At 48.9% G+C, this 69,992-nt stretch overlaps 5 protein-coding genes across 13 annotated transcripts; 2 read left to right on the plus strand and 3 right to left on the minus strand.

The window, feature by feature from the left end:
* Nucleotides 1-11,841: 11,841 nt before the first annotated feature.
* Nucleotides 11,842-16,798, minus strand: LOC122382014 (52 kDa repressor of the inhibitor of the protein kinase-like). 3 transcript variants are annotated; one of them, XM_043366858.1, is made up of 4 exons: nt 16,680-16,798; nt 16,210-16,298; nt 15,798-15,898; nt 11,842-14,501 (listed from the first exon to the last, which is right to left on the minus strand). In XM_043366858.1, the coding sequence occupies exons 2-4, from the start codon at nt 16,284-16,286 to the stop codon at nt 12,025-12,027; spliced, it is 2,655 nt and encodes an 884-aa protein (XP_043222793.1). In that variant the 5' UTR covers nt 16,287-16,298; nt 16,680-16,798; the 3' UTR covers nt 11,842-12,024. The 3 variants fall into 3 exon arrangements, with proteins under 3 accessions (XP_043222793.1, XP_043222794.1, XP_043222796.1); XM_043366859.1 differs by lacking the exon at nt 16,680-16,798 and having other exon boundaries at nt 16,210-16,514; XM_043366861.1 differs by lacking the exons at nt 15,798-15,898; nt 16,210-16,298; nt 16,680-16,798 and adding an exon at nt 15,722-15,753.
* On the plus strand, nt 15,196-38,571 carry LOC122382016 (RILP-like protein homolog). 7 transcript variants are annotated; one of them, XM_043366866.1, is made up of 10 exons: nt 15,196-15,465; nt 29,405-29,697; nt 29,925-30,068; nt 30,283-30,421; nt 30,755-30,885; nt 31,144-31,347; nt 31,610-31,776; nt 32,227-32,331; nt 32,577-32,675; nt 36,640-38,571. In XM_043366866.1, the coding sequence occupies exons 2-10, from the start codon at nt 29,575-29,577 to the stop codon at nt 36,737-36,739; spliced, it is 1,212 nt and encodes a 403-aa protein (XP_043222801.1). In that variant the 5' UTR covers nt 15,196-15,465; nt 29,405-29,574; the 3' UTR covers nt 36,740-38,571. The 7 variants fall into 7 exon arrangements, with proteins under 7 accessions (XP_043222801.1, XP_043222798.1, XP_043222799.1 ...); XM_043366863.1 differs by having other exon boundaries at nt 15,296-15,465; nt 31,607-31,776; XM_043366864.1 differs by lacking the exon at nt 15,196-15,465 and adding an exon at nt 28,446-28,503 and having other exon boundaries at nt 31,607-31,776.
* Nucleotides 38,572-38,695: 124 nt separating this feature from the next.
* Nucleotides 38,696-45,353, minus strand: LOC122382015 (NCK-interacting protein with SH3 domain-like). The gene is made up of 9 exons (XM_043366862.1): nt 44,857-45,353; nt 43,969-44,205; nt 43,539-43,733; nt 42,952-43,155; nt 42,355-42,557; nt 41,847-41,950; nt 41,447-41,665; nt 40,956-41,128; nt 38,696-40,574 (listed from the first exon to the last, which is right to left on the minus strand). The coding sequence occupies exons 1-9, from the start codon at nt 45,028-45,030 to the stop codon at nt 40,368-40,370; spliced, it is 1,716 nt and encodes a 571-aa protein (XP_043222797.1). The 5' UTR covers nt 45,031-45,353; the 3' UTR covers nt 38,696-40,367.
* Nucleotides 45,354-50,294: 4,941 nt separating this feature from the next.
* LOC122382019 (pyridoxine-5'-phosphate oxidase-like) lies at nt 50,295-51,869 on the plus strand. Its single transcript, XM_043366871.1, has one exon. It carries the CDS (start codon nt 50,295-50,297, stop codon nt 51,048-51,050), a length of 756 nt encoding a protein of 251 aa, XP_043222806.1. The 3' UTR covers nt 51,051-51,869.
* LOC122382018 (serpin B4-like) lies at nt 51,750-63,171 on the minus strand. Its single transcript, XM_043366870.1, has 8 exons — nt 63,019-63,171; nt 56,816-57,012; nt 55,261-55,484; nt 54,363-54,452; nt 53,950-54,058; nt 53,510-53,645; nt 52,927-53,153; nt 51,750-52,698 (listed from the first exon to the last, which is right to left on the minus strand). Exons 2-8 carry the CDS (start codon nt 56,993-56,995, stop codon nt 52,381-52,383), a joined length of 1,284 nt encoding a protein of 427 aa, XP_043222805.1. The 5' UTR covers nt 56,996-57,012; nt 63,019-63,171; the 3' UTR covers nt 51,750-52,380.
* Between the last annotated feature and the right edge of the window lie 6,821 nt (nt 63,172-69,992).

The raw sequence follows: 69,992 nt of genomic DNA on the forward strand, positions 1-69,992 counted from the left end.
ACTCATGATTCAACTCAACTCGATTCAATCAACATGTTATATATAATATATACCGATATGTAATGCCAATTAATTTTTTTTTGATACTGATACCAAACCGATACCAACTAAATACACTGGGGTCTGGGAGAATACCAATAACAAACCGAGCGAATAAAAAATATAGAAAAGTACCAAATCTATATTCTATACTTAATTCAACAAAATTTTAAGTATTTACAAAAATATGGCGTAAAGATGATAATTTAAGTTCAGAATACTCAAGTTCTGTTACAAATGAAGCTACCAGAGGACTTATAAAATTTATTTATCTGCTTACAAAAGGAAACATATGCAAAATTTCACAGAATGCTACTACACATCATCAGCGTCATCGAAAAGGACCAAAATTTGCAAACCAATTGTGATACCCAAACTGAAATAGCTGGTGATCAGGATCAGCCATAAAAAAGGATTGTTTGATACTTTATGAAGCAATGGTAAAACAAGACACAGGACTAGACATATCCGGCGCGCTACAAGTTTTCTTTACTAACAATGATACGGAATATCGATACTTACGAAGCTGTTCAACAATTACATAATATAAGTTTGAATGCTCTCATGTTAAAGCTACCTCAACTATCCACAACTTCAATAACAAAATAACAACTCCAAGCTCCACGACACCAAGGCCACTTCATACGGCGCGGAGCTGGGTTCAAATGCGCATGCGCCAAGTGGGCGACCATCTTGAATCAAGCAGCAGAACTATATGAAATAAATAGTTTATGTTTTTTGATTTAACTATGCGTATTTAAGTAGGCGTGGAAAACAGTTTTTAGGAAAAGAAAAATTAAGGGAAAATTATCTAACAGTAAAATGCTAATAAATTAGTTTTACGATCTGCATTTACGCCCAGCACTACAACATAGTTACAGCGTATACTGACGCAGCTGCGACAAAAAAACGTATTCTGCGTGGCTTGCATATGGCAAGTATTGCGAGCAGTCTGGCAAATCTCTAATCAGAATTTAGCATCGAATGCAAAAACTGTTAGCGATCCATAAAACTAGAGGGCGAAGAACACCAAACAGCACAAGATTTCTGGGTGATGGTGCAGGTGAAATGGAGGTGTTTGAAAGTTTTCTTTTTAATAGTAGGCTATGTATCTAGTTTTCGCCATTGTATCTTTACTTTTGTGAAACTGAAAGCCACGGCAGTACCTATCTATCTGACAGATCCATCAATGCTCATAAGCTAAGGTATTCTTTATGTTGATAGGTAAACGCTGATTCTGCTGGGAAATGTGAAGCGATTTTGACAATGGATTAGACCAAGCAATTTATGGCCCTCTGTCCAAATTATTAACTAAGGTTACAAAATTCTAATGTGAACATGCATTGTGCATGCATAAATATGTTTTGCTTGCTCACAAATGTCCTGATGAAACAAGTCATTGAAAATGTAAAGATTAACATAATATGTAAAACCATGTGTGTTGAGCAATGTGCACCTGCTACTGTTAACTTGATAGCAGTGCTTTCATGCACTGGAAATAAATTAACATGCATTTTTCCATGTTCATGCATCAACGTTTATGTATAATTTGTGTTTTCAGCTTGATTAAAACTTTCAACAAAATTATTATGTTTTTTTTTTTTAAATCATGATAGCCATGCGCATTTATAATACTGACAAAATACCTAACAATTTTGCAGTGCATTGTGTGTGTCTGTGATGCAAATGCCACATATATTTCTACATAATATAGTAGTACATATAGTCATAGATTAAGCAATTCCCAGCACATTGTGATTGAATCATTTTGTCGATTCAATCAACTTGAATAGATGAGTTGCCGACTCAATCACTTTAAGTTGCCGTGTGTGACCGATTCAATCACAACTCGTATGGCGACAAGAGATGATTCAACCGACTCAATCACAGTGAGTCGGCATTTACAAGCGATTCATGAGAATCGATTCAATCAGAGTTGAATCGCTTACAAGTCTGGTCCTGAGTCCGGCAGTCAGTCAGTCCAACAGTCACACCATAGCACAACAGCCGAATCACCGGCCAGTCCACCATCCAGTCTGCCGGCCAGTCCACCGTCCAGTCTACAAGCCAAGTCCCCGGCCAGTCCACCATCCAGTCTGCCGGCCAGTCCGCCGTCCAATCTTCAAGCCATATCCCCGGTCAGTCCACCGTCCAGTCCACCGTCCAGTCCACAAGCCAAATCACCGGCCAGTCCGCCGGCCACCCCATTTACAGTCCACCGCCAGCCGCCGTTACCGTCCGGCCGTCGTCGCCGCCGGGCCGCCCCACCCATTAATAGTCGACACCGACAATATCCCGCCCACCGGCGTCGGGCGGAGGTGGTGTCAGCGGCGGCGGCCCACCGTCGCGGCCCGGCGAGAGATGCGCGGACCGCCGGGCAGAGGTCGGCTCCCCGCTCTGCTCTGCTCTGCAGATTTACGGAGCGAGGCGGAACTGGGTTTATAGGACGGTGGGGTAAAAACAAGCTCTCGTACTCCAGATAGAAGCTCTGAGTGAGCGCCTACCCTCCCTCCTCCCCGGATCTGAAAGTGGATCTCAAAGAGCGTTCTGAACTTCCGAGCGGGAAAGAAACTCAGGAATGTCTCAATTGGCCGCTAAACTTTTCAATCTGCTTCCTTTGATGCATGCGAATAACACGAACCGAAAACCGTCGAAGCTGCGTTTGACACAATTCAAGGCGGTCTTGTACTACGAAAAAGCTGTTATCCAACGCTCGAGATACTTACTACTTAATTCAATAAAACAAGGCAATCGAGAGAAGCCACGAACATGCAATAACATTGACATAAGATGCACTCTACTCTCCACTGTATAATATGTTCTCCGCACGGCGCGGTGAGCCGGTTAAGGACAGGAGTGACCAGACGTCCGTCGTCGCTTCGCATGTGGTGCTACTGTAAACCTAATCCGGTAGTCCACCGAGGCGTGCAATGCAGTCTAGGAATGGAATACATGATTGAAGTGGCAAGCATGGTATCGGGGCAGACACACGTGAGTATTCGCCATGCCATATGTTGAAAACTTATGGTGTCAACTCAATACATATATACATCAGATTCAGAAAAAAGCATAATACCGACGTCCGGATCAGTTCGAAGGAAGCAGACTATAGAAGGGATAGTCTGGAATCGGGACAGCAGCTAGTCGAGCAGTCTGGCAGCGGAGCACATACCCACAGAGATGTCTGATAACTACAGCCGCCTGAGCCCATCCCAGTCATCGACAAACGGATCAGACCGCGGGCGTTGGCTGGCGGATCGACGGATCTCGACCGTGATCAGATCAACCGACCGTGACCCCGCCCGAGACTGATTGACTGCATCAGTCCCGTCCGGACTCAGATCGGGCACGTCTCAGTCCACGCAGCCGATGGTGAGAAGGGAGGGACTGCTGAGTGCTGGCGTACAGTCACGAAAAGGGTGTTTGAACACGGACCATCCCGACGTAATTCAATCACTCAAATATTCCCGGTAAAAGCGGCGACTGAGACCACACTGAACACAGTCACGTATTCCCGGGCTGTCTGACATTTAATTTACTCTCACATTTTTGTCGCACGTCTCACCGCATAGCTCACCAGCTCGAGGACGGAAGATTCAATCCTTTCAGATCTCTTCAATCGACCACGTCAAATGGCAGTCACTATATCAACCGTGTCCAATATAAAGCAGAGGGCGATGAACAGGCATGTCGCAAGATGGAGGAACGTATACGAGATGGAGGAACGTATACGAGATCGAGACCGACCATATACGAGACATGTACGAAGACCGCATCAACATCAAAGGATATGTCGATCTCCATGGCAACAGCGGGCATATAACATCTGAAACAAGACATGACACTAAGCCGAGACAAGGAACAGAAATAACGAATACTATAGGAAAAAGAGAGCTGGGGTGATATTATATGAACATGGCAATATCTACTGAGTTTACACCGGTACAGTTATATTGGAACAGAATTGGGTTATACGGTGTGAGAAAAGTGTGTGTTATGACAAGGGACCACTGAGCACAGGAGGGAGAATTGTGCTCCTTTGGAGTGAGTTTCCGAGTTGAGACAAGCTCCGACTGTTATCTAACATCGGGTTGAGTCAGCCCGCCTAGTGATACAGAGTTACAATTTGTCGCTCGTCAGCAGAAATGTCAAAGACCCATCAGTCGCCGGTAGCGGCACACACCGGTAAACAGGGTATTTCTGTCACTGGTCACCCGACAGGGCTCTGTACGGTAGCCTCTGGTCTATCTGTTCCATATATCCCAGTCGAAAGCAACGGCCTCATCAGTGCGGATCACACCACCTGGCAACACCACAGCTCACATCATAACCGGAGCGCCGACGAGCAACTGCTGCCACTGGGTTCAGTGCTCTCTCCGGCCGATCAGGGTGGGTGCGAAACTGAGCATCAATTCCCCAGCGGCGCCGCAGCCCGCTGTGAGCTCCGACCGACACTCTGCCCGGGTCAACGGGACCGACCGACGACGCCAGGGCGAATCAGAAGTCAGGCCACTACCAGTCCTATCTTCGCCATACGGTGCACAATGCACATTAAGAAGACGTGGGGTCACTCGGTGCGAGTGCGATGATGTGGAATCCACATCATCGCACTCGCACCGAGTGACCCCACGTCTGTGGATGTCGATTGGAGTTCATCACCTACACAACTCGCACCAGTGAATCGACTGAGATCGGCCGTATTTATGAACCGTCCGCGCCCACTCGCTCGTCTATTTCAGGCACCGCTACACCGGCTATTTCAGTCACAGTCGTACTGCCCATTTCGGCCACCACCGCGCCCTACATTTCAATCACTAATGTACGTTCCATTTCAGTCACTGCAGTTCCAGTGCTGCTATCGTACCGTCCAGTTCACCCACTGCTGTAGCGTTCATTTGAAACTCCGCCGCAATATCCGCCACTCGTGTACTGTTCATTCAGTCACTGCCGTACCGTCGGGGTGCCTGAGCCGTCCCCGATCACCCCCCGACACCGCTCCGTCCCTCACGGCCATCCACCTCCGGCGGACGCGTCGAAACGATGTTCTGACAGGTAGCAACAATCCCATCCCCTGATGAGCGGCGTCACAGAAACGGATCGCAGAGTCACATGCATATCATGGTAGAGTAGCCCACGAGCCCTATCCACCACCCTGGCTGACAGCAGAGTAGTAACCTCGGACCAAGATCACCTCTGTTTGTCGGACGGACACAAAAATGGCAATCAGTGGCAATGGCACGTGAAAACAAGGGTAAGCGATACGGTAAAGGTGGCTCCAAAAAAATAGCCGGACGATAATGACCACGGGAAAATGGAAGAAGAAGCGAAAACACCACCCTTAAGTCTGAAAAGCTGAACAAGCCGGAGTAAATAAGTGGACGAATGTGCTGCGACTCACTGTAGATCCCTCGCCACCAGCAGCATGTGTCGGCCATGTGTACGCACCTGTAGATGTGCTGAGCCAGACTGAGCACTACATCGGGCGAGGCGCGCGCCGTCATGGCCGCCAGCTTCTCCCAGGCGGAGAGCAGCGCCGACACGCGGTCCGGGTACGAGCGGTCATGGTCCGTCACCGCCGCCTCCAGAGACTGAAACAAGGGGACATTATAGTTACAGTTGGTCTGCAGTGTAGGAGCGGTCATGGTCTGTCACCGCCGCCTCCAGAGACTGAAACAAGGGGACATTATAGTTTCGGTTTGTCTGGGTATGGGTGGTCATGGTCTGCCTCCAGAGACTGGAACAGCCAAATGTTTCAGTCACAGTTGGACTGGGTAGGATAGGAATGGTCATAGTCAGTAGCATCATCATCAGTCAGGTGCAAACACTGATACCACCAGAGTCTGGAACACTGGCTTCTAGCTGCCACCACTGCCCTCATATGTTGAAACAGGGGAGCTGAGGAAGTGTAGAGGAAGGTCCTAAAGTCACAAAAACTCAGCTAATATAATTGTTATTTCATGATAATCAATGCCAATAAAAGGCAATTCTAATAGGCACTAAAATGACACGACTAAGCAGCATGCACAAAATCTGGTAGATGTAAAGTGAGTGTGCTAGAGCTAGAAATGTAGAATTTAGAAGCAGAACACCCAGTTAGTTACCATCAACATTTTACTTTAAATTGCTTATATTTGCAGTTTCCCATTGCTTTCCTGAAATAAGCATTATCTGTTTTTAGACCATAACTTTAATCATCTAACTCATTCACTAACTGTCATGCTTGTTTAGATGTTCTTTATTTCCTTCATTGCAAATGTGAAAAGTAAATGATGAATTGAGTTCAATTCAATGGCAATAAAATGCAAATTTATGCTTCAATTTCAGCTATTCAATCATCTTTAGATTTTGATTTTGTGCTCACTTGTCAAAAACTTTTACTTTACCAGGTAGTTGTGAAGCGGGCATCATACTTGTTTTTTGCAACCAAGGAGAGGCGCTATACCCGAGATGCTTTCAAATCTAATCAAATCAAATCAAATCAAACCAAACCTACCCTGACCTAACCTTACCTACAACCTAACACCTAAAACCTACAGCCTAACCTACAGTGCCTCTCCTTGGTTGCAAAAAAAAAAACAAGTGTGACACTGCTTTACTACTACCTACCATTTCCAGATGTTTCCACAAAAGTTATTTTTTTTAAATTTAGTCCGAACCTTTTGATGGGAAGGATTCACAAGGACAGAGCCACCGCTAAGCGAAGCTTGTTGCGGTGACCCTGCCCTCTACCCTCCGATCGCGCAATTCCAGTTCTATGGCATAATTTAGAGTCCAAAGTTTAACGTGCGCACATAGCCGCGCACGGCCGGTCCCCTCACTGACTTCACCTGGCTACGGCCTGCCACCAACCGCAACCATACCTGTCAGGAGGCCCATAAATGTCAAGCGCCCGTCGCGTTTCGAACCCGGACTGTTGTAACCGGGAACGCGTGCTCTCACTACGCGGAGTCCAACGCTCTACCAACTGAGCTACGGGACCGGCTATTTTAGGAATGTGTTAAAAGCAAGCTTGTAAAAATTGAGTACCTAAAATTTGAGTCATTACCTTGGACACGGCACAGTGCCAAGCAGTGTGAGTGATTAAATCAAATTATGATAGGAGCATCTAAAGTTGTGTTCCAAGAAGCACAACACACGGTATTGGTAAATATTAATGCATGTCATGCTTTACATCATCCACCTCAGGCTGTATATGCTTTATATCCAATTAACTACTGTGTGGCCATGTCATGCTGGCAAATAATAATTGGAAAGAAAGATAATTTATCAACTTAACATATTTTTAATGCATTCCATCAACATCACACCAGCACATGTCCGGCTTAAAACGTGAAAAATAGACAGCAATGAGGAAGTGAGACTTTATAGTGGAATAAAACAAGCATCATAATAAATATGCCAACAGAACTGGTAAAATTGCGACTTAAAATGGAATATTTATCTCCAAAAGCAGCGTGGAATGCCGGAGAGTTCACGTTGCGGCAAATCCGGATGATCGTCACATACACGGAAAACGTCTTGACAAACGACTCAGCCATGTTCTTACCTGATAAATGGGCAAAAGAATCTTATCTTTTTCAGTTGAGAATAAAGATTCCATTTTCTCACTGTTTTCCTCGCTATCGTCCTCCGCAGACGCCATCTTGGGCGCAAGGCAATTTTGCTGATTACTGTGTTTTGATTGGTCTATTCTTGCTTTGCGGATCATGTGAGAAACTTTACAGATTTGTATAAATTTAATAATTGAAAATAAAAAATGAAGTCTACATACTAGAGTAATTTTTTTCTGAATAAATCGCTCACGAAACTCATATTTTCACAATATTATAATTTTCAAAGAAATATAAGGAGTTTTCCTAAAAAGTTGTTCTCAAGCAAGAACTCGGTTAAAAGTTAAAACACTGCAATATAACAAGATGCATTTGCATTTTGCGAAAGAATAAACTGCATCTCTGAAAAAGTTAGATTCTTTGCTACAACAGCTCGAAATCAATCATCAAATAACGATTAAAACGATGAAGTGGGGGAAATACGTTTTCCTTACAGCCAACGGCGCGCAGCAGCAAGCACCATTTACCTACTTATAATACCGACGCTGTACGTCGGCCGGCATGATTGACTCCCCGGGTAGAGCATGCAGAAGAAAGCGTGACGATTTACGCCTTTTATTCCCATATTTTCCTGGCCAATCGGTTCGCATTTGAAGCCTTGCACGACTTTTAATTGGTCGTGAATCATCAAGATTACATAGTGAATCATGACATTGACCGCCCTACGAAATAGATAAAAACTAGGGTTACCCGCGTGCTCCGCAATGCGAAGGGGGGATTTTTGACCCGTGGGTATTGGGTTGGTCTGTGTCGATTTGGTTGATAGATATCCATTTCGTTCGATTGCTTTTTGACGGCCAAGCATTTTGTAAGAAAACAAAAAGATACATCGCATCGAGGTGCCCGTGTCGTATTATCATGCGTTCTACTTTAGAATGATTCGAAAACTGGCGCGAAGTCTTTTGAGGGCCATCGATGAATTTCGCTAAAAATGACAATCAGGGCCTCCTCTAACATACCCACTGGGTGGGCAAATGCCCACCAACTCACCACAATTGCCCACCCAGTGGCGTTGATTTGCCCACCCAGAAGCAAATAAAAAAATAAAGGTCCGGCAGGACGTCCGGTACTATACATTTCCGGTCTTAACCCGCGCCCCACTGGGGGGGGGGGATATTCATAGCTCCCCTCCCGTTTTTCTGCAATAACTTCCAAACGGCTTGATGTATAGAAGCCAAACTTTCAGTACCTTCGGTTGCATCAATTTGACACCATTTGTCAAAATATGAACTTTGTAGCTACCATAGGTCGGCCGGAAATGACGCCAGAGTGACATCATGTTCGGCCGATTTCGACGCAAAACATTGAACCACGGCAATCGCTCCCAAGAGCTCAGTTTTTAAGCTAGATCCAATTTATTTGCACGAGAGGACTCAGAATAAACTGCGCTATCAAACTACTATCTGGGATTTTCAAAATTTTCAACATTTGAGGAAAAAATTTCAAAACTTTTATTTTTTTTCAAAAACTTTTTGACTTTTCGAAAAAAAAAAACAAATATATGTGATAGAACACATGCTTATGACTTACACTAGCAAGTTTCAATTTAAAAAATGGCCAAATTATACGCATTATTGCAAAAAATTCACAAAAATATTTTTTTTTCAAATCAATTTTTCAGTGCGTTTTTGACATCGTACACCAATATAAAAAGCACCATCGTGTTCTTGAGCTCAAACTGCATCCAATAGACACTTTTTTTTTGTTGAAAAGTTCTTCCTTCAAAATTTGACCTTTTTTGACCTGAAAGTGACCTGACCTAAGCTAAATTCAACTCAAAATGACCTCAAATGACACAAACGACATCAAATTCGAAATACATATATAGCCTAAATGGACCATAAAACATGTGTCACCTGACCGACGCATGATATAATATTTCCGTGACCTGTGATGACCTGACCCTGACCTGAAAATCAAAGTACAATTTTGGTACCTTGAGGGTATCTAAAGCATCTTTTCACGAGTGTGTAACTCAAAAATGAGCTTGATCTGACTTGTAAGACGGCGGCCAGAGCTTAAAATGTGAACAAGCCAAAAGGCTAATAATTTTTACTTTGACCTGACCTCTGACGTCATCGGTGACCTCGAGGTCAATGAAATTAGGTTTCGCCCGACAGTTTTTCGGGGCTATCAGACGCCGTTTGAATTTTGACGATCGGCCCAGTAGTTTCGGACTTCGGAGTTAGGAGGGGGGCTATGAAGAGCGGAAGAGCCCCTCCCCCTATATTTCGAGCACTGCTCTTCATCGGTCTTACAAGGTAAAAATCAGCTTGGCAAAAAAAAATCAGCTTGGTAAAAATGGCATAGCTTAGCTTATTTCGCCTCACCCCCGCACCCTCCGCCCGGTCACAGGTTTTGAAATTGGTTGGACCCCAAAACAAGTGGCTGGGTCCGCCTTTGGGCAGGGGAGTTGCGAAAATTTTGCCCACCCAGTGAAAAATCCTTAGAGGAGGCCCTGATGACAATGTAATGGTTTGGAACATTTACATTTTTAAGGATACTGTTGCTAATCATGCAAAAATGAAGAGTGAATATTGGACAGAATTGAATGCTCTATCCAATGGTACCATATTTAATTGCCAAAGGTATCAGGTTATGCAGCAAACCCCGTGTGATTAATAAAGTGGCACAAAATTGACAAACACCATTTTCTCCTGTGATTTGCACCACCTTGATTTGGATCAATCAGCTTTTCACAATTTTTATATGAGAGGCGGTACCTTTCTCTTGCAAATAGGCGTTGATTCAACTCGCTCCATTTAACGGTCACCTAAAAATAAAATTAATTCCAAAATCCCTCAAAAACCGCAATTTTTCAAATAAAAGTGCCCTCTCCGGTGCACGTGGCGCGTGCTATCCTCTGCATTGCACACCATTCAATAGCCCGTTCAATTCTGTACACGATGCTGTTTTCCCCGTGCCGGTCGCACCCCTGGTCACCAAGATATTGCACGGGAACTGGACCCGTGTCGGCCAAAATTAGCCGTTTTCGCCCGATTTCGCACGCCGATTTATACATGTAAAGTCTATGACGCGAATTTGCACTTTTTGAGCACGCGCCACGCGCTCCCTATCAATCCGATCGAGAAAAGACCCCTCAAAGGCACGTCGCGCATCCTTGATCTATAAGTTGTGCAAGTTTCACCGCGCTAGGTGCAACGGTCTGGCCTGTAGTCCACGCAAAGCACCACCAAGTCGGGACCTCGGTAACGGACAGACGCACCCTCCTCAAATAGTAAGTTAGGGCAAGGGCGGATCCAGGGGCATCTCAAAGGGGGGGCCAAATGCCCATCATGTTTTTCGCTAGGATAGGGCCCGCAGAACCTAACCTACCCCCAAATCCTATTTTCTCCCCGGATTTCGGCCACTTTATTTTGTAAGGTTGCAATTTTGCCAAAAAAATCAAATAAAATAAAAAATCAAAAAAAAATCACGTACTTCGGCGGTAGGGGGGGGGGGGGGGTTAATAGGCCCCAATTTGGCTGCGCCCTTGCAAATGGCAATCCGTAGTGGCAACCTATACCCTGCTAAAGCGCCTTTCTAAGGAGAGGGGTTAACGCCTGACTATTTTTTGCTAGGCCTAGGCCAATTGAAGGGGAACTGCAAGGTGGGCTTATACATGCAGCGATATCCGAACAACAAATAAGGAGGCAGAAAACCTAAATTATTACTTGGGAGTAGTCAAAATGTCATTGAGAAAGCCGGCCGTGATGGGGTACATTTTCCGCATCCTGCTCTGCATGCAAAAGCAGATGGACGTGAATGATGCTTAAAGTGATAGCGTGTATTTATTAGTAGAAGCTTGGGTGCCTATGGGACAAAAATAACTTTGGTAATAAACATGTAATTGTGGTAAAATGTTGATAGCATGAATCCCTCAGCACAGGATATGTTTAGCCAGATATGAATCTATGAATCGGTCTTATGGTTGGATTTTCAACCCGGAATGGCATTTGACATAATGACATTAGCGGTTTAGGGCACAAATGGCTCACAAGTAAGCTCACAAAATGATGCATGATGAAGAACTTGTTATTCAAGCCAAGCTGTTTTTGTGCAATACGCGTATGATTTATATCACATGTGTTTCCTGAAATCAGGTGATTTCATCGCGTTTATGCTAGCTGTCCTGTTCACAGAGATCAGCACAATCAGCCTATCAGTTAATACGCGGTCACCCTATCTGTCAGACATCTGATAGTGATGACAGTTGACACGTCTGGCGCAGAACCGAATGTATATTATGTATGTACATACATATATGGTCAGCCTTTCAATATCACATCGCACAGGATGAGGATAACATTGAGCAGTCGAGGATCACATCGCGCAGGGTCAGGGCCACATCGCGCAGGATCAGGATCGCGTCGCGCTACAGGCGCAATCGGAACTCCCGACGGCGACAGGCAGACGCAGCGAAGCGGTTGATGACCTCGCTGGTCGCCGGCATGTGGTCCCGATGTACCTGAAGCAGAACGAGCGCCTCGAGCCGACCCTCGGTCATGGTCGTTTTGAGCGCTGTCAGTGTCCTAGCTACCTTGGAAAACACGCGCTCGGCTTCTGCGGTTGTTACTGGTAGCACGCTGAGTACCTTTAGAAGCATATGTACGTTTGGAAAGATTTCAGCCGGGCACGCGTTGAGGGAACTGATAGCAGTCGTCGGAACTTCTTCCTTGGGTTTATCACGCCACATGGCTTTCCACACGCTGAACTCGGCTTTCACCTGCGAGTCAGTTACTGATCCTAGGAGACCTTTAAACTGCTCGTAGGCTGGCTCCACGTCAGACCACTCCGTAGAAACTGTTTTCTTTGGCAGGAGTTTGCTGAGGCTCGCGGTCAGCTGCGTGTGCTTGCCGAAGCGCAGGTTGATGTCTTGCAGGACGAGATCCACGGCAGGATTGAAGACCGTGATCTGGTAGTAGGCTTCTGTGGAGAGATCCCTGCCTGCATTTCCCCGGTAGACGGACTTTTCTGGCAGACGCGGCTTCCTCACCTCTACACTCAGCTTCTCTGCAGCGCATTCCACCGTCCGCATCAACACAGCGAATTCCTTTTCACTGGAGGCTCTCTGCTCCGTCAGCACGGACTTCACCGCATCTACCAACTGTAGGGCTTTAGTGAGGTCCAGCTGCTTATCCTGAAGTGCCAGAGCCAATGGCCGAAGGATGCCGGCCAACCGTTCAACTACGACCAGACCTACCAGGAATTCGGTCCTCGAGATGGCACTCAGAAGCGCCGTGGCCTTCGAACTGGAGCGCCGATCTTGCCACGTGGCGATCTGCTCCAGTGCCAGGTGGATAGCGCTGAGCTGTTCCAAGAAACGCTCCACAGCGAGATGCCTTTCGACAAACCGTGTTTGGCACAGTTTGATCAGCTTGAGCCTCTTATCGCCGTCCATCTTTGATGACTGTGCGTAGCGCAGGATTTCGCCCCGCTTTGCACCATCTGTTAGAAAAACGACGACAGTCTCCATTGTCCCCAAGGCATTTCTTACCAAATCCACTTTGTTGATGAGTGACGTCGATAGATTCAATGCATGAGACGCACAGTGGAAATACTCTGCCAGTGGTGCGGCTTCCTTCACTTGTGCCACCACGCCCACCCGCTCACTCGACATAGCAGCCGCGCCGTCGTAGCATTGGGCTACAAGGCGAGAAGTGTCCAGGCCCAGCTTGCGGATACTGCCTAGCAGCGCTTCTGCGAGGTTCTTCCCCGACATCTTCAGCTCTGGGCCGTTCGCGGACCGCCGAATGACGTCCATCACATCCAGAAGAGCGACAGGGTCTTCCCGAATTACGAGTTGGCCACTCTCATTTTCGTCTACATATCGAGCCACCACAGCCATCTGCTCTCTGTTTGAAATGTCTGTAGTGTCATCAGCCATCAACGCCCATACTTGAGCCTTTTGCACCTTGTTTGTCACACGTTCCTGCACCAAAGTCCTGAGGACGTCGAGGAGCTCATTCTGGACTGTTTTGCTCGTGTAAAGCGCGTTACCAGAACCATCTTGCAGGTGCCTTTTCAGTACTTCGTCGCCACTCTGAAGCCTAAATCGGAGCAGCCCTTTAAAGTTTCCATCGTTTTCGGCTGGCTGAGTACCACTCCCATCAATTCGCCCATCGTCACGGTGGCCTCGCAGTGATATGTTTTGCGTCACAGCAAACTTGAGCGTTTCGATGATTGACGTCAGTACTGCCCTGTTACGCCTGACCTCGCGCTCGCTCGCTGTGTCCATCACTGCATCGATGCTTTTCTTTGGATCCTTCATTGCGATCGTAAAGCTGGCAGCCTTTGCAGCATTGGCCTGGTGGGATGCTGACTGGGCATGCGAAACCAGAGCACCATTCTTGCCGGTCAAGTCAGAAAAGTCGACAAGGGGGCGGCTCACCAGCTTGCCTTTCGACCTGCCTTTACCTCCACGTGCACCTTCGCCTTCATCAAGAGTTTCGCCAAAAAGCACACAAACACTACACCATGCACCAGATAAGTTCCCCTTTCTGGATACAGCCAGCCACTTGTATGTATCCAAGTGATGCCGGAGAAGATACCTCGGCCGGGACACCCCATTCTTTGTGTGATACGAAACAGGGAACTGACTTTTCTCGGAGGGACACCATCGTTTGGTCAGTCCTTCTAGCTTTTCTTCATCGCTGGTTTTCTTTGCGATAAAAAAACCGAAGTCATTCGGAGGCAGAACAGGCCTATCATCTGGGATTCCAACAATGTCCTCTGAATCGCCACCACTCTGGTCTGGAGAGCCTGCTGACTGATTTTCAGATGGCGTGAAGGATGAGGTTCCAGGGCCAGGACCCGTCACAGGAGACTCCAGGGCCAAGGGGCGATCCTCCTCTGAAGAGACAAGCAAGGGGATATAGGATTACTATCCGGTCGCTAAACGGTCAGGTTGGACTCTGCTGGTTGGACTCTGAAAATTACTTTATCAATTAGGCAAGCATATTAGGAAAAAAGCTGCCGATTGTCGGCGCTGGCATCTTTGGTAGGTACCTAAGAAGTCGGAATACCACCAAGCTCGTTTGCAAAATATTAAAAAAATGTTATTTGCATAAAAATAAAACAAGAAAATGCAACGTTTCTAGTTCATTCACTCAAAAACCGTTTGTCAAAGTCATGTTACCATTACAACCAGTGGGTGTTTCGGACCGCCAGCTAATGTCCGATAAAAAAGTAAAAACAATCTAGGTATATGTAGTAGTCTGTTTAGACTAAAGCAAGGTTACCGACAGAAGGTTAAGAAGACGGCATAGGTAACACGACGGTGACGCCCGTACAATCAGCTTACGCTCTATGATAATATGATAATTGGGGCTTAGGGGCGCGCCGACTACAATGGTCAAATGACGCTCATATTAGCTTCTGCTCTAGCATGCGCCATTGATAGTTCAAACCAATCTTAGCCAGAATTCACAAAGCTAGTATAACTATTCTATTTTTAGATACTATTTGTGACTGCCGGCGAGCGGTGCGCGTTGTGCCGCTGAGCCGTGTCAGCACTCGTCGCTGTAGAGGTCGCCGCGAGCGCTGCGAGCCTCGTCGACCAGTGGGTAGGATAGGTGGCGGTAGCGGTCGGTGCGCAGACTACAATGCACCGACACGTTATAGACCGATCGAAAAGTCTTGACTGTGCTATGACTGTGGCAAAGGGACCGACCGAACAAAACAAATCAAGCAAACCATAAGAATGTGGCAATGGGTAGCTCGATTCGGGCGGCGGCGTGGCCAGGCGACCCCGTGACCTCTGGCCGTGTCCTTCTGTGTGCGCGGCCCATTCGCCCCTGACTTGGGATGTCGATAGGTAAGTGGCTGCCGGTGCCCTTAAAATCATGCGTGTTTTAGAAATAAATGAAAGTGATATAAGTGTTGGGAAAAGGTATAATTTTTTTCTGATGATATTACTGCATGCTCTGGCAGTATATATTGATTAAATCTTGTTTGCTTTCAGATTCAGGTACAATAATACAACAGCACAGGTGCAAAAGGCGGTTTAGAGGTAGAACAATAGCTGTCATTACACTATTCACATAGCAGAGGGATATACATGTAATACTCACATTTTTAATACAAGAATTCATTAAACTATAACTGAACACAATATGCCTGAATGAACTGCAACATAAGCTACTGTACCTGCATAGGCTCCTGCTGTTGCTGTGGGCATCTCTGGTCCAGGAGTAGGAGAAGGGGTGCTCGGAGGATCACAGGCTGGGACAGATGGCTGTGGATCCAGGCTGAAAAAGTCGGTGTGTGGAATTCAGAACAATGCAGATGTAGTGATCCATTATCCATATATGCCAGCACTCAGCAGCCAAGGTAGTATTAGTTGATACTAACACAAAGGTGGATTTAATTGCTTTAAAATGCTCATTTAAATAAAGCAGCACCAAAATTAGACACCTATCTAAGAGGCTGAGACTAAAACACTGACCAAAATGTATTATACAATACAATTCCAATTAAACATTGTTGTAAATTACCACACATGTCAAATATATGCATCCAGAATGGCTTCCATTACATTTTCAAATACTTTTTTACTTGCCTGTTTCTGTTTTTACTTTTCTTTGAGAAAAAGTCCATCATGGACTTTTGCACAGGTGGTCCTCGTCTTTTCATCATGGATGGCTTATCCTGGAAAATGGTTTGGTGGGTCCTTAAAATGTGCCTAAAGCAAGTTGTTATTTACTTATTTTCTGGTCTATCTTTTCATCTTTCTTCTAGGTTAAGTTGCAGATAACTTTTCACTCCTTTGCAGGCACTGACTTTGCACTGTAGGTAATTCTCATTGCTATTTGAGAAAATTTGCACTAATACTCCTAAAACCCAGAGAAACATTGGAAAATATATGCGCACAACAGCCTTGGTGGTGTCCCAAAATTGGCTTCAGCATAAATGTCAACAGAGCAAAATTGGATCTTAAAATCCAATGTGAGTGTGGAAAGTTTAAGCCAAGAAGGCATGGGCTAAAATATGAGTTGCAAACCTACCACACCTCGATTAGTGATTACCTACCCGACTCCACGCACAACCGGTATATAAGGTATATAGGACTTTGCACACAACAACGCGGCAGTGTATACGATATTAGAGCGAAAAAGTGCGGCGATCGCGGCGATACGGCGTGTAAACAAACGTGCATTTCAAGGTTTTGGTTATAATGGGAATGAAGTATGGTAGCATCATGATACCATAGTAGCTCAGGCATATCCATCAAGATATCCATGGCTCATGAAGTTTTCCTTCAATAATTCCGATTTGGGGTTTTAAGATGGTACAACACGGCCGGGCCGCAAATTCCCAATCATGCTACACGCTACGCACCTCCAGCGCTGACTGGCTGGTTTTCGCGGGAGATGACGTCATAACCTGACGCCCACGCTCATTGGCCTGGGGGTTATGTGACGTCACATCCATCAGCCAATAGTCAGACGAGGTGGGGATCTATTCGCTAGTTCAGATGCATATTTACGTCTGGACAACGAGTTGCGGGGAAAAGTGCTGATTGTGTTGCAGTTTTAGGAGCCGGTGATAAGGCTGGATCTTTGGGTTACTTTTTCGTTCCGATTCATGTATTTCATAGTGTTTGGCTTTTGAATATTTTAGTTCTTTCAGATAAATATTACTTGCCTTACAACTTTTGTAAAAACGTTTCATTTTTTTATAAGCCGACGTTCAGAGTCCTAAAAATACATCAGCACTACAATCATTGTAAACAAACAAATGGAGCACCACTTGGCTCTGTTCCAAGGCTATTTTTTTAGTTTATCTGGTGGTTTTCTTGCTCTTGTACGTCGTTTTGTTGGATGTTTTGAATCCCTTAAGATTGACTTATATCATATTTAAGAAGCATGTTGACTGAAAACAATCTGAAGTATCCAGGAGGCTGACAGAGGTCCTGACTACTGAGCAATATCAATATCCTTCGCCCCAGTGGGGGGGGGCATATGTTACCACCCTGTCGCGTTTTTCGCGTGTGAATAAAAAACCGCGGCGCGTAGCGCCGCGCCGCTTGGGGTAGCTTTTGGTACATCAATTTTGGACAATGTGTGAAATTTTTGACCCCAGGTCATGTCAGGTCAGGTCACCAGGTCAAGTTAACTGACCAAGCCTTAAAAAAAGTTTGCAATCATGTCCAGCCTGCAGTGTTTGTCAGAAAGGTTTTAAACTTGGTGGATTGCATGCTGTTATGGGAGCCTACAATTTGTATATCTCGGATTTTTTATATCCGTGACCTAAGGTCAGGTCAGTGGCATGACCTTTCCATTACAAGTCAATGGAGAAAAATGAAAATGCCTCTAGATCCGTGTGTACGCATAGGAACAGTCCAAATATTTCAGAATCACAATGATTTAGTCCACTCGTGATGACCAAGGTGTCATTTTTGCTGATAGCCTCTAGAAAGGTCATCCAAGGTCATTTGAGGCTACAAACAGTTTTTTACCAATAACTCGCGATTGGAAAGAGATAGAACGCTGGGGATGGTCTCATTGTGTTTGTCTTGTTGAGACGCATCGACTGATATGCAACATGACCTTTTCCGGTCAGGTGATGACCTTGACCTGAGGTCAAATTTTTAAGTTGACCTTTCAAGGTCAAATTATAGTTCATTCGACGCGTCTCGGTGAGGGGAACACGAATCTGGCAATAGAAATGTCGTGGCTTTTTGTAGTCGAAAGTTATTGTCGAAAAACACTTTTCGTAAAAACAGCTATTTTTGGAGTTTTTGCCCTCTGGAGGCTAAACCGTTGACCTGAGGACAATATTGATAATGACCTTTTCAAAAGAAGAGTTCAAAAGCTATCGATTGCTTTTCCATGCGTTTTTCTAGCTACCATAGTTCCTGAGATAGCGGCATGTTTTCTGAAAAATATAATGACAATTGGCAAATTTTGACCTTTGATGACCTCTGGTGACCCCAATATTGCTCTAAGGTGAAAAATGACCGCAATACTTTCAAACGTACGTATTGAGAGCTATCGACTGCTTTTTACCGCGTCTTTCTAGCCCTCTTAGTTTTTGAGTTAGAGGTGGGTGGTAACATATGCCCCCCCTCACTAGGGCGAAGTTGGCCGAGACCGCCACTGGGGCGCGGGATATCAAGTTGAACAAGTTATGAAATTTTGGTTGATAAACGCAAGTTGATCGGGCTCATATATCAGCAAGAAAAAGTAAAATTAAAAGAGCTTATTGTCCAAAAACAAGCTATAATATTGCAGACCTTGGAGCAATACTGAAGAGTACGCTGAGCAGGATCATGCCAGAAAATGTTGACTGATGAGCGCATATTGATGTATTGGTATGAATATTGAATGATAACTTACAACAGCAAGATAAATTAGTGCTAACTATCAAGTTAAAATCTAGAATGAATGGACTTGGGCAGTTTTACTATGCTTAGATGCTATGCAGATTGTAATGTGCATCAGGTACTCAGTGTCTGGCCAAATGAAACTCAAACATGTGATCATTCCATTGCTACTGGAGGAGAAAGCTTGGATCACTAAATCCACTTTATGTTGATTTTGATATTAATCATCATCACTGTATTTCTTGAAAAAAAGGATTGTAGACTGTAGTAAAATTGTCAATGTGACAATCCATGCAACGTAGTGATCATATTATGTGTTCATAGTCATTCGCGATAGTCATTATTGGTCCAATATGCAATGGCAAAGCTCTCAGTCTCAGCGTTTCTTCCTGTGGATGGCCAGCAGTGACTCAGAGCTGAGAAGTATTAGTTTTCTTCATAGGGCTGGGATGAAAAGTACTGAGGGTAATCTTCCACCAAGGAACTCTACTTTGACATGGTATGAGATGTAGGCACAAGTAGGTAGGTGCTCAGTTCCTATAGTCAGTAGTTGTGTATGTTTAGTCGGGTTAGCTTAGATCAGATTGTTAGTTTTTTAATTTGCCAAATGTCCATAAAAATGTGACCTGAGCAATGAGCATGCCTGAACCTGACTAACCTGACAGCTGACCTAACCTCAATCATCACACATATTTGCAGCCTACCCAAGACCTGCATGGCAGTAGCACCCAGTTACAGGTAGGTACTCACCCTAACTCAATCTTACCTGCTAACCTTCAACTTGCCAAAAGTTAGCTCACATTGCCAAGCTGTGTCCAGGGAAACAGTCAACTGAGAAACTGGCTCATTGGGTGGCTGGTGTGAGTCTGTGCATTTAAAGTGTTTCTTCTCTGAAGCTGCTCTGCACTGCTGTATGTCATGTTAGATGCTCAGAAAATGTGGGAAATGATTACTAAGTTACTTTAGTGCTTTGTTAATGCTTGAGACATGAACAAGTACAGATCCTGCAGGGTACAGCTATGAGTCAGAGTTAGGTGCTAGGTGAGTATGTTATGTGAATGTGCTGTTCCCTGTTTGACCGTAAGTATACAAACAAGCACAGGGTCACAGTTATATTCAATCTCCACATAAACATACAACAAAAACGGCCATATAGCCCAACTCCGAACACACCACGGATAACTTAAGCCTTTGAAGGCACAAAAATGTTTTGATTAACAGGACAGGTTTACAATATATCCTCTGTCCTTGGGGGGATCTTGCTGCCAAGTTGAGGTATGATGACTGAACTTCAGGATTGATCAACCTTTTCTTAGCCACTGCTTATATATGAGAAAGACCAAATGCTTGTTTGTTTTGATTTACAGGACATGTATACAATATATCCTCTGTCCTTGGGGGATCTTGCTGCCAAGTTGAGGTACAATGACTGACTGAACTTCAGGACTGATCAACCTTTTCTTAGCCACTGCTTATAAACGAGAAAGACCAAATGCTTGTTTGTAAACTGCGTTGAAAATTTAATGATCCACCTTCAATTCTGACATGAAGGCGCAAATGAAATAGTTTCCTCTCCTTTTGGAATACACAAAGCAAAATATTTAATAAATTTTAGTGGATGGACAAGAGCAATTAGTATTAACATAGCTTTCCCTCAAATTAACTTCTGGCACTGTTTTGATGAATTTCACTGACGCTTATTCGCTTCATATTTTGTAACAAACGCGCTAAAACTGCAATATAACAGCACTATATGCTTCTTGACAAAATGCAATAGTATTAAAAATTTAGCCCTGATGGCATTCATTCTTAGTGGAAACGTAATTACAAAATATTTTGTAGTAACTATTAAATTTCGGGCGAAAACAGTGCACGGTTTAAAAAAGAATCATTCCAATGACGGTCCATTCTTGCGGTCCTGAAATCGCCACTATTTCCGGCCTCTCCAACGCAACTCGTTGTCCAGACGTAAATATGCAGTTCAGATACAGGTTAAGGAAAGTCTATGACGACAATATACGAGTCTATGCACGAATCACACGCGGACCTAAGGCGCGGATTCAAGGGCCTCATACCAGGGTATATAGAATTACGGCCTTGATTGATGGCCTTGGCCGAGTGCGCTGGACAGAGCTGCGGAGTCGATGGATTTTAGGCGACTCTGACTCCGACTCCGACTCAGACTTTCAAAAACCAACTCCGACCCCGACTCCGACTCCGCGCAGAACTGTCGACTCCGACCGACTCCAACTCCCGACTCCGACTCCGCAGCACTGCCAGGACTGCGGAGTCGATTGATTTTCGGTGACTCCAACTCCGACTCCAGATACGGTTTCCAAAATCGACTCCGACTCTGACTCGACTCCGGGCAGATCTGTCGACTCCGACCGACTCCGACTCCGACTCCGACTCCGCAGCCCTGGCGCTGGATGTTGGATTTGAAGGCCGTGTTGGTGTTACACCTATTAGACTGTAATTTGTGTTGGATTTGTGGGTGGTGCTGTTTCTGTACCTGTGGTGCAAGATGGAAAAAGATGTTTTTTTTTCTCGGAAAAAAATTGAATCTTCAGGCTTTTCAAACATCGACCGTCGACGTGAACTGCAAAGATGATACCTCAACCTTGACTTTGGGATGTAGGACGTCAAAACCCGAGAAGAGTTCAGAAACTGGCTTGAAATTTACTGTTCTTCTACCTCAACTACTCTGAACAGCTTCAGACTACTAGCAAGTGGCGATGGGCACAGGAATCTGTCCCACCAAGCCACAACTCTAAACCCTCACACGAGCAGAGCACATTTCGTTTACCATAATGCTGCATGACGCAACAGCCTCAGGTTCTTTCGCCGCAACTTCTGCGTCGGATATACCCGATAAATCGTTCGCAGTGTAGTTGACTATTAAAGGCATCAGAGCAGTGGTCTTCGAGCCCTCCCATCGGCCGTGCACATCTCGGAACCCGCTCCCATCGGCCGTGCAGATCTCTCTGAGCCGCCTGCCGGCGGCGCCTCCAGAGCCGAGCGGGCCCCCATGCGCATGCCCCGGACGCGAGTGACGACACCGTGACGTCACCCGCCCGGGCTGTGCGTAGCGTGTAGCACTATTGGGAATTTGCGGCCGGGCCATTGTCATATTTGGACAAAAATAGAGATGTTTGGCCTTGGCGTAGATAAGAAAGTGAAAATGATCGTGAATACATGAGTCGGCTCTTTAAAAGAACACGGATGAAAGGGGGGGCCAAAAGATATGTTGGCCCCCCCTTTCAGCGTCAAAGGGGGGGCCATGGCCCCGTTGGCCCCCCCCCTGGATCCGCCCTTGAGTTAGGGTCTGTTCCCGTCGCTCCTCCCAAAAAATCTCGGATGAGGTTGGATTAGCTTGGAGGAGAGCCGTTTCAGAGGAGCCACGGGAACATTTTCGCGAGGAAATCAGCTGTTTGCGGGCTGTAACGGTCGGCGATTTATGGCGCACAAACATAAATCAAGAGATAATGATCGCTTTCTAATAAAATAACCTTAGATTACGTCCATCAATTTAGCAGCAGATTGATATTCGCGAATATCAAACTAAAAATTCGATATTCGGACGGGGAACGCAATAACTTAAGAACCAGTGAACCGATTTTGATGAAAATGCCCTCATTCGATTCCTCGTTCCTTATTGCAGGTTGACAGCGATTTCCAGGTCACTAGGTCATGACCTTCAAGGTCAGGGTCAAGGTCAAAGGACGGGGAACGCTCTACAGCCTTAAGTTACCGTCCGATTGACTTGTAAATGGTCTCAATCGATTCCTCGACCCCGATTCCAGGTTGACAGCGATTTCCAGGTCACTAGGTCATGACCTTCAAGGTCAAGGTCAAGGTCAAAGGACGGGGAACGCTCTACAGCCTAAAGTTACCGTCCGATTGGCTTGTAAATGGTCTCAATCGATTCCTCGACCCCGATTCCAGGTTGACAGCGATTTCCAGGTCACTAGGTCATGACCTTCAAGGTCAAGGTCAAGGTTCGCGAATATCAAACTAACAATTCGATATTCGGACGGGGAACGCAATAACTCAAGAACCAGTGAACCGATTTTGATGAAAAGACCCTCATTCGATTCCTCGTCCCTCATTGCAGGTTGACAGCGATTTCCAGGTCACTAGGTCATGACCTTCAAGGTCAAGGTCAAGGGCAAAGGACGGGGAACGCTCTACAGCCTAAAGTTACCGTCCGATTGGCTTGTAAATGGTCTCAATCGATTCCTCGACCCCGATTCCAGGTTGACAGCGATTTTCAGGTCACTAGGTCATGACCTTCAAGGTCAAGGTCAAGGTCAAAGGACGGGGAACGCTCTACAGCCTAAAATTACCGTCCGATTGGCTTGTAAATGGTCTCAATCGATTCCTCGACCCCGATTCCAGGTTGACAGCGATTTCCAGGTCACTAGGTCATGACCTTCAAGGTCAAGGTCAAGGTCAAAGGACGGGGAACGCTCTGCAGCGTAAAGTTACCGTCCGATTGGCTTGTAAATGGTCTCAATCGATTCCTCGACCCCGATTTCAGGTTGACAGCGATTTTCAGGTCACTAGGTCATGACCTTCAAGGTCAGGGTCAAGGTCAAAGGACGGGGAACGCTCTACAGCCTAAAGTTACCGTCCGATTGGCTTGTAAATGGTCTCAATCGATTCCTCGACCCCGATGCCAGGTTGACAGCGATTTCCAGGTCACTAGGTCATGACCTTCAAGGTCAAGGTCAAGGTCAAAGGACGGGGAACGCTCTGCAGCGTAAAGTTACCGTCCGATTGGCTTGTAAATTGTCTCAATCGATTCCTCGACCCCGATTCCAGGTTGACAGCGATTTTCAGGTCACTAGGTCATGACCTTCAAGGTCAAGGTCAAGGTCAAAGGACGGGGAACGCTCTACAGCCTAAAGTTACCGTCCGATTGGCTTGTAAATGGTCTCAATCGATTCCTCGACCCGGATTCCAGCTTGACAGCGATTTCCAGGTCACTAGGTCATGACCTTCAAGGTCAAGGTCAAGGTCAAAGGACGGGGAACGCTCTACAGCCTAAAGTTACCGTCCGATTGGCTTGTAAATGGTCTCAATCGATTCCTCGACCCCGATTCCAGGTTGACAGCGATTTTCAGGTCACTAGGTCATGACCTTCAAGGTCAAGGTCAAGGTCAAAGGACGGGGAACGCTCTACAGCCTAAAATTACCGTCCGATTGGCTTGTAAATGGTCTCAATCGATTCCTCGACCCCGATTCCAGGTTGACAGCGATTTCCAGGTCACTAGGTCATGACCTTCAAGGTCAAGGTCAAGGTCAAAGGACGGGGAACGCTCTGCAGCGTAAAGTTACCGTCCGATTGGCTTGTAAATGGTCTCAATCGATTCCTCGACCCCGATTTCAGGTAGACAGCGATTTTCAGGTCACTAGGTCATGACCTTCAAGGTCAGGGTCAAGGTCAAAGGACGGGGAACGCTCTACAGCCTAAAGTTACCGTCCGATTGGCTTGTAAATGGTCTCAATCGATTCCTCGACCCCGATTCCAGGTTGACAGCGATTTCCAGGTCACTAGGTCATGACCTTCAAGGTCAGGGTCAAGGTCAAAGGACGGGGAACGCTCTACAGCCTAAAGTAACCGTCCGATTGGCTTGTAAATGGTCTCAATCGATTCCTCGACCCCGATTTCATGTTGACAGCGATTTCCAGGTCACTAGGTCATGACCTTCAAGGTCAAGGTCAAGGTTCGCGAATATCAAACTAACAATTCGATATTCGGACGGGGAACGCAATAACTCAAGAACCAGTGAACTGATTTTGATGAAAAGACCCTCATTCGATTCCTCGTTCCTCATTGCAGGTTGACAGCGATTTCCAGGTCACTAGGTCATGACCTTCAAGGTCAAGGTCAAGGTCAAAGGACGGGGAACGCTCTACAGCCTAAAGTTACCGTCCGATTGGCTTGTAAATGGTCTCAATCGATTCCTCGACCCCGATTCCAGGTTGACAGCGATTTTCAGGTCACTAGGTCATGACCTTCAAGGTCAAGGTCAAGGTCAAAGGACGGGGAACGCTCTACAGCCTAAAGTTACCGTCCGATTGGCTTGTAAATGGTCTCAATCGATTCCTCGACCCCGATTCCAGGTTGACAGCGATTTCCAGGTCACTAGGTCATGACCTTCAAGGTCAAGGTCAAGGTCAAAGGACGGGGAACGCTCTACAGCCTAAAATTACCGTCCGATTGGCTTGTAAATGGTCTCAATCGATTCCTCGACCCCTATTCCAGGTTGACAGCGATTTCCAGGTCACTAGGTCATGACCTTTAAGGTCAAGGTCAAGGTCAAAGGACGGGGAACGCTCTGCAGCGTAAAGTTACCGTCCGATTGGCTTGTAAATGGTCTCAATCGATTCCTCGACCCCGATTCCAGGTTGACAGCGATTTTCAGGTCACTAGATCATGACCTTCAAGGTCAAGGTCAAGGTCAAAGGACGGGGAACGCTCTACAGCCTAAAGTTACCGTCCGATTGGCTTGTAAATGGTCTCAATCGATCCTCGACCCCGATTCCAGGTTGACAGCGATTTCCAGGTCACTAGGTCATGACCTTCAAGGTCAAGGTCAAGGTCAAACCTTGACCATGGAATCGGGGTCGAGGAATCGATTGAGACCATTTACAAGCCAATCGGACGGTAACTTTAGGCTGTAGAGCGTTCCCCGTCCTTTGACCTTGACCTTGACCTTGAAGGTCATGACCTAGTGACCTGGAAATCGCTGTGAACCTGGAATCGGGGTCGAGGAATCGATTGAGACCATTTACAAGCCAATCGGACGGTAACTTTACGCTGCAGAGCGTTCCCCGTCCTTTGACCTTGACCTTGACCTTGAAGGTCATGACCTAGTGACCTGGAAATCGCTGTCAACCTGGAATCGGGGTCGAGGAATCGATTGAGACCATTTACAAGCCAATCGGACGGTAACTTTAGGCTGTAGAGCGTTCCCCGTCCTTTGACCTTGACCTTGACCTTGAAGGTCATGACCTAGTGACCTGGAAATCGCTGTCAACCTGGAATCGGGGTCGAGGAATCGATTGAGACCATTTACAAGCCAATCGGACGGTAACTTTAGGCTGTAGAGCGTTCCCCGTCCTTTGACCTTGACCTTGACCTTGAAGGTCATGACCTAGTGACCTGGAAATCGCTGTCAACCTGCAGTGAGGAACGAGGAATCGAATGAGGGTCTTTTCATCAAAATCGGTTCACTGGTTCTTGAGTTATTGCGTTCCCCGTCCGAATATCGAATTGTTAGTTTGATATTCGCGAACCTTGACCTTGACCTTGAAGGTCATGACCTAGTGACCTGGAAATCGCTGTCTACATGGAATCGGGGTCGAGGAATCGATTGAGACCATTTACAAGCCAATCGGACGGTAACTTTAGGCTGTAGAGCGTTCCCCGTCCTTTGACCTTGACCTTGACCTTGAAGGTCATGACCTAGTGACCTGAAAATCGCTGTCAACCTGGAATCGGGGTCGAGGAATCGATTGAGACCATTTACAAGCCAATCGGACGGTTACTTTAGGCTGTAGAGCGTTCCCCGTCCTTTGACCTTGACCTTGACCTTGAAGGTCATGACCTAGTGACCTGGAAATCGCTGTCAAGCTGGAATCCGGGTCGAGGAATCGATTGAGACCATTTACAAGCCAATCGGACGGTAACTTTAGGCTGTAGAGCGTTCCCCGTCCTTTGACCTTGACCTTGACCTTGAAGGTCATGACCTAGTGACCTGAAAATCGCTGTCAACCTGGAATCGGGGTCGAGGAATCGATTGAGACAATTTACAAGCCAATCGGACGGTAACTTTACGCTGCAGAGCGTTCCCCGTCCTTTGACCTTGACCTTGACCTTGAAGGTCATGACCTAGTGACCTGGAAATCGCTGTCAACCTGGAATCGGGGTCGAGGAATCGATTGAGACCATTTACAAGCCAATCGGACGGTAACTTTACGCTGTAGAGCGTTCCCCGTCCTTTGACCTTGACCCTGACCTTGAAGGTCATGACCTAGTGACCTGAAAATCGCTGTCAACCTGAAATCGGGGTCGAGGAATCGATTGAGACCATTTACAAGCCAATCGGACGGTAACTTTACGCTGCAGAGCGTTCCCCGTCCTTTGACCTTGACCTTGACCTTGAAGGTCATGACCTAGTGACCTGGAAATCGCTGTCAACCTGGGATCGGGGTCGAGGAATCGATTGAGACCATTTACAAGCCAATCGGACGGTAATTTTAGGCTGTAGAGCGTTCCCCGTCCTTTGACCTTGACCTTGACCTTGAAGGTCATGACCTAGTGACCTGAAAATCGCTGTCAACCTGGAATCGGGGTCGAGGAATCGATTGAGACCATTTACAAGCCAATCGGACGGTAACTTTAGGCTGTAGAGCGTTCCCCGTCCTTTGACCTTGACCTTGACCTTGAAGGTCATGACCTAGTGACCTGGAAATCGCTGTCAACCTGCAATGAGGAACGAGGAATCGAATGAGGGTCTTTTCATCAAAATCGGTTCACTGGTTCTTGAGTTATTGCGTTCCCCGTCCGAATATCGAATTGTTAGTTTGATATTCGCGAACCTTGACCTTGACCTTGAAGGTCATGACCTAGTGACCTGGAAATCGCTGTCAACCTGGAATCGGGGTCGAGGAATCGATTGAGACCATTTACAAGCCAATCGGACGGTAACTTTAGGCTGTAGAGCGTTCCCCGTCCTTTGACCTTGACCTTGACCTTGAAGGTCATGACCTAGTGACCTGGAAATCGCTGTCAACCTGGAATCGGGGTCGAAGAATCGATTGAGACCATTTATAAGTCAATCGGACGGTAACTTAAGGCTGTAGAGCGTTCCCCGTCCTTTGACCTTGACCCTGACCTTGAAGGTCATGACCTAGTGACCTGGAAATCGCTGTCAACCTGCAATAAGGAACGAGGAATCGAATGAGGGCATTTTCATCAAAATCGGTTCACTGGTTCTTAAGTTATTGCGTTCCCCGTCCGAATATCGAATTTTTAGTTTGATATTCGCGAATATCAATCTGCTGCTCAATTGATGGACGTCCTTAGATTAATATCAAGCATTACTATTTAAAGATATCCAATCGTCATCAATCACTAAAATCATTTCCACTTCCCTCAAAGCTCATTTATAAACAATTCACATTTGTATTACGTGCGCCAAATATGTCTACGCAAGAGCCTCCTTCAAAAAACCAACTTTCGTTTGGGATGAGGGAGGAGGTAAATAGTGGTGGTGAGATGTGAAATCAAGATGAGCTTGGAGGAGCTTGGAGGAGCGACGGGAACGATTTTTTGAAACGAGAGGAGGTTAGAGGAGCTTGGAGGAGGTTAGAGGAGCGACGGGAACAAACCCTTAGATACTTACCCATATGGTAGTTATGAGGCGTGTATGGTAGCAAATAATAGGTTCAATAACGGCGCAGCTGTGACTCATAATTTGCCACTTCACAGTGAAGAGCTAGTAGGAGGGCTAGGAGGTTGTTGAATATAATTCGTGTTTTATATTTGTATGAAACAAAAATGTAAAGCCGATAGTTACAAGCTACAATTTACAAGCTGTAAATAGATGTCACGATGGTGTCATATGCTATATGAACATGCACTGATGAGTGATTTTTAGTAGCTTTAGATCACATAGTGTGTTGCATGCCTCAGATGCCTGTCACTCGGATTCATTATCTTTATGCTTTCCTTCATTCATTCATTCATTCATTCATTCATTCATTCATTCATTCATTCCCTCAATCATTGTTGGTTATGCTTGAATAGTGTCCAGAAGAAATCTTGAATTTAAATACTAGTTGTAGTGTCATAAGGGTTTCTTGCAATTCTACAACACAACATCACATGGGACGACTGTAAAAACAGGGCGCCTGGGGCGATTTAATCAAGGCTCTGAAATTCACCGGTGACATTTAGCATGTAGTAGGCCCACAGAGGGGGAGAAGTTCCGAATGTCATGTGACCCAATATGCCCTCCGGTGCCCTGTTTTCACCGGCGTCCATCACATGGCTTCTGAAACTATTCTGATTGGCTCCAGCTGTGGACTGGATTACCATTTGGTGTTTGTTTTTGTGAGCATTCTGCTGATTTCCATTTTCTAAAAAATGGAAGTTCATTGCCGGAGACTTTACACCGGCCCAAGTCAGGCATGTCGGAGTTGCCTGGGCAAAACGGACTTGAGCTGAACCAAATTGCTGGCTGGGTTAGTTTCATTACAGCGTGTATGATTGGGGTTAATTTTGTCAATTAGTGCGCCTAAAATTTAGTGCATATTTCACCTAAAAAGCCAAACATTCATGCCATGATGACACTAATTGGCCGATGCGGCAATTGATTACCAAAACACAATAAACAATTATGAAATCCTTCCCCAGGTGGACTGTAGGGTAGGTAACAAGATATTCTTAATGGCCCTCTGAAGACAGACACGACTGGACTGCAGCACCCACCGCCGTGCTGCTCCTCAGAGCCACATCTCAGACGTCTCGGAGGTTTGCCGACACTGCAACCGACTGGCTCGTGAGCCCACCGACAGCTGAAAGCCATGGCCACCTCTCGTCCGCTGAAACCAGTCGATGTGTACGATATTGCCACGGACATCGGCCGCGAGTTTGAGGCCATCATAGATGCGTTCGGAGCTGGCGCACTCACCAACCTGGTGCCCAAGGTCAGTGCTCGCCAGATTGTCTCATTGTGAGTTGCTCATTGACACATTGCAGCTTAAGCTGAGTGTTTATGTTTCAATTTGAAATTATGTGGGTTAAGATCGATGTATTTGGTCCACAAATCGGATTTAATGCTGCTGGCTTCTACATACAATTTTCTTGTTAGTCCCCTACTGGAAGTGGTCCTTTTCTTCTGACGATGTGTGCCTATTTGTTTGCATTGATCCAGGTGATCCAGGCCCTGGAGCAATTGGAGCGGCTCTCCTTACAGCGGGAACAGGAGAGTGCCTCTCTGCACGAGCTGCGGAAAACAGTCGAGAGGCTCGAGGCCGAAAAGGCGGAGCGAGCAGCCGAGAGGCAGCGCTTTGAGAAGGTCAGGCAGCTCAGAAAAGGTTGAAAATTGAAAGGTACCTATTCAACCAACTATGAGAGGAATGCTTTTGGTACTTGAGATATTGCTTTTCTTCATTACTTGTTGATAGTGATTTGTGTTCCGACTTGGCCTGCCGAAAAATTTATTGGAATTATTCTCTGTCGATATTTGCCACTGAAATTTATAACGCCATCTTTGTGTTGGCTGTCGCCAGGAGTTGGAGGAGTTTGAGGAGCGCACGCGCGAAGAGACTCAGAAGCTGGTTTCCATGGTAACTGAGCTGCAGACGGAGAACCGGCGGATGCTGGAGCGGCGCGAGGCCGAGCGCAATGGAGACGCCTCCAGACAGACGGGTACGGGGCGGGTAGATGTTAGACGGGCGGCCCCGGATCGTATGGATTTTAGGTGGACGGGTGCGGGCCAGAGAGACAGTACGGGGCTGATAGATGCGCTTTGGGGATAGGACGCTACGCATATTTGACTGGTGGTTATGAATTGTGTGGCTAACGGATACAGCTTGTAAGTTGTATGTACATGTATACAGCAAATATAATACTGATGGTTCACGGCCATGTATTGCATCGGGTGGACACATTTGGCAGACAGACAACATATAACGATATCCAAAGATCGTGGGTTATTTTTCGGGACCGTCATTGTTTCATTGTGTCTCACTGTACCCTCAGGCACGGACGAAGCGGAGGGGGAGATCGATATGAAGGTGCTGTTCAATCTGAAGGCGGTCATCGACAGACAGAGGGACGACCTCACTGCCAAGGACGCGCAGCTGCACGAGAGGAACTCGGAGATCGAAAAGGTACGGTTGATGAGGGGACGGGCGACAGCATGATGGGTGCTAGTGGTCTCATCCAAGGTTAAGTTGGTAAGTTTGCTACCATGGAGCAAAATACACTCGAGGACCGTTTTGTCTGATTGTTCTCGTAATAAGTGCATGAGTGCTTTTCGGTGAAATGTCTTCCTTTTAGGCTGGTCGTTTCTGTTAGAACGATCGATGAGTTGAAGCGAGCATCAGGTATCTGAACCTCCAGTCAATTTGGTCGTGTTTTGTGTGCAGTTCCAGGCGGACTTGGACCGTATGAAGAAGCAGGTGCGTGAGCAGCGGCGTCGCCAGCGCGCGGCCTCCGGACAGCAGCGACAGCTCAACGAGGAGCGGACGCTGCTGGAAGCTGAGCTTACCGACGTGCGCCGCCAGATGGTAGCACTGCGCCAGCAGCTGGGCACCGCGCAGAAGGAGAACCAGGACCTCTCTCTGTCGGCGGTGAGTGGCGCTCTGGCGCGCGGGGGGGGGGGGGGGTGAGGCCGGACGGTGGGACTCACTAGGCGGTGTATCCGATAAAGTGAACACTCTAGCAGATTACTCGTATATTACTCGTATCACTGCTAGCAGTCACCTGAGTCAGAAGTGTCGCAGCCTTTCCTGTGCGATGGAATCTCTGGCGAAGCCTTGACCACAGAATAGGTTTGTCGATAGATGACTCGTGCTCTGTGACCTGACCTGACCTTCCCTCGCTCCCCAGCAGGATAGCAGCCTGCAGAACAAGGTGGTGTACGACCGCGATGACCCGGCGCGGCCGCGGTTCACCTTTAACGAGCTGCGGGACATCCTGAACGAGCGGAACGAGCTGAAGGCGCGCCTTTCAGACCTGCAGGACGAGCTGGCACTCTACCGGCCCGGCGGAATCGACACGTGAGTACTGTAGGGGCCGTTAGGACTTAAGTAATGAAAAGGATTCAGGGTGTCTTGTGAGGCATTAAGCGATCGGTAAAGAACGATTCATTAGACGTTTTATGGAAGCTTTTAAGGTCACCTTAGATTCACCCAGAAGGTGAATTACCCACCAGTGATTGCAGCGATGATTATGTCTCCTTTCGTTAGCACGTTTAGCACAGAGCGATACTGACGGGGTGTTACGGCCGAAGCGCCCTTCAGAAGTCGTTATACCCTTCTCTATTGTGAACCCTGTGTTAAAAAAAGAATCCGTGGCAGAGTTGGCGATGAATACTGGCTGGAGAGAGCATGGTCCGTGAGATCCCTGATCAGCCTGTGAGTGCCCTATGTATGATGTGCTTATATTGAAAAAAATACCCTACCCCAAGCTGCTGTAGTGACCTCTGATGGTGTCCTGTCACTCCCCAGGTCGAAGAGCTCGATCCTGTGTCCTCCCAGTGACGAGTTGGACAGTTTCTCCAGCTCTGACCTCAGCTCGCCGCCCTCGCTGCAGAACGAGCTCGAACAGCAAAAGTGAGTCGGTTACCAGCCACACGGCGCACGCTGCTTGAACATGTTGAAATTGTGAAGTGATGAAGCTTCGGATATCACGAGACATGAGTACCGTCCCGGAGGGCAGAGGAATCCCTTTAGTAAGCGATTTGTTGCCCTGGAGTTAAAGGTTATAAGCCACGAAGCCATGAAGACTCGATGATGTACACAATGGCGAAGGAGTATCTCATAACCTTTTCTGACCTTTACGAGTTCGTTGTTTACAGGACGGTGGAAGAGGACCTGCCCGTGCACGGCCCGCTGCCCCAGGATCCCGAGGACGCCCCCTGGAAAAAGAGCTCCTCAGAGTCCGGCATCAGGCGACTGTGAGTAACCCGGTACACTGGGGATCCATTCGCAGAATATAGACAGCCCAGGGCATTGATTAAACGATCAGCTGATGTCTAGGTCGATGGGGTAAGGACTTTTGAACTCTCGCAGCTCCCTTTGCTTTTGCTTCGATTTGGTATGCAATTTTGCAGACGTTATGTCAGTGACATTGTGACATTTCGTGGTCGATTTTGGTAGACGATTGATGATTTCATAGTTGTTTGGTGTTGCAATGACTTTATATATTTATAGCGGGTTTTGTATTTTTCTGTAGAATCGTAGCTAAGCCTTTTATCAGTCTTTAGAAGGTATCATATGCTCAGATGTTTGTGAGATGGTAGCGTGGCCATTCTGCTTTTTACGTACCGTCTGTTGCCTTATTTTCCCCTCTTGAGTGAAGGTATAGAAGGGCGAATGATCGAGTCACGCTTTAGCTTCAGTATGCGGGATTTTCCGTTTTTTAAGTTTCCGCTTATTCTCTTCATTTATTTCTCTGCGCTTTATTTTCGCTGTAGGCATTTGAAGTTCCTTGCTAATGCCGCTAGGGGCTAGTTAAAGACTGTGTCTTACCGTTTTTACCTTTCAACCAAACGCTCAACGCTCAACAAATAGGGATATGATGCGGCTCGGTGCAATTGTATGGTCCCGACAATGCCGTGTCGGCACTTTCCTGCATTGTCAGCTGCTTTTGGGGCTATCGTGCACACGCAATGTCATCGCTTTACTAACACCACGGAATATATAGTCTATGACATATATGTCGTAGACTATATATTCCGTGCTAACACTGTTTGAGGCCCGGGTTGATGAAAATAGACATTTTTAAACTTGATCCTGCTTCCTGGGTAAAGTGATCCTATGATATCAGTTGTAACGCTTTTGTCACCGCGATCTTATTTTAACCCTTTGTAATATGAAGAGTCGCCGTTTAGTTGCCGATTTTCACCCTGTCCACACCTAATCCCGCTGAGTATGCTCGAAGCACCGTCGCCTGACGCCGACCGGCCGGTCGGGTGGGTGGCGTGTTGCAGCATCTTGCGTCAGATCCGGCGGGCCGTAGAGTCGACCCAGGGCGCCGTGTCTGACCTGCTACCGTTCGCCTGAGGTCAGCACAGGCCACCAACCCCCAGCGGCCGCCCGCTGGGTGCTTATACCGCTCCGGCTGTCGTAGAGTTGGCTCCTTGGCTGTCACTCTCTGGTCTTGGCTCGATGTGTAGATGGCATTCTCTTCCATTCATTGAGATCTATCGTTTGGCTGAGCTTCTTTACAGCACACTTTGATTATGCGTTTCTCAAAAATATTTTGTCATTCACACTGCCATGATTACATTGCCTTGGCTTTCCTCGTCGTCCTATAAGTGATCGCATGCATATCGGCGTAGGCAATACAACTGTTACGTGACTGCGGCTATTATTTTTTGTTAGAACAAAGCACATTATAATTGTCCAGAATAACTGAGGATCAATGTCTTGCACGGCCTATTTTAGGTGTTGTGTTTGGAAAGCGTGTCGACCATCATATAACTTCGCTTTCATTTTTTCACCACTCTCTTTGTCATGAAGCACTTTGCCATCTATAAATTTGTTATATGCACTTAATCTTAGTTCATTTCATCCCACCTTTTTGTGATAGTCTGTCGAAGGATGATTATTTTAAGCCGGTGGTCATCCCTGCAATAATGTGTCATCTCTCCATTTCCTCTGCCAAACTGGCTGGTAGCTGTTCTGGCGTGGTATCGCTGTATGGATCTGGTGCTTTACTACGGTCCAAACTCAGGCGGTCGTATTGACTCTCCATCTGTTCCCCATTGCTCTGTGGCTGCCCCGTCTCGGGGTGTCACCACAGGCCGTTCTGACGACCATAGGGGAAAATTCGGCGGATATGTGCTGGGAGATCGCAGGGATAGTTTTTGTTTCTGGCTCCGCAGTATGCAAGAGAGACATCGGTACGGGCCATTCCGGCCGATGGTAACTGTGCTGGTCCTTCTACTCCCCTGCGCGCTGGCCATGCCATTTCTGACGACCGACGTCAGTACCCGCGTCCTCTTGTCTTCTTTGTGTCTATTATCTAGTATTTGCGTTGTTTGTCCAATGTCCATTGTCCTTGTCAACTGTTTACTGTCCCTGTCCGTGTCCGTTCCCGCTGTCCGCTGACGGTGTCCGTTCCCGCTTTCCGCCGTCCGCTGACGGTGTCCGCGTCCGTCCCACTGTCCGCTGACAGTGTCCTCTCCCGTTTTCCGCTGACGACGTCCGTGTCCTCTCCCGTTTTCCGCTGACGACGTCCGTGTCCTCTCCCGTTTTCCGCTGACGGTGTCCGTGTCCTCTCCCGTTTTCCGCTGACGGTGTCCGTGTCCTCTCCCGTTTTCCGCTGACGGTGTCCGTGTCCTCTCCCGCTGTCCGCTGACGGTGTCCGTGTCCTCTCCCGCTGTCCGCTGACGGTGTCCCGCAGGTGGTCGGAGCTCGGCGGCCGTTTGGAGGTGGTGGTGCGTCGGCCGGCCGTACAGGCGGCCCTACAGAGGGCTAACTTCACTGAGGGAGCAGCGGGCGCCCGGTTAGACGGGGTCGGACCGGCGTGATCGAGTGGACGTTGGATCGGGAATCGGGATGGATGTGGAACTGGAACATGGGTGAATGTGGATATGTGACTTTGGTGGACACGGAGACATAAGTATTGAATGTGAACTGCGGAGTGATTGTTTGGGCGGATGCCGATGTGCACCGTTGCGCTGTGATGTAGGTGGAGGAAGGCTGTACTCGGACAAAGGGAGTGAATCCAGGCGGTGTCGGTGATGGATGCGGTTGGTTGCCGGATCGCGGCGCAGTCTGGGACTGTGATGCGAGTGGAGGTGACCAGGCTGCACCACCGTCACATGACGGACTTACCAGCGCAGTGTGGCCAAATTGGTTTAGCGTTAGGGGGAGGATGTATTAAAAAAGTCGTACGAGGATGTCTTTTTTCAAAAAAAAACTCGTCTTCAGCCTCATTTTAGGTGCAGTTTTTACAGGTAATGTGGAAAAACTATACCTGACATCAAGTTCTGGTGGAAAGTACAAAAAAAAAACTCCAAATATTGTCATTAAAGATGTAACAAAAACAACATTGCAAGCGCGACAATACGAGTCTGACGGTGCGAATCGTACATTGGAACATTTTTAGTCTTTATTCCTACACTAGGTATGCTTTCACGACAAAAACGTGGTGATGATGTAATTTTAAAATTTCTGAGGATGTCATTATACTTTTCAATAGGGGTGACTTTCCCCGCAACATCACCAATTTGGCCACACTGTACCAGCGGCAGAGTACCCGTCCTGGCTCATTTTTGGTCAGCTGGGAGATGCTGACACACTTCGAGAACTGTGGGAGGGAGTCAGCTATTCCACGCGTGCATTCGAGGTTTAGGATGGATGGTCGACATGACGGCAGACGGCGTGGTTCTAGGTCGGTCACAACGGAACCGGGTCCCGATTCTGTGGAATGCAGTTTCGCCGTCCTGATATTTCGCACAATGAGATGCTGCCGCGTTTTTTTTTTTTAATTTGGTTTCCTCAGGAATCATTTCATTGTATTCATTTCCCATTGTTTGGTTCTGCTTGCATGATTTCTGCATGATTTCTGCTATCCGCTTTTGGATGTTGTCCACATCTGCACATGCATTTGCAAGCTTTCTTTTTGTCCTCATACCGGCAGCATTTTTGCTGCTGCTCTCATATGCTATGCATCATTACCTTCTTTCCTAGAACGCGGTTGTGGCTCTAACTGGAACATTTCACGCTTATTCTACTTCACGCTTCAACTACTAATTAGCATTCATTACAATGAACTTGCTCTGTCAGTCTTCACCAACGTTCAGTCGAGTTACCGCCCTTGTCGTTCAGCCCACCTCCCTCTGACCTGACCTCCACCTGACCCCGCCGTTCTCTGCTGACCTCTGACCGGTCCGACGGGCGCCGTTGCAGGTTCCGGCGGCTGTTTTACACAGACGGACGAACGGACAGTCCGCGGGCCACCAGCACCCCGGTCAAACCCCAGACGCCGGGCGGGGCGACTCGACGCTGACCGCCGCCCTCCCGGCTCTCAGCCCGTGCTGAGTACCGTTTGACCTGTGTTTAACGGTGATTTTATCTCCACATGCGTGATCTGTTTACATCTTTATCGGTTTGCTAGATATTTATACTGTTTTCACTCGACATATTTACGCCCTGGCTTTGGTGGGTTTTGTTAACCTGCCAAGCTGGCTTTGGTGAATATTTATATTTGAATAGGTATATGCTGGGAAACCAGAGTTTATTGACGTGGATTTATATATTTAGCTCGTCGGTTTTTTCCGATGACAATATCCCCCAGGAATATCAAGTATTTCTTCCCTAGTTAGCTGAGTGGCAATGTTTATTTTTATCGCCAGTATATATTTACTCGTGTGCCGTATGAGAGACCTTATATGACAATGTGTCAATAGTTGGACGTTTGGGGTTGCGTGTGTAACGGTGTAGGCCTGTGCGTTGTGTCAAACTGAGCTTTCGTCAATGTTAACCCGTGCGTGCGCCGGTACCCCACAGTTAGCCATGTGTTTGCCTAATGTTAGCCCATGTACGCACTGCTGAGACTACTTACCTGCGCGGCTGTCGCTGCTCCTGCCGCTATTGTGCTGTTCCTGGACCCTGTGACGCCTCCCCGTGCTGTGAAGCCAGATCTGAGACCTCTGAACAAACCCTGCTGTAGGCGCTCGAACCCCTCAGGCGTCCTTATAGGTTCACCCTTCCTCACCATCCCATCTCCCTCACCAATGAGAGACGCACGTATGGAATCACGGCCGATCTAATCTCGTACACCAGCCACCAGTCTGTGGATCCGTGACTCTGCACTAGCACTCGATCTTTAGCGTCTAAAACACCTCATATCTTCACGACCCCTTCTCTTCCCGATCTACTGGTGGTCTAGCTGTATTAGACACCAACCCTCCATCCCTGCCCCACCATCCAGTCCCTATCCTGTGCTTCATCAGCCCGCTGCTAGCATGTGTGTAGCTGAGTTCGTGCCGCTGATCAGGCGGCTGAAGTCGATGGTCTAGGTGTCGCAGTTGCTGTGTAGAACGCTCGTCAGACGGCCAGCGGCGACCGTCAGGCGCTAGTCTGTTAGGGTTGAAGTCGCTGAGTATTTTAGTTTGAGCGCCGTTCGGAGATGCCAAATCGGACTGACCGCTCGTGGGGCCAAGGGTCGGCCGTGGCGGCTGTCGGCCGTTTTCCAGTGATGTCTCGGAGATTAGAATGTGGTTGGGGAGGGGAAGGGGGTTCGGCGGCCATACGTGTGCCACAGGCGAGTGTGTGAGGGGGGGGGGGACCCGGACCCCCTGCTGGTAGGCTAAATGGAGTTGTATCCGCGCGGTGTAATGATATGATGCAGCTGCTTTAGGAGTCATTACGCGCCGCAGCGGAATGCTTATAACAGCGCATTGTTATGTAAACTGGCAGTCGATGCGCAAAATGTTTATGATTTGTTCTTGCTCCGAGTCACTATGCACAACATATCTATATTGCATGCATGGTGTATGCTGGCTTTAACACAACAGTGCAAAGCGGTTCAGAGCCGGGTATTACCGGCTCGAACCCGGGGGTGACGGAGGTGATAACACTAAGGCGCGAGGAATGTGTAGGATCACGAGCGGCGCAGGGTTACATAAACCGGTAAACCGTGCTTAATGTGGTGTGGGAAGCGCGTCGGGCGGTCGCATCGGCTGAGAAGGTGCTCCCCTACCCTTCTAACCTAGGATATGACCTGTCCCGATAACAATGGTGTAATACACCGGAACTGATCCCACGTCCTACCCTAACGACGCTGTACCCCACCCCTCGTCTCGCGTCCCAATGTAATACACGTCTTTTCCGGTATAACTGGTGTCTACTAGAGAGAACTCAAACACGTGCTAGTGAGAGGACGAAGCGGCATATTACCCAGGCAGGATTCATTCGTGCCATTTTCATTTGACGAATGACTGCTCAGGAACACAAACGCGTCTTCCTCGATTCTGAGTATTCTTCCTCCATTTACACGAGACTGCCGCCAACACTAGCATAGCCAAGCAGCAGCATTCAACACATCCAACAAGCATAGCCATCGCACACACGCAACACAGTATCCCCGCCGCGCTGGACTAGGTCTCATCACTCACTGCACGACTTGCACAAGCAACGCGCAAGCACAGCGTCTCCAGCAAATCGGCAGTTAACGCGCACAAAAAGGCAGTACGAGAGGGGCGCCGGAGTACACAGTTACCGGCATAATCGGGCCCGTGGCATCACAATTAATAACGTACACGATTAAGTTCCTCATATCCGGTTCCTCAGAGGAGCCGGCGGGATGATTGTCAAAAGGAGCGGAGGGATAAGACCATACATTAGGTAGGCCCACACCCCAGCTAAAAGGCTCACTGATGAAACTACGCGACGCACACATTGCTGGCAGAAGTCGGAGCCCTGATCAGTGTCACATTTGGAATACTGGGCGGCAGACTGATTACAGACTTTGGTATGTCGCTGGTCTCTAGAAGTCTGCTCAGTCTGACCAGACAAGTCCACAGACAACTCATGGCCACGGTCTGATGAATCACCGAATCCGTGCGTCCCAGTGACGCCGAACACCAACGTAAATATACCGCCGTCATGGGACTAATAAACGCCCCCACATCAGCACTGGAGTACCCTAGTACCGCCAGACCGCGACATGGCCGACCAAAGGACGAAATGCGGCTCCATCTGGCACGGACTACGGCAATGTCTCTTATGCCAACAAGACCTCGGAAACAACTTCACCGAGCTGTCCGTCTAGCCGGTTTCTTCCTTAGCGATCTTGACTGGGTACAAGATCAATCCCGAAAGGCTTTTGATCTTCAGAACAAACAAACACACAGAATCCGTTCAAGACAATTCTAACAATAAACGCTGCATCACTACCTTCTACTTGGATCACTAAACGGCGCCAACGTCTTATCCTATCCCGGCTCGGGGAGCCCACTGTTCACCCTCCCCGTTTGCCACTCTGGAAGGCAGTCACTCCCTGCACTGCGCCCTCAGTCTCAGTCAGATCCTACAGAGATCAGTCATTTCTTGGCGTGACACCGTCCTGACAGCTGACCCTGTCTTTTGACCAAGCGCCTGCCATCCTAACACAGCGAAGAAGCTCTTGGTTTCCAAACTCGCACAAAGCAGCCCTTCCAAACTGCCTCTTCTTTTGGCTGCACCTTAGACTAGTCTCGACTTTACCAGGCTCTAAACCCGACCAATTATGACTAACGTTCACGAGAACGAAACATATCACCCCACTATGACAGCAGGTTACTTCACTGCCTTCCCGCTCCGCGTCCATCTTCCTTATATCGCGTCTCTCCAGCCCATCTTTCCACCCAGCCTCTCTCCATCGATCCTCTCCTCCCTCCCATCCCTAAAACTCTCACCTTTCCCTCTCCCCCTCTCAGAGCGCCTCCAACATCTCCTCGTGCAGCGCCAGTGTGGTGGTTGCCAGTGTCCCTCCCCTCCCCCCTCTCAGAGCGCCTCCAACATCTCCTCGTGCAGCGCCAGTGTGGTGGTTGCCAGTGTCCCTCCCCTCCCCCCTCTCAGAGCGCCTCCAGCATCTCCCCGTGCAGCGCCAGTGTGGTGGTCGCCAGCTGCCGGTCTTCCTACCCCTCCCCCTCTCAGAGCGCCTCCAGCATCTCCCCGTGCAGGGCCAGTGTGGTGGTCGCCAGCTGCCGGTCCCGCGGCTGTGTCTCGTCCCCGTCCATCTCCTCCTCTGTGGCTATCCTCCGCAGGCAGATCAGGATGTCGGCGGAGCGGTGGCCGTGCTCGCTGTATCCCTCAGAGGCCAGCAGCCGGCCGCACAGACGCAGGTACTCGTGACGACGCTGTGACGTGGAAGGGGAGGGATGGTCAGTAACGCTGCGTTGGGTTGAAAAGGCGGTCAGATGGCGTAATCACATCTAAATATGTCCACGAACTCTATGCATGGTAGACAGCAGAATTACATAAACTCATTATTCATTCGTAGGTATACATATTACACAACTGCTATTAATGTATTAATGTAACATAAGCACCAACTCTTACAACAAACCAACCTTTCCATTATCATCCCTATCTCCGGCCCAATATCCCCTAGCCAGTCTCACATTACCCAACGGGTCGCCGAGGAACGGGGACGGGTGGACACTGGGAGTAGGCACCTCATGCTACCCGCCGGGTCGCCGAGGAGGGAGGGGGAAGACCTGCCACGTCACGCTACCCACCGGATCGCCGGGCGACAGGTCGGCCAGGTTGCGCACCACGATATCCACCAGCACCCGCACGTCGTTGGTGTAGAAGAGCCGCGTGCTGGCCGGCTCCGAGAACAGATCCACCATCAGTTTGACCACCGAGTGGGCCGGCGCCGGCTCGTGGTCAAACACGCGCACCGGGTCCTCTGAAATGACGGAGGTAAGGTAAGGTCAGCCAGCGTATGGATAAGGGAGGGTGAAGTCAGCCAGGGTGAAAAATAGTGAGTTTAAGAAGTAATCTAGGCCTGGCAAAATATGTCACGGCAGGTAAGCGCATCGATGTCAGCACCTACTCATGATACACTTTATTGTTTATACCATAGCCCTCACTTTCAGACCATAATATATGTCTCGCAGTACCAAACTCGGTGTAACTCGGTGAAGCAAACACAGGAAGCCATCAACATATCGCCTTTCCTGCCAGTGTATCCCAATGAAGACACCATGCCCGTCTCGTCTCTCACCCTCTCTGTTGAAGAGCAGCATGACCTTCTCAGTGAAGACCCTGGCGCAGTCTCGCTGCCGGAGGGCGGCCAGCAGCTGGTTCTCGGTCGGCGAGCCGTACTGCAGGTTCAGCGCCAGCAGCACCGTCAGCAGTAGGTCCGCCGTGTCGTCAGAGACCTCCGGCGGCGGCCGCTCCAGCGTCTCCAGCAGGAACGACACGAACCCGGCGCCCAGCATCTCTGCCGGGGGGCAAGGAGCGGGGTCTGATTAGATCGGGGAGTGATGGCGAACAAGGATCCCGCGCAGAAGCGAAACATTTTGACATAAATGACTAGTCAGAAAGGGACTGGCAGCAAAGTTAAAAATGAGATAGTGAGATGAAGCGACGTAAGACTTCACAGTTGTGTTTATCGAACTCACCCATGTGACAGTGAGGCAGCTTCTCTCCCATGCAGAGAATCATAGAGAGCAGCAGGGCAGAGTGGCTCAGACGGATATCGTCCGTGACAGAGCTCTGCATATCCCTAGAAACACAGGAAAACGCGCCTCAATCGGAAGTACGCACCATGCGTCCTCCAAACAGCCCGCACACCGTAGGACGGCAGCCACCGAACAGATACACTCGGTGCCGCAGTAAGAGTAAAAATGAGAGCATGATATCAAGCCTTTATGGTGGAAACAATAACCTATTCCACACAATTCAGCCATTCCCACAGCCGTTCACATTGCCTAACTGCACTATAAAAAGAACAAAAAGAGACGTTTCATAAAAAAAACGTGGACCAATGACTGTAAACCAACCACCATTTCCCAGACGACCACCATTTCCCCACGCACACCGGTGACCGGCAGCATCTCCCTGACACAACTCAGTCCCCTGATATCCCCCTCCCCCCCCCCCGCCCCCCCCCCCACGGTCCACACGCACCTGGCCAGTTCCGATGGCAGTACGGAGCTGAGCAGCAGGCTGATGCAGTCCCGGTGCAGGCCGCACGCCAGTCCCAGCGCCTGGGTCAGCGGCTGACGGATCAGCCAGCGCGGCTCCATCTGGTACAGTCGGGCCAGCGCCAGCACCCCCGACATCTGGTCCGACTCGAGCGCCCGACGAGACACGCACGGGTCCGCGTTCGTCTGAGGGGGGAGGGAGAGGGAGACGTGAAAACATACCGGCGGTGTGACTTGGGATTGGGAGTGGGATAGATACAGTAAACCGACACCTGAATTGGGTTTCCCGCTAAATTGAAGTCGTTTGACCACCTCCGGCCCACCATCTGGAATCCGAATAGCCGTCCGGCCAATCAGTATCCATTGTGCTGAGAGGTCATCGATGTGATCATTCTACCGTCGCTGCCCGTCCGTCCATCCCACTGACCAGGATAGTGCTGAGATGTGCGCTTCCACAGCTGAGCCCTCCCCTCCCCTCCCGCCTCTCCGCCCGTCCACCCGACCGACCGGCGACCAGTGTTAGGTCCGACGTCCAGCCCACTATCCAGTATAACCCCGTCCGTCCGTCCGTCTCACTGACCAGAATGGTGCTGAGCTCCTGCAGGTACTCGATGATGGCCGGCTCGTCGCAGTGCAGCTGCCAGCTGCGCTGCTGCTGGTCGTCGGCGCAGCTGGTCATCTCCTCCAGGATGACGCGCAGCCGGCGGCCGTCCGGAGAGCTGAGCAGCTCGGCGGCGTCCCGGTCCGCCGAGCTGAGCTGCGAGAGCACCTGGTCCACCACCGGCTGACGGAGGGTAGAGCGGGGAGGCGGGGAAGGGTCAGAGGTGAAAGACGGGCACTGGTCAGCGTGTCATAGCTGAGATCACAGATTAGGGCTGCAAATCGCCTAAAACCAAGGGCAGGTCATTCTGTATTTACCCAAAAGGATTTATTTACCCTGCCTGCATGGTGTGTTAGCCTGCAAAGCTTGTGAAGAAAAACGCGTGCTTACTGCTTAAGGTAACCTGGTGTAATCGGTCGTTCACATCGACTGCCGACACCAATTAAGTTTGGCTGTGACGGAGGCCTGGTGTCGACGAAAGACAAACGGTCTCGAAATGTCTGCTCTCTGCATAAGTTAACTGAATTGTACATTTCAACAGCCCTTCCACTGGCACCGGCTCTCACCTGTACGGAGGGCGCCGCCTGTTTGAGGGCTCCCATCAGCGCCTGGACGGTAGCCTGGCAGGCCTGGTGGCTGGCAGAGGTGTGCTGCCGCACCAGGTCCACCAGACTGCGACCGAACGCCGCCGGCAGCGGCCGCTCCCGCTCCGGCTGCGGCTCCGGGACCGGAGTCGCCTCCCGGTCATCGCCGTTCGTCTGCTGCAGGGAATGACATATTACCGCTGAGGAACAACAATCGCTATATTTTGTACACTAGTTTTTAAAAAAGTCAATTAGTGCTACTGTCACGGAACGTTACCTAATGTTGAATCGAACGAAAATGTTTCGTTACTAAGAAAAAAGATCGAGTTTAACATTACAACACACGCCGTAGTGCACCAATGTCCGGCATTTTCAATCAGTTCCACGATCACATCAGACACACTCCACTCACCACGTGTTCGGTAGTATTGCTCTCGTCATCTGGGAAGAGGCTGAGCGAGGAGACGGGTCGCGCGGCCGGCTCCTCCAGCCGGTACAGCTGGTCGCCGGCCGTGTCGCGCGCGCGGTACCGCTGCGCGAGCTGCACCAGCCGCCGCCGCTGGACGGCCTGCTGGTCAGCAGAGAGGCTGCTGGACACCAGCCGGTCGCTGCCCCGCTGCAGGAAACCAGTGATGTCTGCAGTGGTGGCCTGGGTGGGGAGATACAGGTCACATCCAGTCAGAAATGTGAGATATCAGGGCATGGGCTTCCCAGTCTCCCCAAGAGTTTTCCAAAACATGAACTAATTAACAGGCACAATGTCTAGTATTTACTATTTTCAGAACAATTTGTCAACAGCAAAAATTTGTTGGTGGGATACATGCTATGATAAAAGTGCAATTTAAAATGTAAGTGATTGAATTGGTAGGTATAAGGTAGCTACCTACTAAAAACATGCCATCTTTTCAGCAATAAGCTCCATAGCAATTCAGTGGACAGTTCAGATTAAATAATCAAAGATATTTCAAGTTCACTCATAAAGACAGCTATAAAACATTAAATCATTTCTATTTTAGAAATGAAGCATGATAATATGGCTACGTAGGTAATGCCATTTCATTGGTTTAGCACATGGACATACAGGTGCATTATTTGTCCAGTTAGAATACAAAATGACCTTTGTGTGTACAAAAATAGCATACCAATCTATCAAAGTAATAGCTAGAAAATTATATACCTAGCTGCATTGTAACTTAAAAGGAAAATAATTTGCCTGAAGCCCTAATATACCAACATCTCATTACCATTACCTACCTAATTACTTATGCCTAAGCTATCTGAAAACAGAAAATATACTTACTGGAAGGTATAACACATAATTCATTGGAATGTATCCAACTTCTGCATCTTTGGACAGCACAAGCCACCATTCTTTTTCCTTATTTGGAGAATGAAGCGGCAAAAACCTATCACCCGCAGAAAATGACAGAGCTTTGGGATGTGGTGCTTGCAAGGGATATTTTGCTTTTAACATTTCTTTCAATAATGGCTGACCACCAGAATAACCAATATAGCATCCAATAAAATCTGCAGTTCTCAGACAGATTCAAAATTTCAAAACAAATTCAATCAAATTCAAGATGTCAATTCAAATTCAAGCATTGTCCATCCCTCTGGCCAATGCTTGAAATTCTTTCAGCATATATAGGCCACTTTGGCAGAAAAAAATAACCCAGAGAAGGTTGAATGCTTTGAAATTCAAAGACACAAAATATCCAGCGTTAGAAATCAACAATTCAAGAAAAATCGCCATGAAATGAATTCAACCTTCGTTAAGTGGGGCGCCACTAATGTACTATCTTCGTCAAATATGGATCAAATAAAATACATGTTCAAAAATGCTCACAACGACATCGATCTCTCCGCTATCCACAAAACGCACCAATGAGCAGTCAAAACTACAATTTTCTTTTCGTTTGCAGCCTCGACAGTCGAAACTGAATAGAAGCTGTTGTCTTCTGAAGTTGGTTGAAAGTAGTGCCACTACAGCGGGGCGCATTGGAGGCATAAATAACAAGATAGAAGTTATTTGGATTAGACACGGAAGCCGAAGGACGCATACAACCCATACAACAAGCTACAAGAGTTGTTTTATCAAGTTCCCTTACACGCGGACTTCTTAAATGTTTTGAGCACGCATTTTGATTTCACTCACTGAACAGATCAAGATTGGGCTCGCCGGAGGTGAGATAATTTGCCGATCTTTTTTTTTTCTTGCTAGTTGCTACACAGAAGACGTCGAAAGGGCTCAGCTTTGACCCGTTGAGCTGCATTTTTACCAATGCTTGCCCTGACCATAAACTCTCGCTGGACCCAGGGCCATAAAACGGCAAGAACAGGCCGCTAGGCCAGGTTTTCTTCATGGCCCCTAGGAAGGGCGGGGTGAAAGGAAAAGGAAAAGGAAAAGTGGCCCTTTTCCTTTAAAGTCTCAGGTCCAGGGATGCTGAGCCGGAGTCGGTCGGAGTCGACAGCTATGATCGGAGTCGGAGTCGGACTTCGGAGTCGATTTTTTAAGCCAGAGTGGGAGTCGAAGTCGGAGTCACTGAAAATCCTTCAACTCCGTAAACATGCCTGGACTGCGGAGCTGGAGTGGGAGTCGACGACAGTTCTGCCCGGAGTCGGAGTCGGAGTCGATTTTTGGAAGCCGGTGTCGGAGTCACCGAAAATCCATCGAGCAGTTCTGCTCAAGTCAACCGGTGACTCCTGAAATCAGGTCAAATGCCCCAAGATAGGATCAGGTTTTTGGTAAATAAGTTCGTCAAAAACGGTCGCAGAGTTGCAATTTGGGCACGATCGTGCTCGTCATGATCAGGCGCGTAGAATGGCGTGCTTTTTTGTTCGGAAAAGGTCAACTAAGGGTGTTGACCTGTGACCTGAGGTCAAGGTCAGGTCATAGCTGCCAGGCACGTACCCAGGATTTCGCCCAGGAGGGGGCCACCTGCTTTCGAAGGGGCCCCCTACAGTGAACAGGGCCCCCAGGTTCCCCGGGGGCCCTCGGGAGTCATGAAGAACCTTTCGATGGTGGGGGGGGGGGGGGGCAAAGCGGGTCCGGTCTCTCCTGCAGACGTAGGTGAGAAAACGCCACGTGTGCTGGGAAAACGCAATTCAGTTCTTTACAACCTAATGTAGCATTTGGTTGTGATTTCTCGCGTTCAACTTCATCAAAGTCAATTAAAACGGTCTCTGTAACGGTCTAAGCCTTGAGAAAATGTGGAAAATTGGAAAGTAAAAATATTTTTGCTTGAGGAGTGTGCATGAAACGCACGGCATTTTATGAACGAGCGCCTCAATTACTGAACATCCTCCAATTCCGGATATGTAGGTATATAATATAATAGTGGGGAATAAATGTCTCGTTATCGGAATTCCACTATCTGGCAACTAGCCCTATGTAAACGCGGCTATTATATGTTTCACTAGGAAACGAGCGCAATTGTACTTTTAGCCAGAAAATAAATGCTTGGGTAATTCTGAGACACTCTGTATTAATTGGAGGAATAGGACTTAGGAGGAAATGCGATTGCAAATCGACCCACATCCCTGTGTTAGCCAATGACGCCTTTGGGGCCAAGGTTGGGGGGTATTCAGTTTAGCCTTTTTGTTTTTCTGTGATATCTCCGGCACCGTGAAAGATATTGGCTCCTTCAGATGAGTGCCTACTCCAGTCACTACTTATATCCAGTAGCCAGTAGCCACTCAGATGATTTGGGATCAATCAGGTGATAAGCGTACTTTCAGACGACCAGGGGCCCCCAGTCGACCAGGGGTTCCCAGGCGACCAGGTCCTCCAGATGACTAGGGGCCCCACTGCCCCAGGCGACCAGGGCCCTCCAGGCGACCAAGGGCCAATGCGATCAGGTCCCCAAAGCGATCAGGGGCCCCCAGGCGACCAGGGGGCCCCATGCGACCAAGCCCCCGGCTACCAGGGGCCCCCAGGCGACCAGGGGCCCTCTAGGTGACCAGCGGCCCTCAGGCGATCAGGGGCCCCCAGGCGACCAGGGGATCCCAGGCTACCAGGGGCCCAAGGCGACCAGGGTCCCCCAGGCGACTAGGGGCGACCGGGGGCCCCAGGCAACCAGGGGCCCCATGCGACCAGGCCCCCCGGCTACCAGGGGCCCCCTGGGCGACTAGGTACCCCCAGGCGATCAGGAGCCTCAATATCATGCAACCAGAGGCCCCCATGCGACTAGGGGCCACAGACTATCAGGGGCCCATACGACCAGGCCCCCGGCTATCAGGGCCCCCTAGGCAACTAGGGGCCCCCAGTCGATCAGGGGCCTCATGCGACCAGAGGCCCCCCATGCGACCAGGGCCCCCTAGGCGACTAGGGGCCACAGGCTATCAGGGGCCCCCATGAGACCAGGCCCCCGGCTACCAGAGGCCCCCTAGGCGACCAGGGGCCAGGAAACTGGGGGGCCCTTGGATGACTTTAGGGGCCCCTCGGATACCCAGGGCACATAAATGAAACTTTAATATCAATTTTTCTTCCGAGTAAAAGACGTTTTATCCAGTGTTCAAAAAATATCCTGGGGCCTGAGGGGCCCCCTGAGCGCCTTCGGCGCTCAGGGGGGGGGGCCTTGGCCCCCGTGGCCCCCCCCCCTTGGGTACGTCACTGATAGCTGCCCAGGTCTTGACTGCTCAGGCCGCAGTGCTGGGATCGGAGGAGAGCATACTTGTATATCATTCGTCAGGTCTCCTGAGTCCATTGGTGACTTTCCCGACTCGCCAGCGAAGTGTGATCAATAGTTATTGACGGAAAATCCGATGACCTCAAACAAACTTGGTGACGTTATATATGACACCGGGTACCTACCTAAGGTCCCCAATGCGGAGCCTTCAGATCATGGATGTTGCTAGGATTATATGAAATCACGATTCCAGGTGCCTGAATCCTGAGATGTCGTTGCTCATTCCAGGCGCCAAAATACCGGGTTTCAATATTGCTCCCATGTATTCAAAATAGTGAGGTCACGTGACCGACCTGACCTCAGGTTAATCTGAGAGGTACCTAATCCGCGATAAGACATGCTTTGACGGAAGCTTACTAGTTACTGCTTCTGAAAGTTTCATTTCCCTGCTAAAGATCCCCTCACACTGAGGGCGTTGAGTTGCGATTTGTTCATATCGTGCAGATGGTGTCGTGTGTTACTGTGTGTTGGACTACCGACCGTGTAGTGTGCAATGCGCATACGTTCTATTCTTCCGCATGGCGTCGCTCGGTAGCGGATAATTGATTCTCCGTTGCACACCCGACCGGCGGCAATCTGATGCATGGTTACGTAACCGCCACCCGGTGCCAGGAAGTAACCGTGCACCTGCAATGTCCTCAATGGATGTGTTGGCTTCTTACAAGAAAGCACAGCACACCCATGCTAGCGGTGCTAGTGTCCCTTCTGCAGGGTTACGGCGCAACGTCGCTTCTGGAGTAGGTATTCAAGTTTGTTCCTTTGTTTATAAACTCTAGCTTGCCATACGGTTATCCCTGGTATGATTGTGATATGTTATTCTCTTCAAGTTTATCGTCCTCTCCAGCATGTTATTCGTTAATCGAGCCGAGCGCAGATCCTGCTTGCGAAGAGGAGAAGGGAACATAAACACACCGCGGTGTACTGTACAGAGCTGGTGTAACCTGCAGCTCTAAATCCATACGCCGCGCGGGTCCGGTTATGTAATGCCTGGCGGCGGAGACTGTGCCGCTCGCAGGAGGCGCCTCAGTGGCCGCCGACGCGTGTTCACAACACCATCCGACTCTGAGCCGACCACTGCACCCGGTGAGTGACCCGGCCCACCTCGCGGGTCGCCCGGTGGGGCCGTCTGCGGTCTCCCCCACGTACCGCCCGCCGGTCCCCGACCGTCTGAAGGCTGTGTGTTCTCCCGTCCGTCTCCCGATCGCTGATTGGTCCGCCAGCGATGACGGATTAACGTACGTTGCTTGCTTTCAAGTGGTCAATGTTGCAGACACTAATCAGCCAGTGTTTGGTCTAATCCAGGCTTAATTCATAGGCGGACGTTTATTCACTCGAATATATTTTGAAGCAAAGCTCGGTACATAATAGGCGTAAGCGTTTAAAGTTGTGATTCCCAAAAGTGCTTGAAAAAGAGCGGGATAGACGGATTCATTGCAGAGGGGATATTGAGCATTGTCGAATATCACATACCGATTTTCGATGCTTTTTTGTTCTGAAATGTCACATCATATGAACAAATCTATCTTAATAATGCTACAAATATGAAGAGTTATCGTGCACGTAGCTGCACGATAGCATACGTCCACGAGGTAACCATGCAGGTTTCGCGACGTCGTAAAGCATAATCAAACCTGTTTGGGTCGCACCATATCTACACTATACACAGTACCTAGCACTTGGGCGGTGTTATATAACAATGTGCGCATTAATCCAGCCGTTAGAACACCGCCGTCTGTCATATCCATTACCCGCGAGCACCCGTGGAGCTGAAACAGATGCTGATTTGTTCTCCCTTGTAACGATCTCAGTAAGTGCTGCCTACTGTAGACATCTATACGATACAACTTGATTGGAAAGGTCACGGGTCCCTCAGAGGTGAAGAGTGGCCGTGTCCCAATACTATCCCTCCCACGGCCTACCATGGACCACTGGAGTGAGCAGTGACATCCCATTGCCCCACACCCCTGCCGCAGCCCGCCATGGACCACTCGGGTCCGCCGGGGGTGAACAGTGACACCCCATTACCCCCACGCCCCTGCCGCAGCCCGCCATGGACCACTCGGGTCCCCCGGAGGTGAATGTTGAGCAGATGCGACACCCGTACAAGGACAAGCGCCAGGCGTTCACGGAGGACCAGCTGGTGGCACGCGAGCCGTTCGGCCAGTTCCGCGACTGGTTCAACCAGGCCTGCGCCACGCCGGCCATCCTCGAGCCCAACGCCATGTGTCTGTCCACTGCGACCGCCGACGGCCGGCCCTCGGCGCGCTTCGTCCTGCTCAAGGGCTTCGGCCACGACGGGTTCCGCTTCTTTACCAACTACGAGAGCCGTAAGGCGGCCGAGCTGGACTCCAACCCGCGCGCGGCGCTGACCTTCTACTGGGAGGCGCTGAACCGCAGTGTGCGCGTGGAGGGCTCCGTCAGCCGGCTCCCCGAGGACGTCTCCGAGCAGTACTTCCACTCGCGGCCCATCTCGAGTCAGATCGGCGCCGCCCTCTGCCGCCAGAGCGTGGTCATCCCCGGCCGACAGATGCTGGAGCAGCGCGAGGAGGAGCTGGCGCGGCGGCACGCCGACGGCAGCCCCGTGCCGCGACCCAACTGGGGCGGCTACATCGTGCGGCCGCACACCGTCGAGTTCTGGCAGGGACAGTCGAACCGCGTCCACGACCGCATCCGCTTCCGACGCGTCGACGAGAACGGGGAGAGCGCAGAGAACGGAGAGAGCGAGGAGAATGGGAGCAGCAGCGAGGACGGGTCCTACGTGCACAAAGGAGAAGACGGCTGGGTATACGAGCGCCTCGCCCCCTGAGTCTGTCCTTGTTTGAAGAACGACTGCCGCACAGGTAAGGCGATCTGAAGGAAGTGCGTGAGGCTACTGTATCTGTCCTGTACGCAAGGATGTAACTATGTCTTACATGATGTGGATATTCCTGGCGCTTTCCGAGTCACTACGGGGCCCTTTGTGGTGTTAGGGATGGTGCTGGTGCCTGCTCGACTATGGTGGTGGTGATTGTTGTGGTGACGGTAATGGCTGACAGTATCTGCACACAGGGGATATACCTACTTCATATGGCTGACAAATAACTGGCTTCTGCGTATCTGTCTCCGTGTCATCGCTATTTCGGGCGGTTGTATATCAGGAACAAGGTGGCGATCCTAACTTTGAATAACAGTCATTGATTGACTCTGCATTAATAGCCATTTAACCGTGCCATTTATGTGTTACCGTAGCTCTTGTGACAATACAAGTAAGCTCGATCAGTCGTCACTAACAAAGTATTACAGTACTTTTTGAAAATAACCGAGCTGGACTCAACCGCAAATGGCGTTGAGCACCTATCAATAGTGTTTCCAGTAGCTGACACTCGTACATACGCCAAATGTTAGCCAGCTTTTCCCGATAAGGCACGTTGTATGTCGGCAAGTCCGCATTCGGTGCCTGAGTGTTGTGGGCTGTTCAAAGGTGTGTCAAATGTCGATAGATTCGTACCTCACAAGTTGTCTCCTCTGGATAGTGGATGACTTTATTGTCAGATATATTTTCGAATAGTCACTGAAATATTCATACCCAGCGAAACTGCTTGTCAGATCGTATATGTGAAAGCATAATAAAAACATTTAGACTGAACACCCTGTTTTGTGTATCGAGCACTTTACATAACGTGAATGTATATCAGATCTCGCATTGGAAATGTAATGTCGAGGGCGGAACGCTCCACATAAGCACAGACGTATGTACATCCAGACACACAAACACTCACACTCGCCGCCAGATCAGTCCACACTCGGTGAACCTTGACACACAAATAAAAACGGGGCTCGGCCGCGGCGACTCTGGTCCCGGCCCCGGACATCTCAGTCTGTTCGGGGACCGGGGTCGGTCGACAAAAACAGCCGACCTTAGCCGGGCGCGGCTCGGTCGGGGCGCCACCTTCCGGGCGGGGTTGTTCAGCTGAGGCTGTACCGGCACCGCTCTGGTGACCCCGGACACCAGCTGACGCCGCGTCTCTAAGTAGTGTGACCGTGACACGGAGATAACCCTCCCCGGCCCCGCCTACCCTCACGTGACGGCCCTCCTATCCCCACCGCCCCCCCCCCCCGACCCGTCTGTCCCCTCCCTCTCAAACCCCGCACAGCGCTCAGACCTTCTTGTCGAGTGACAGCGCCGCCGCCTTGGGGTACTCGAAGGTGCCCATGAACAGCATGGTGTGCATCATCTTGTCGTAGATGACGTACATGAAGGGGTGGTCGCAGATGAAGGCCCGCGGGCTGACGGGCCGGCTGGTGCGCATGGTGATGAGCGCCGTGGCAGCGGCCGCCTCGGCTCCCTCCTCGTTCACCTCGAGGAAGGTCTTGTGCAGCGCGCTGCCCAGCACCAGGTTACCCGACTTGGAGAAGCCGTTCAGGTTAGCCGCCGACGCGTTGAACAGGCTCTCGAAGCCGAGCTCAGACAGCTCCTGTTGATAGACAAGGGTAGGGTCACGGCGGCGATCGGGACAGCGAACATTTCAGGAAGGAACAGAGTCAGCAGCCGAGTAAATAATAGAGCAGCATGTTCAGGGGCAATAAAAGGCCAGGCTAAGGAAATAGTTCATGTACCGTCATTCCACACTAAGTCCGCCCTTTTTATACGAATCACCCTGCTCCCTCCACTCTACCCTACTCCCTCCTCCTGTTCCACTCACGTCGCTCATATCGTAGTTCTCCTCGATGCGGAACTTGGGCACGGTGACGTTCTTGATGTCCACCTGCCACAGCATTTCGATGGCGTTGCGGAACACCTGCGGCGTCAGCCTGGAGACGGTGTGGTTGAGCGCGCCGTCGCGGAACGGCGGCAGCAGCAGGAACATGCTGATCTGTTCGCCCAGGTAGGGCAGCTCCAGGACGTGCGCCTGCAGCTCCTCAGAGACACCTGGTGGGCAGATTGCGAGATGAACGGAGTGCTATACACGGGCCGGTGCAGCGACGGCGTGCTAAGCGATGACGGCATCGTATAGGCGATTTTATGTCACGCTCTAGTGTTATCGCAGGAGACGAATTTGATGCTAGTCGTTATCTAAATTGACGGGTCAATGAACGAAATTCAATCAATCAAATGAAATTTGCTACCTCCAGATCTAATTGAACTCTTCCAAGATAAGTTATGGTTCTCTATGAAATCGGTATCGGAAGAAAAAAGGCTCATTTTCCAATTCAGATTTCCGTCAGATACAATTTTTCCGCCGGCCGTTCAATGTCCGTCACGTCCAAATAGGTATCGTCATTTACCGAAGTTGAAGGCGCCGCTCTGCGTCATGTAGTTGACAAAGGTGAATTGCTCCTTGGACGAGTAGAACAGGCCCAGCTTGGTCTTCTCCGGCTTGAACTGCGAGTACCACGTGCCCTTGAAGTAGGCAGCGTTCGCCTGAAAATAGCACATGGCCGGGTGATGACGCTGCCTGGACTAACTGGCAATCGTCGGCCCCGACAAATAGCACAGCACGGTAAAACCGAATAGCATTCGCTCAGCGTTTATGGGCCTCCTCCTGTAGAAAGGAAGTAAGACTGTATAACGTGCACGGATACGTCCAACTCCAAGCTTGGAACAGATAACCACACGCTCTTAGCATATAGAATACCTACTGCGAAACCTTGCATCACTGGCCGTGCAATCGTCACACTCCCTAAAATGACCTCGCCCCCGGGAAGACTGTCTAGTGTCTACTCACCAGGACCATGCGCGTGCTGGCGTCCACGGCGCCGGCCGGGATCAGGTTCCTGATCCGGTTGGCCGTCTGGGTCTCCACCCACTGGTTGATAGACTGGCGAGCCTCCTCGCTGAAAGGGAACGACAACGGTGGTTATTAGTCGCTGATAGTCGATTGTCGTTGATAGTCGCACCTGACGTGGGAATTTGAACTGAGGTGGGTGCCTCACTGCAGAGTTTATCCGAATCGAAAGCATTTTAATTCGAAAGCCGTTTCGGCACGAATAGTTACCAAGGGCAATTGCGCTACCCCGTTAAAATCCTTGTGATTTGTAGGTAATCGCAGAATGGACGTCGAATATTGTTGGCGGAGTAAACGTCGAAAAGCAAATCCCTAGAGTAGCCGAGCATAATTAGTATGCGAAGGCGTCTCACCTGTGCTTTCTGAAGTCGAGCATCTCCAGTTCGTCGTGGAAGAGCTCCGTCATACATTCCTTCACCTCCTCAGTCTTGTCAAAGTACAGCCTGAAAACAGCGAGAAAAAAATATTAGCAGGAACCGAGGTTAGTGCTAAGCGCGATGAAGTATTGCCAACAACTATCTAGTATCTACGGAGTGTCAGGGTGGATGCCTACTAGTCTACTGTTTAAAAGTTTATAAAGTTTAAGTCTGTAAGTTTGCACACCGCGGATGTGGGCATGACATGAATGAGCTAAATCCTCCTTCGCAACACCGAGGAAAATGAGATAATATCTTTGCTACTGTTTCGTAACCAACTTAGCTTGTTTTCCTGAAGAGCTGTTTCCAAACCTCACCCAAAGCGGTCATTAAACCGCAGCAACCTATTTCTACCAGACTGAGGCGGTGACTAACTTTTCAGTTTACCGGCATAAGCATGTGTTTCCGATACTGCGAACCGTTTCGTACCGTAGAAACGAAGAGCCACGATAGCCACAATGGAAACACTTCTTAAATGGGATCGGTACATCGTGCATATAAATAGGCGCAACTGGTAATCGAATAAAGCTTTGTTAAAATGATGACATTTTGTCAATAAATGAGATTCATAACAAGCGAACAAAATGAACATAAACTCTTTTATTTAAATTTCGCCATTTACCACCCCACTGGCCGCCGGCGCTTTCATCGAGACCGCGCTGGCCGAAGCGGGCACGACGTTTGTGTTCATAGATGGCGCTACTGGTAAACGCCTGAATGTATGCTGTACCGCATTACACTATGTACTTACACACCGCGTTCGCAGGCGCCTGCAGGGATGCTGCACCGCAATACAACATACGTGGGAAACATTCTAGATTGCCCGTTGCCCTACCTGTTGGCGACACGCAGCGTGTTCTTGTCGGTCTTCTTGTCGTCCATTTTGCGGATGTCCTGCCAGAAGTGGATGAAGCGGAAGGCGCGCATCACGTCCACCTTGGTGAGGTTGGTCAGCCCCATGGCCTCCTCCATGGCCAGCAGGGTGTCGCCCTCGGCGCCGAAATAGGCCAGCGACAGGGCGCACCACAGCGAGTGTGGCGAGTAGAACACGTTACGGTCCTGCCGGATACCAGACAGAACGCCGAGAGTGAGTGAAGGGAAAACGTTTTGACGTTGGCAGTTGTATACAAGCTAGGCAGTAACGACTTACATGAAAACGTATATCGATAATGCTCGACATGAGCCCCGTCTCGACTGTTCGGGACAGCCGTCAGCCGACTGCTGAGAGATCTATGGAGTCAGACGTCTGGCCTTGCTGGGAGTTGTATCGACCCGACCAGTCTAACTTCAAGGGCAAACGGAAGGTGACAAAGTGGCTGATATGCGGGCTTTCGCAGTAATTAATGCTGATAAATGCAAGGCATGGGTGTTTGAAAGGCATAGGCGCCAGCACAGGATACACGAAAGTGTAATACATGTTGACCTCTGATACGGTCAAAAACCAAAACCAGGTAACGAACATGCAGACACTTAAATATAGGACAGCCACATAGGCGCTTTAATTGGCTTAGTGATCTGAATGAGTTTTACCCTGGCTTGACACCACGCGCCTGTTTATTCTCAAAACGTCAGACTAAGCGTTCCGTTCCGGTGTTTGACAGTGACCTCGGGTGAACAGACACAACTACCACCAATAGTACCGAGAACGGGCAGCTGGGTCAGCGTAAGTTCCGGCTGTGACGTCAGGTGACCTATGGACCCCTTGCTGTCCACACATCCTCCCTCTCTCCCTCTCTAACACCCTTATCTCTCTTCCTGTCCGTCCTGGAACGACTCACGCACGGTAATTACTACGAGTACCGAGGTCAACCTTCCCTAATGCGACACAGAACAGGCCACGAAGATGAGTGGATGACGTGGGTGCCGAAAATGCGGAAATGATAACACCGGAAGTGTGTGTGTGGGGGGGGGGGGAGTTCGCGAAAAACGACGCGTTTCGCTGGAACGGATCTAATGATTGGACAGGGTATACGAGTTTCAAGGACGTATGATGATGGAATAAAGCTGACATGAAAATAAGGCGGATCATAAACATTGTACAGCTTTGCTGATTCGGGGAGTAGGAAGTAACTACGTGGTAATAACACACATTCGTCGCAGTCAGCTCATCGTTTCGAAGGCTGCACCTATCGAAAGACCAAACTTTGTTTCCGTTTTAAGCAGAACAATTCAACATAAAAACGTATTTCAAAAGGGCATCGTGATAAACGGGAACGAGCACTAAGTATTTTATCAGTCCTGATCAACCTGGCATCCTGAATTAGCATTGAAATAGGTCAGCATCGACTATCAGTAGGTACCTATTCCCTAAACCAAGCTAGAAATATCAAATTCTCTCATTTTCTCCACATTAAATCCTCAGCCGGTTCAGCCTATCTCGGTTCCCCTACCTCTGCCAGCGCTGAGGAGTGCAGTCTCTGGAACAGCCGCATGGCAAAGTCGTGCGAGCCGCTGATGTAGATGGCCTGCGCGTTGGTGACGTTTGTCTGCGTGTCGTCGCTGGTGAGGCACTGGGCGTGGCTTCCGACCACCATCGCCAACAGGGCGGTCACAACCACCAGCAGATTCATCTTGGGCGGCGCGGACTCTGGAACAGATAGAGACATGGGTAAAGACGACATCCTCAATGGTGAATACAGTGCCTGTTACACAAAGAACACGCGGTGATCGATTTCATCCTCTGAGGCGTGGTCTCTGTAACGTATACACAGACACATGCAGAGACGATGACCCTGGAGTTATTCCCATCGCGCAGCATCTGCTACAAAGACATGCACACATGGTGACTGCGTCATTCCCATTGGTATACGGTCTCTGCACCACCTGGCACATTGACTCACCCACACGTGACGGGTGATGCGGGCTGATCAGCGGGACAGAGAGCGGATTTTGACACACAATCGACCCCGAGGTAGGCACACTCAGGCACGGTGAGGCCAGGATCACGTCATCAGGAGAGGCCGACACCGTATCATTTGCATTGCATTGATTTTAGATATGCACAGAGGTGACATCCAGGTGCTTTTCCAGCTCCCCAGACCCCGCTGACGGCGTACATAGACGTGTGATGGCAGAACGTCACGCCCTGAATCATGCGTCACGCGCCACACTGTGCAGTGTGCAGTTTAGACTCCAGTCGGTTGGCCGCAATCCGTGCAGTCGTCACACTCTGGTAAAATCGACCCACCCCAGCCCGCTCGGACCGTCTCGTACCGGTATACGGTGCAGCCCAGCGGCTTACAGTCACGTTCGAAAAAGGCTGACCGAGCTACTGCGCTGCGGTGAGCAAGCGGCCAGGCGCTCAGAGAAACGGTAAGCCGGGGCCTCAGACCTGCGGAGAACAAAGTCCCACGGTTGGAGTGAGGTGTAGCCTTGAGCCTAGGTATGAGGCTGACCAATATCAGAGGAGCGCAGTCAAAACCATCTCTGCTGACTATGGTTGGTGGCCAACCACCCACTACCCGTCCGGTAGATGACAGACACCATCTGTCTGTAGACAGACAGACAGATGAGTTTGCTGACAGACAGATGATGTAACAGGCCGACTGATTCCGACGCCCCCTAAGGTCATCATCAACCCACGGCCCACGGAAGAGATGGACCGATGTCCTTTACTGGCAGTGAGGCACAGCCACTCCGCGGGGGGGGGGGGATTCAGAGGGACGGTAATGGAGCCTAGCCAGAACTGCACGCACGCACCCGGGCAGGCTCGGTCCCGGGGGTTTCCGCGTGGCCTCCCGTCGTCCCTGCGATGTTATACGGACCGTGACCGGTCGGTAAACGACACTGCTGTGCGTGCGTGCCGCCAAACTGCTCACTGAGAGCTGCTATAGCGGCTATTGAATAGACCCAGCGGACCATAACAGACTCATAAAACATCCATTAACTAAAGGAAGGAGCGCTGGGTAATGACACTAAGAAGTGATCAACAGGGTAGCCGACGCAGGAAGACTCGCACTAACGTGTGACTGCTAACCAGTAGGTAGGAAGGCATCTGTCGAGGTGGCTATTTATCGATTGAACACTGGCAAGTATCACCGCCATGCCTAACAGCATGTTGTAATGTATGCGGTGGTACCCGCATGGTGGATCGACATGGCTGCGACTCGGCTGTCATTCGAGTCGCATTATCACTATTACCACGGTACCGTCATCGTAGGAAGAACTGCGTTGTGCAACGTTTATGCCGTAATATTATTCTCGGAAATGGAACTTGGAACGACAGTCGACCGGCAGCGCAAGGCAGGGATATTCGATCATTTGCCGAAATAATGTCCCAGGCTGTAACAAATATCAACATCAAAGAAGATTTAATAGCTAATTTATTTTGTCGTTTACCGTTATAAAAGATTAAGCAGGAGCTTGAGTTGAACAATCGGGGAATATCGCCTGCAATTATGATCATTGAGCTTAAAATTGGGCTAATGACTAAACAATAAGGGCAACAAAATACAGGAAGCCGGGACTAAAATAAGTGCAGCAATACTACCTTCATGAACAGGTTGCGAAATATAGTTGCCATTTTTATCGCAAACATGATATGTAAATAAAATAAAAATGAATTAAAAAACTCAATGAGTTTGCGGCCAGTTGAAGTCACTGAAAGAAGCAAAGCGTGACATGTTGTGCAACCACGCGCAGTTTTACTACTGTTCAGGTACACATTCTGACAGCTACCCAGAATTTCGACAAAGACCAGGGTCTTTCCAATATGATCTGCTGGTTTGAAAGGTACATTTCAATTTTCAATAATTTGTCATTTAACAAAAGGAGTGATAGTTTTTTTGGTCGTTGACAACAAAAATATATTGATATGATAGACGGCTTTTCCGAGAATGTGACATCATCATATGATAAACGTTGACAAGTTTGTTGGCTCTCTGACGTTGTCCGCCGACGGGAGGTATACCGGTTAATGTCAAGTGTCGGCAGTTCAGTCCGGCATGGTGCGTATCCGGGTCAGGGTTAGGGGGCCGGTCTGACCGACACGCTCCTGCACCGGCCGTAGGACAAAGACGAGACGCCGAGCTGCCGGGCGCAGTCGAGAGCTGGGCGGGCGGCAGAGAGGAGCACAATTCTAATACAATGCTAATAATGTTCATGTTTTCAAGAATTCAGGCTGTCCCTTAGCATATGTAAGATGCAATGTTTCTGCCGGCCGGACTTAAATGCTAACTATGACACTGCAAAAGTCGTTCTCTCTAAAATTTACAAAAAGATGCACCTACATATATAAAGACCTTGCTCATTGCAGCCGGGCAGTTTTGATGAGAAGAAGAAAGACGACGTACCCTTCTGAACAACTCTTCTAATTGTCTGCGCGCGAATACCACCGGCTGGAATACACCTAGCTGGCCTATCCAGCCGGCAACACAGCGGCACAAAAGCCCCTCGAGTCCCGACAACACAATGGAGGCGGCAGCAGCTGTTGCAACTGCTTCACTCCGGCCACCACTCCGGGACAAGGTCGGGTGGCGGTCACCGTCCGTCGGGCTTTGTGCGCAGTCGGGAGACCATCTATCCGTCTGCCACTACCCAGGAGATGCGACTGTGTGCGTTCGGGCTTGAGTGTGTATGGGCGTATGAGCGGAAGAATTGAGTGCGTTGCTTGGAGCTCGGCGGCAAGCAGCTCTATCGACACAGTCCACCACGACCTCTGCGAGCGTGTATCCGAGGTCCAGTCCGCGTAAACATGTCAGAGATCTGTGTGCGGTACTTGATCTCGCACAGTGCCGTACTATCCCGTATTCTAATAGACGCTGTGTAGATACATGAAGCTTGCGCCACACACAGACACGCAGACACCTTTCTTACACAATATGGGACGGTGAGTATAATATGGAAATATTCAGTTCAAAACACTGCATTAGCACCGCCACGCCAGGACGACATGTAAAAGGTTCAGACGAAACGCGTTGCATCAAACCAGAAGGATGGTAAAGGGGAGAGGCGAGAAAACTTCCTGATGTTTAACCAAAGAACGGAGAACCACTCATAATTAACGGTCCATGTAGGAAAAATAGACTCGTACATCATCAGCAATTTAGCCGAAACAGATGAACAATAGCATCTTTCATCATGAGTGGATACCCTCGCATCATATTCGGTCAGGTAAAAACGGGCCTCATGCATGAGTAGTATCACTGGCAGCAGGAAACTAGCCAAGGAAGCATCGGCTCAATCCATTTTGAGACGGATTCGAGCCCACATCCAGCGCACGAACCCGGTGGGCCCGGATACATGCCGGTTGCAAAACGGTGCCTACCCAGGCGCAGCGCGCTAAACCGTGGCGTAACATGCGCACGAGGCGTTTCGTGGCGCTGTTGAGACACATCTCCACCTTCCTCGGTCTCTGTTCCACATGAGGTCATTCGGCGGTGTTTCAATATCCGCCGCCCGGTGAGGTAAGCTCCGTACGTGTGGTTCCTGCGGGGAGTGTGTCCTGCAGTATCCCGGGTAAGTATCCGGGAGCAGCGCCAGGTCCTGCTCAGAGGACACCCGTGTCAAGGCCAGCTCAGGGTCAGAGTCCCGGACCTCAGACGGTCAGCTGATTAGTCAGCTGATTACGCCACGACCGGCCCAGTCGAGCACGTGCTTTCTCTTTCCGCTCCTTTCACTGGACGGACGGCGCGGGCGGGCGGTACGGTGCGGCCAACGGAGGCTCGGTCTCGACACCGGCCGCCACCGCCGGCGACCACCGCAGCAGCCGCTCCTTCATACACGTCCACGACCGCCGGCCGGATGCAGTATCGCACAGCCGCAGCTTTCACCTCGCCCACTTCACCACAGTCTTATAGCCACCACCACCGCCACCGGGTGACAGCCGGGCCCGGGTGACAGACAGATGTCCACCGGAGCAGAGCGGCCAGCTGGAGACGACTCCGTGCACCGATCCTGTACCCGGATGTGTGCGTCGCACCGCCGAGCTGCTTTCTTTCTCCGAGATGGGCCGATTACCGACAATAGGGGTCGGTGGCGCGCGCACAATGGTGGCGGTTAGACTGAGTGATAGCGATTGCCGCTCGCTGCAGATGCGGGACAGGGATGGTAAGCGTGGCGATGGCGGTAGCCGGTAGGAGGGGTGGCAGGCCATGGATGCGGGTCATTATTTAGCATTCACGGAGTCGCGACAGCTGAGTCCCAAACCGAATGGCAGTTTTCGTGAGCGTCCGAGCCCTCGTGCTATATGTAAGCTACTTAAATTGCTATTTTGGCACTTAAGAATCTTCTTATCCCGACCTAATTTTAAAACTAAGCTTTGGAGTAACATTAGGGTCGTTAGCCCGAGACAATGTAATTAATGAACATGACCTCAATTCGTTGCATGGTTTGCAGACCGTGCAAAGCTAATAAATGGAGCACCGGGCACTATGGATTATTACAACAGGTCCGTAACTGCAAACCGCTTCGCATAGATAAGCTGTCGGGAAAGCGATGAGACTGCACGAATGAGGCCACCACTTAGCAAACGGATACATTATGCACATTTTCATACATCAGTGTGTTAACGAAAAACTCTAGCAAAAGCATATCGATTAATTATTAGCCCTTTGGGATCCAACAGAGTGCAATTAGGTGCACCTACTTGTCCAGTAACTGATTCAAAGTGAGACAGCTGCATGCGCCATTTCAATGATTTCAATGATAAAACTCGTTAAAGACGGGCGATGACTCAGGTGTGATACGCTGGAAACATGTAAGTACGTGCAAAACGTGCAAAACGCATTTCACTTTCTCAGAATCGCAACGGAAGTGTACGATGATCCGTCGTGATAGCGCCGTTCCAAAACAGCCCAACACCCTCTTTCCGGAGATCCGACATTGCGCCACCACTGTGTCGCTGCCAGCTCTGACCCATATGTTGCACTCAGCACTGCGCTGCGTTAGGAACAGGGAACGGGGCACGGAGGGAGGGTCAGGGTCACCTTAGCTCGCCCCCTAGATCGGATCAATACGACGAGCCACAGACGTCCGGTGTGGACCCGAGCATCTGCACAACTCCGACCAGTCTGGGTATGGAGATTACCTGGTCCGGTAAATACATATGTAACGAGCCAGGTGACAAAGGGCCACTGTACTGGTTCACTTTGAGGGCCTGACCTCTCCGTTAGTCAATGCGCACCCGCAGATCTGCTGTCCGTCTGTCATTTCCCCGCAGGCCACACGGCGGCTGTTTCAACACAGCCACTGCACCGGCCTGCTCCCACGACCCACTGAGGTAGGGCAGGGGTGGCGGACAGCCGGGCACGACCCTCCCGCGGGGATGATCACCGACTCTGGGTCACCGTGCCACCCCATACACCAGCACAGTCAGAGAAAACCGCGGCATACCGCGTCCGCGGCACATCTCCTTCACTCGGCTCTCGGAGTAGTAACTAGGGCGGAACGTAGACGACCACACGGCGTCCTTCACAGAGACTGGGACGGCGGCACCGGGCGGTGACAACACCTGTAGTCCGGTGAAAGGAGACAGATCCGGATACCTGCGGTCAGCGGTGACATGTCCTTTCCATACCGCACCATACAGCCAGGCTATCCTACCGGTAGGTATGTGTTCGCCTGATAGAATCCAGCTCTGTCCCTTCACACTCACCTGTGTGAATACAATCACCGACTGTTTGTGTCGTACCACTCTCCGTCTAGGCTCCTGTCGGGTCGGCGCAGCGGCGGTAACTGCCGGCCGGTCGGGTCCGCCGCACCGAGCCGCCGCCGCCGCCGCCGCCTCCGGTGACGTCAGAGACTGGCTGGAAATCCATCGCGTCATCCGCACGGCGGGGACAGGTACCGCGGGGAGGGGCGCACACAGCCGCTATTTGAGTTCGGAAGTGGCCAAAATGTGATAACTCGTTAACCAGTTGACATTTTGCCAAGGAATTTTTATTGTATGTGAAGTCAACCGTAAGGTCACATATGGGAACGTATGAGCATCCATGCTGATACATCATTGCCGTAAAAAAAATATTTTTGCTTGTAATCCGCGGATGACGGGTATATCCCATAACGTGGGTGACTCGGGAGGGGATTCTGCATAGCTTCCCTGCTGTCTTCGAAACTACTCGTTCAATACTAAAAGTTCAAACGGCTTCTGATAGGAATAGCTGATAAACGAAACCTAACTTTGTCACAAAAGGTCATGGAAAGGTCATGGGTCACAAAAGGTCATGGAAAGGGTCATGGAAGGAAATGTATACATTTTTAAGGTCATGCGACACATCTTTAATGGTCCATTTCGGCAAAAGCATCTACAAATGATGTCATCTGGGTCGTCCGATTCGAAACTATTTCCATTCGACAAATGAAGGTCAGGTCACGGCGGGGTCAAAAAGGTCAAATTTTGAAGTTGAGCATTATCAACAAAATAGATGTGCATCGGATGCAATTTGAGCTATGGAACACGATGATGCTATTCATTTTGGTTTTCGATGTCAAGAACGTACTGAAATTGCCTTTGCAATATCGAAAATTGTGATAAACTGACTACGGTAAAATGCTTCTGAAGATATCTGACTGAAACTTTCCAAAAGCAATGCAAATGTTACATACAAAAGCAAATGACGTTAAAATACTTTGTGAATGACCTCTCCTTGAAATTGTATGTAGGATATATTTTACAAAAAGTCAAATAGAGAAATGATAAATTTTCGATCACGGATCTTTGTCAAATCACATTCAAAATTCAAAATTCAAAATTCAAAATTCATTTGAATTTTGAATGTGATTTGACAAAGATCCGTGATCGAAAATTTATCATTTCTGTATTTGACTTTTTGCAAAATATATCCTACATACAATTTCAAGGAGAGGTCATTCACAAAGTATTTTAAAGTACAAATGCTCCTTGCACAAGCACTAAGAAGGCCAATGACGTTCATTCTGGTCGATGGCTGCTCCCCAAAACTCTGAATGTTATCAACCATATCGGACATTCTTACGATACCTATTCTGTTGGCTGGATGTCTTTTTGCTTTATTGAATTTGATCAGACTACATTCTGTTAAGACGACGTACATTTATTGGTCACCAGAAAGTATACCCACAAGTCATTCGACAATCGACAACCAACAAATGCAATCGACACGAGCGTCGAGCACCCCTCAGCACAAGCAACTGCCGGGGGCGATTAGACGGACCGCGCTCCTCTCACGCAGCTGATTGGTCAGCTGCCGAACCGCACGGACACGTCAGCTGCACGGCGGCCGCCCGGCCGACCTGACCGGGGTCGGCCTGGCGGCGACCTAGCGTCACTAGAACTGCAATAACTTTTGCCGGCAGTGTGATGCCGACCTAATTTTTTCAGCAAATGAATCACAATTGTACGGTATATGTTATGGACGTTGTTTCGATGTGAAGCACGCTGTGCGTTTTTTGGTAGGCCTATGTAAATATTTGAATCCTCAAGCCCTTCTGCTTTGTGCAAGTGTGCAACAATTAGCTTATAATAACTGATTGGGAAGTTTTTTAGATGCACTTTTGTTACCAATGGATTCCGCACATTTTCCCCTTTCAGCTGATATCTTACTTACGCTTTTTCAAGCAAAGAATATGACAGGAGACTCGTCAACATTTACATGAAAATCGCAGCACAAGTTCGGTCTCACGGAGCAAAACAAAACGATGTTCTTTGGGAGCCCACCAATCTGTGCCAGAATGAGTAATATTTTTTTCTGGATGATATTTTATACAGTCTGATCAATTTACGACCAGAAAATGTGAGAAAATCACGCTTTAAAATTTGTCGAAAATTAGGGTATTGGCCACTTCTGAACCCTGATAGCGGCTGTGTGGGGCGGGGAGGAGAGGCAAACAGGCACAAGGGCGGCTGAGGGAAGATCGCCCAGAGGCACGCGAACTCAGCACCCACATAAAATAGCGGGATCACTGTTAATGGTATCACTCACTCACTCACTCACCCACTCATAGCTCACTCACTCACTCAGCTAGCCGTATCCTATCTTATGTAAGTTATATGGAAGTTACAATTTCGTGCCCGGTTAAAGGTCAGTCCAACCTTCAAATGTATGCATTCCTAAGCGAGGCTCGACCGACCTTGTCCCATGACTCAAATGTCGTCATCCCACTGACCGGATCTCCGGATGTACTTATCGCAGCCCCTCCCAGCACCCATTCTTTACACTCCTCTCAGCTAAACATCCGCGAGAGGTCACCCTGGAACCTCACCGGCCTCAGAAGGTCAAGGCCATTGCGACTAAAAACACAAACACACGCGCACACACAACCTTCTGCAAGCAGCGGTCGACCGGCGGGAAGCCCCAGCTTCTGCGCTGTTCGTGACCCAAATCTCAGTCCGACGCCCCCCCCCCCCCGAGGGGGAGGGGTGCAGGGGACGAGGAAATCCGTCTCCGAGAGGGGTGCGTGCTCCCCGGCAGCCCCTCCGGTGTGATCAGATCGGAGGGAGAGGACCAGGTCACGGTCACAGGCTGCGCGGATGGATCTGTGGTAAAATGGACCTGCTGCTGGAATTTTCAGGGTCAGATGACGGCTCACTGTTGTCATGATTTGAGATGATTGTTGAGAAAAGTGGAAAAAATGCACAAAGAAAGAATCGCAACCACAGGAAGCAGAAAATAATGAGGAAGCAATTAATTTTAAGTGTCAATTAGCTAGCCCCTAGCAATTGATTTAATTGATTTAGGTATGACAGTGAGATGATTCACTGTCAGCACGTATGGCATGAGATAAGATATACGTACCGTGGCCCCCTTTGATTTTTTGTTGGCATTTTAACATTAATAGTCCTATGGGCGTTGCATCAGCATGAAAAGACTGGGAACAAAAGTCGGCAGTCCCCCCCCCCCCTTAATTGAAGGTGTTCCGCCGCTACTGGAAACATAGGTATAACAAATATGAGACGACAGCTGGATATGAGACATGAGATAGATATGCTTGACTGAAGTTAGCCTATTGGCGAACATTTTCTAACCAAAGAGAAGAGCAAGGAGCACTTAAAAGATAAAATTCACTTATTGTTTTCAAACAAAAGAAGCACTATATCTATAAGACTGGTTTTCAACCTTCCGGACATCCATTAAATAGATGTAGGTCTTAGTTAAAGTTGGTTAAGAATAGACGATGGATATTTAGTTTTTCATCTCTTTACAGTGCATTCCGCGCTATGTACAAAATAACAGTTAGCTATTAAATAGCATAAATCATAACGGCGATACAACAATGCATGATCACAAGATTTTGTTCCTTGTTAAAAAATGGAAGAAAGTTATTAAAGCCTTTAATAAGTGCGTTTTAATGGGTAAGACGAGACATTTTTATCCAGTTTTCAGCCATCCATGTGAATTGTGAATATATGCACGCGCGTAGATGCGTATTTATAGCGACCCCAGTGTTTGACAGTCATCACTAATCTATGAAAATTGAAAACTCTAGCTTTTATGAAAAGCCTCATGTATAGGCAAAGGCATTTGTTTCGTGAGCGATCCATCACCGCAAAACGATTTTGTTGGAGAACGGCTGCGACGTAGAAACACTTTTCAGCTTCTTTCTTTCCAAAAGACGTTTTCCGGAAAGTCACGTGAAGGAGAAAGTTACTGGTCGCGATTTGATCAAGGTCAAGGAGCTTATCATCGCTTATACACTGTGTATTGATGTCAAGGTCAAGGGCAGGACAGTTGACAGACAGCAAAGACGGAAACACCACAGAATCGTGACCGCCGACTGATCAAAAGTCTCACTGTTCCGGCGTCATCTGTGGTTGGCTGACCCAAAAACTCGGCTCGCCCATGAACCCAACATAACTGGTTTCTCATTATCGACTTATTCAAGTAACGTTTTATTAGACCTATGTATATAAAAATAGGCAAAGGCATGTCGTTTAACCCGCGCCCCGCTGGGCTATTCAGCCATACGCGCCCTGCTGGGCGGGGGGGGGGGGGGCAGTCTGCCCCCTGTCTAACTTCCGAACCGATGGTCGTAGAAAGACGGGGAAAACGGCAATCGAAAGCTATCAACAAGGCGGATCTTAAGAGACCAATTTTTTTTGCTTAAGTAGGTCAGAGGTCAGGTCAAGGTCAGGTCAAGGGTACAAAATGCAAGTTTCTACAGTATCGGCCTTGCACCGTAGTTGCCGAAGAATGGACTGAGACTGATTGCCCAAAACGTGTTCTTAGACTACCAAGACAATATTTGTTGCATACAATGTCATTCAAAGGTCAAGGTCAGGCCAGGTCAGGTCAGGTCACCAAAAACAAAATATAGAAAAGGACATGTGCGACACATGTTTTATGGGTCATTTTACTCATAGGATTCAATAGGCACACTCAAGAAGTGATATGGACCACCTCTGGATGAATTTCAGGTCGAGGTCAGGTCAAGGTCAGGTCAAGTGAGGTCAAATTTTGAAGTTGGTTGTTAAGGCCAAAAAAGGTGTCTATCTGATGCAGTTTTTCACGGCGAATCGAATGATGCTATTCTTGTTTCCATACAAGGTCTAGAACTTCCAAAAAATCATTTTTCAAAATTTTTGTGTGTCGTGACGTCATAGATTTTTTAATAATTCCCACATTTTTAAACCGATTCTTCTAAAAATTGGTATGTAGGTGCACATAGACCACTTCTCTGACATATATTCCGGTTTTTCCGATACACTCAAAATGTTGGATTTTATAATTATTTTCCCAAAAAAGTCTTTTTTTTAAAAAAAAAGTTTGTCAAAAAAAGTTTTTTTAGAAAAAAAATTGGGCCAAAACACAAATGTTTAAAAAACCGAGATGGCCATTTGATAGACAAAGTAGAATCACGTATAACCTTTTTTGTTACGTCTTGATTCCTTTAAAAATGAAGATGTTAGCGGGCGTTTCAAATGTTGCCGTTTTTGAGGCGAAAATGGCGAGCATGACGTCACTAAAACGTCAATTTCTCAAAAAAAAATTCCAACGGATTTCTCTGAAATTTTCAGGGAACGTGTCAAATTGATGTATGATAAGGTACTGAAAGTTTGACGTTGCTGGCGAAACGCGTTTAGAAGTTATTGGCGAAAAACGGGAGGGGGCAGATTCTGCCCCCCGCGGGGCGCGGGTTAATGTCGTAAGCCTTAGATAGTTCCGAGGTTGCAAGTCTGTAAATTAGCTTAGATAAATTTTATAAAACACGGCCTAACGTTGAAAAACCATGCCTATAATAAGTATGACGACATGTCATCTTCTTCCAAGCATGCCATATTGCCTCACTTGTTTATTCATGATTCAGTGTGAGAAGATATACATCCGCTGCTCCTTGTTTTCATGGGCAGATGAAAATGCTTGACATGCAAAACCTAAGGACACCACCTTCGATAATGCAACGGGTAGCATATTTGCTGAACCGTACCTGAGATATGAGACACACTCACGCCCTAATATTAGGCTAGCGTGACTGCAGCCAGACTAGAGTAGCCGGACCGAGGCGGTTCGTGCGGTGTCGGCGCGGATATGGGTCACGACCGGTGAAGTTCACGTGACACTGACCCAGACCGGCTCGTCACCGGTCATCCGCAGCTGTCATCGGACGCGCGGTACTGCGGATAGAACACACGGCACTGGCGCCAGATGGCTTAGTTTAACGTAAGACTGAGTAAATATGGCATCCGCGTGTTGCTAGAGCAACATGCGGCCATGACCTTAATAGGTACTTGGATGTGTAGTTGGATGATCCATTGGGAACATTGCTCTCTTCCAGTGCCCGAAAATTGATAATACGATGCCTTTTGTCTTGTACAAAAATCAAACCTTTCATGCGATTTAACTGGTTTAAATTGCAAAGAAAAGCGAAAATACAAACAGTGCAGTTTTGCTGCAAATAAGATAATTTTGGGGGAGTAATTCCCCAACCAAATCCCACCCCACCCCAACCAACCACCCCGCAGCGTCTCAGCTCTCAAATCACCCTTCTGTATCCGCCTGTCGTCAATATCGATCAAAATGGCGAGCTCCTTTCCAAAGGGATTTCCGCTCATCATTGTCTGGTGATGACTGTCAGTCTGGAGTCGGGACTCGGGAGTCGTACAGGGTAACGTGGTCAATGATAGTGACGGGTCGGTTTGGGGGATAGACACTTGAATGAATGATTACGAGCGAACGGGATGCGAGTCCTTTTCAATATAACCGGAAAATCTCGAGTACCTATGAACGGCCTTAAAAACATAAACTAAAAATTTACTTAGAGCGTGCAATAGCCAGACATCAAACTACTGTGGACGTCAAACCGCGTGGGACGCGACTTTTTCGCAATAACTTTTGAATGCGTTGCCTCTCAAGAACGAAACTTCGGCAATGGACGTTTCAGACCCCGGCCTAATTTTTATTACTAAGGTTTTTCAATGTCCGATCAATATTTAGGGCACTTCCCGCAGCGGCGTATTTAGAAAATCGCGAGGGGGGGGGGGGCCAAGGGTTTGGAGGGCGCCACCTCACCCAAGGAGGGCGCCAACGGTCGCGAGATAAAAAATCGCTCAGCGGGGGTGGGGGGGGGTGGGGGTTGGGAGGCGTTTTTACCATGCCACCAGTTTTTTTTGCGTAACCTCGTATAGGTCGTGCTGCATTGATTTTGCATCGTGTG

This window comes from Amphibalanus amphitrite, unplaced genomic scaffold (genome assembly GCF_019059575.1).
Source record: "Amphibalanus amphitrite isolate SeventyFive unplaced genomic scaffold, NRLGWU_Aamphi_draft 000132F_arrow, whole genome shotgun sequence".
Taxonomy (NCBI): Eukaryota; Metazoa; Arthropoda; class Thecostraca; order Balanomorpha; family Balanidae; genus Amphibalanus; species Amphibalanus amphitrite.

What these genes read in the sequence shown, in the direction of transcription:
- LOC122382019 (XM_043366871.1), top strand. Translation starts at nt 50,295, where the DNA reads ATGGACCACTCGGGTCCCCCGGAGGTGAATGTTGAGCAGATGCGACAC.
- LOC122382018 (XM_043366870.1), bottom strand. Translation starts at nt 56,995, where the DNA reads ATGAATCTGCTGGTGGTTGTGACCGCCCTGTTGGCGATGGTGGTCGGA. An exon ending in ACTCCTCAGCGCTGGCAGAG is followed by an intron (nt 55,485 to 56,815) that starts GTAGGGGAACCG and finishes GGTATCCGGCAG; the next exon opens with GACCGTAACGTGTTCTACTC. An exon ending in CCAGCACGCGCATGGTCCTG is followed by an intron (nt 53,646 to 53,949) that starts GTGAGTAGACAC and finishes TGCTATTTTCAG; the next exon opens with GCGAACGCTGCCTACTTCAA.
- LOC122382016 (XM_043366863.1), top strand. Translation starts at nt 29,575, where the DNA reads ATGGCCACCTCTCGTCCGCTGAAACCAGTCGATGTGTACGATATTGCC. An exon ending in AGACGCCTCCAGACAGACGG is followed by an intron (nt 30,422 to 30,754) that starts GTACGGGGCGGG and finishes CTGTACCCTCAG; the next exon opens with GCACGGACGAAGCGGAGGGG. An exon ending in GAGTCCGGCATCAGGCGACT is followed by an intron (nt 32,676 to 36,639) that starts GTGAGTAACCCG and finishes GCGCCGTTGCAG; the next exon opens with GTTCCGGCGGCTGTTTTACA.
- LOC122382015 (XM_043366862.1), bottom strand. Translation starts at nt 45,030, where the DNA reads ATGTTAAAAGCAAAATATCCCTTGCAAGCACCACATCCCAAAGCTCTG. An exon ending in GCTGCCTCACTGTCACATGG is followed by an intron (nt 41,666 to 41,846) that starts GTGAGTTCGATA and finishes GCCCCCCGGCAG; the next exon opens with AGATGCTGGGCGCCGGGTTC. An exon ending in GCTGCTCTTCAACAGAGAGG is followed by an intron (nt 41,129 to 41,446) that starts GTGAGAGACGAG and finishes CCGTCATTTCAG; the next exon opens with AGGACCCGGTGCGCGTGTTT.
- LOC122382014 (XM_043366858.1), bottom strand. Translation starts at nt 16,286, where the DNA reads ATGATGAAAAGACGAGGACCACCTGTGCAAAAGTCCATGATGGACTTT. An exon ending in AAAAGTAAAAACAGAAACAG is followed by an intron (nt 15,899 to 16,209) that starts GCAAGTAAAAAA and finishes CGACTTTTTCAG; the next exon opens with CCTGGATCCACAGCCATCTG. An exon ending in AACAGCAGGAGCCTATGCAG is followed by an intron (nt 14,502 to 15,797) that starts GTACAGTAGCTT and finishes TTGTCTCTTCAG; the next exon opens with AGGAGGATCGCCCCTTGGCC.